This window comes from Ictidomys tridecemlineatus, chromosome 9 (genome assembly GCF_052094955.1).
Source record: "Ictidomys tridecemlineatus isolate mIctTri1 chromosome 9, mIctTri1.hap1, whole genome shotgun sequence".
NCBI classification, from domain to species: domain Eukaryota; kingdom Metazoa; phylum Chordata; class Mammalia; order Rodentia; family Sciuridae; genus Ictidomys; species Ictidomys tridecemlineatus.
The window spans coordinates 75,378,475-75,450,563 of NC_135485.1; the positions used below are offsets into that span (position 1 = coordinate 75,378,475).

General features: G+C 38.2%; 1 long non-coding RNA gene across 1 annotated transcript; it reads left to right on the forward strand.

The window, feature by feature from the left end:
• Positions 1 to 18,997: 18,997 nt before the first annotated feature.
• Positions 18,998 to 52,046, forward strand: LOC144366795 (uncharacterized). The gene is made up of 4 exons (XR_013425931.1): positions 18,998 to 19,336; positions 28,014 to 28,164; positions 48,509 to 48,595; positions 49,748 to 52,046. It is a non-coding gene; the product is annotated as an uncharacterized LOC144366795 (long non-coding RNA).
• The last annotated feature ends 20,043 nt before the right edge of the window (positions 52,047 to 72,089 follow it).

The following is a 72,089-nucleotide window of genomic DNA, read 5'->3' on the forward strand; positions in this document are numbered from 1 at the left end:
TTTTCTGATTGATCAACTTGTGGTTTTGCTTTTGTACTACTTCTTGGTAAATGTTTCAACCATATGAAATACCATTCTTTTTATATTGCACATTTTACATTGCAGGTTTAAGAAGCTAAGAATTTCTACATGAGTTTTTCTTTAACTATGGCAATAAGCTTCCCATATGGCAACAGAAATGACACTCTCTTTCTGCTATTTGAATAATCTGCTTCCAAATAGGAAGAGTGGGGAACAGGACCAACAGGACCAAAAAAATGTCTGTGACACTTACCTTTGGAGCAAGACTTAAGCTAATTAAATTATTGCCATATGATGCTATTTGGACTGTAATTGCTATCATAATGAGATGCAGAAAGAATAGAAGGCCCCAGAGCCAAAGACATAACTTGGAAGAGATCAAGTCCTATCACATGAGCCATTCCTACAAACTGGATTCAAAAGAGGTCTGACTTGCCCCAAGTCGTTCCAAAATTGAACAGTACAACTGTGTCTCAGGCACATTTTCTGCTTTCCAATTTTGATAGATGCATATCTGCCATGTTCCAATTGCTCTCTGGAAAATATTTCTTAGCTGCCTACTTCTGCCTGTTTTCAGTCATAGATCTGTCTTACTACAGCTTATCAATAATTTAAAATAAAAATATGGAAAGCAACAGTAATGAGATCTCTACAGGCAATACCCTGTCAACAGGAAAAATGAAGACATGGTAATGAGGAAAACATGAGTCTGATTATCATGAGAAGTATTAGTTCTTGTTCCTTTGTGGTGGTTTATAAACCACAGTTACTGCCCAAATAGTGTTTCAGATCACAAACATCTTGGAGATAGCTGGAGTTCTTCCTAGTTTGATTATTTTTTATTATTTCAGGTTAAATCTAACTTAAAGAAACATGCTCCCTATTCTTACCAATGCAGTCAAGATATCCCTAGATATTTCTTCAAACTTCAGAATGACTCCTAAATATGTGCTGATACTTCTGAATAACTAACAATGCTCACCTCCCATTCTCACCTCTTAATAATCACTGGCATCCACCTAAAAATCCCCACTGGGAGCACATGGGGCTTTATTGTCCCTTTATGTGAGCAATTTTCCTGTTGTTTCTCTAAGCTAGAAGTTGCAGTGAAAAGAAGGAGAAACATAAAACTGAGAGAAAAGGGTTGAAGGGAAACCAGCAAAGAAACACTTGGAAAAGTGATGGAAGATTTGTTTTGTCCATTTTATTTTCAGTGAACACGTAATGATTGTACACATTTATGGAGCATCATGTAGTGTTTCAAGACACATAATCGTTGTGCAATGCTTAGTGTATCTATCACCTTAAACATTTATTATTTCTTTCTGGTGAGAATGTTCAAAATCATCTCTGTAGTTATATAAAATATATGATATATTATTGTTAATTATAGTTTACCTCAGCATTGCAGAGGTTTTAACTTCTGGAGTTGGCTGGCTATTCTTTTGCTACGGAGGACATACTTTCATTAAGCCAACAATTGGTTTTAAGTGTGTCTTCAGAGAACAGAGACTGAGTCCATAGTAACGCTTGTATTATGATCAACAATTGCTATTTTGTTTCTTCCCCAAAGTTCCTGTTTATGTCTCATAGCCTTTATATTGTCTTTTCAAGAACTGAGCCAGTTTGGCCAGTGGCCATGGTAAAATTGCACCATTAGTAAGTATAAATTCATCCCGTCAGTAGACACCTCTTTTTGTATTCTGTGTAAGCTCAGTTTTCCATTTGAAGTGACATATAGCTAAGGATAAATAGAGAACATTATTTAAGCAAGGTTGATTTTCTCAAAATAAGTTTCAAATACAGAATAATTATCAGCATCATTAAGAAATTTTGTTCTTTTATGAAAAAAAATTATAGTATGCTATATCGTTTTCACATTAATATTTGACATTGTGTTTAAGTATTTGTCTCATGTCCAGAAAATAATATGGCATTTTTTTTTGGGGGGGGTACTGAGGATTGAACTAAGGCATACTAAACCACTGAGCCACATCCCCAGCCCTATTTTGTATTTTATTTAGAGACAAGGTCTCACTGAGTTGCTTAGTATCTTGCTGTTGCTGAGGCTGGTTTTGAACATATGATCCTCCTATCTCAGCCTCCAGAGCTGCTGGGATTACAGGCATGTGCCATCATGCCTGGTGATATTTTCTTTTTAAGAATGGGAAGAAAGGAAAAAAATGTGGCCAAAAGAAGGATCTGTGAGAAAAAAAAAATTATTACACACACACACACACACACACACACACACACACACACACTAGCATTTCATCATTTTAACTAAAATACCTGAGAAGAAAAACTTAGAGAAGGAAAAGTTTTATTTTGGCTCAAAGTTTCCTAGGTCTCAGTCTGTGGTCAGCCAACTCCATGGTTTTTTGCCAGATGTTATGCTGAAGAACATCATGGCCAAAGGGCATGATGGAGGAAAACTACTCAGCTTATGTCACCAGAAAACAGAGAGATCCAGGAAGGGCCAGGGCTAGATATAATCCCCAAGGCCATGCCCTCAGTGGCTACTTCCTCCACCCATGTCCCACCCACCTGTAGTTTTTACCATCTCCCTATTTGAATTATTATTTTGTCAAATGGATTAATATATCAATAAGGTCAAAATCCTTGTGATCCAATCATATTATCTGAAAATTTTTTCTTTGCCTAGCAGATAAGCTTTTGGAGAACATTCTAGATCCAAACCATAACAAAAATCCTCTATCAGTCTTCCAAATTACTCAATCTACTCTGTGCCAAACCAAAGAAATGAAATTAGTGAATACTTACTATTAACAAAACTATGGCTTCTTGAAGGTGACTGTGATAAGCAATTTGCACAATTTATCCAACTTATTCTTTAAAACAAATATGAGAGATAGAGAGCATCTCCAATTTTTAAAGGGAAATGAGAGAAACTAAAAGACTAAAAGCATTTGCCCAAGATCATGTATTCCATGGTTAAAGAGCTGGATTCTTCTAGGTTTGTCCCAACCAAAGCCCAACTGTAACATCCAAGATCTACTGCCTATCTTTCTAGTCAGAGCTCCTCAACAGTAAGTCTACCAGAAAAGAGAGAAGCAGCTTCCTATGTCATTTCTGCAAAAAAAAAAAATTCTTATGTGACTAAAATAAAGAGATTTACTCAATACGATTGGTTTAGCAAGTATAACTGTGAAGAAAGATCAACCTCAGAAACGCTTTTTAAAATTTTTTCAGGAAAAGAATCCTGTTGGATTGAGTGCAAAACATGGAGTATCTTCATTTTTTTAAAGTACACATTTAAATTTTAATGACATAATTGTTTAAGTCTTCTTTTGGATTAATGATTTCTGTATTACTATCCAAAATAAAACATTTTTAATAGTGCCATTTTTGCGTATTCCAAACATTGTATCAGTATTTTAAATATATATTCACTACTAGCTTCTTGTGTTTTATAGTTGCAGGAGAATAATTTTATAGTTGCAAGTAGAATAATTTGGTGTTGTCATTTAACTCTGAAAAAGCATGCAATATTGCAAACATTCGTGATAAACCACTAACAATTTGCTATGGTAGCCAGGCCATTATTTTCCTATATTAGGAAAAAAAAAACCTGGATTCAGCAAGCCAGTATTGTATCCCATTTAATATTATTTGCAACAATGATTAACTAGAGTGCCTGGGGCACTTATGTAAACAGCTGTTTCTTGTATTTTCCAGGTGATAAAACCTGTTAATTTGGCAACTTATAGAGGAGACATTAGATCCACTCCAGTGCTACTGGAATAATGGCATTCCTTTAGGCAGGGTACAGCTCCCAGTGACAAGAGAATAGGGAGGGAGTGGATCAAGGAAGAGGCCTAGAAGAGAGGCTCAGAATCAGCCTGGACAGCATAAAGGCATCCAGAGACTTCAAGGGGCAAAGGAGATGTCCAAAAATGCTATTCATTTATCTTGTGCTTGGTTTGCCTGTTTATTCACCTACTTCCTCCTTTTGAAGACTGAGCATCTTTAAATATTTCTCTTTTATGCTCCGGAAATGTTGCTAGTAAAAAAGGGATAGTCTTTAAATTTTCAAAATTCTATGGTATATTTAATAAAGTACCATCTAAGCAAGCACAGATTTATGCCTTTTTTGCCAAATATAAGAGAGTTATGGTTTTCCGTACTAAACACTTATAAAACACAAAAGCAGCAATAAACAGGATTGAATTAACATTACACATAAAACCCAAAAGTCAACATTCTATATTTTCCATATCCAGAGTATATATCACTTTTTTATAATGTTAATTTTCTGTCTCCTAATAAAATTTAAGACTCATGAGGAAATAAATTTGCAAGTTAAAATGAAATTATAGAATTTAACATCCGCATCAGGCATAATGTCAAAGAGTTTACTACCAGCACTGAGATTTTCTTAAAGAATTTATTCACAGTTTACATTTACCATGAAGAAGTCTCTAAGTTTTTATTTCTTAAGTTTTCCTTTAATCTTTCTGTCTTCTCATTTTATTTTGAGTTGTCATAAAGAGATACTGAAAGGATCCACTTGGCTCCTGGTGGGAGAGGATATTTTATTATTGTTCTCTCCTGCTATAGTCAATGCATTAAAAGGAAGATTCTACACAGGAATAGCTGAGCAATCAATAAAACGCATTCCCAAGCAATAATAATGTGAGGGAGTCTTTGCAATTTGATTAGTGACCTTTTCATTCTTTGTAGAGATAACCTTTATTGATATCATTAACTAGATGAAACACTGGTTTGAAGCAGCTCTTTTAGCCATGAAGCTCTGTATTGATTGAGAAGCAAGATCTGAGATTTTGTTAGTGTCGAGCTGTTTACAGAAATAGGTGATACATCCCTCTCCTTTTTTTTTTTCAACCAGCAGTTAATACATAGGAGAAACCAAGGACATTTTCTTACCTTTGTTCTGTTTCTATAAATAAAATTGTTTGTGTTGAGAAAGTACTTTCTGAATGCTCACAAAGATGAAGGCCTTTTTATCTTAGCAAGTCTGGTATGGCATAAGTAGATACCGGGTTTGGTTATTGAAACTGTCAAGAAGTTTTCTTTATATAATTTCTTGTTAGTGTTTTCCAATTCAGAAAGCTCATATTATGTCCACATGTGTTTTTGTTTAAATAAACCAGTACACTTATCTGTTGCCCTAAGAAAGGCTATCTTATCAGAGGGAAAAAAACAGAAATTTTTGCCTCTTGGCCCAAGTAGCTGATCACCTGTGAAAAGGTTTATCTGTGTCAGGTTCCATAAAATTGAGATAGAACTTCTGTTTAGCTTTTTAAATGAATTACTTGACATGGTAATCAAACCATAAATTTTAATTCTTGAAAGGTGATATTTACATGAAAGTCAACTTTTAAGCGGAACACACTATATTGTCTAGTAAAAAGAGTTTCATGAAAGGGAGCTATAACTTAAAACTGTGCTTTGTAGCTTGGTGAGTCTGACTTGGGAATAGTTGAGTTCATGGTACATAAAATGGTCTGTGTAGTGACTAGAATTATAACATATTTGTTTTGATTGATTTGTGGACTAAGTTTAGAGTGTATAAGTGGTATCTATGGATTCAGGATGAATAATTAAGGTTTATCAAATAGGCACTGGGAAAGATTTGCTAAGGTTCAAGTGTAAATGATTTTGTTGGGGAGGGACAGAAGAATTCTTAAGCATAGAAACTGTTTATATATTCCCTTAGGTCTCCAAGCATAAGAGTAGTTGAAATAAAGAGCTGTGGGGTGGATATTACATTTTATCTAGCAAGCTTTTTTTATTTTTTTAAGAAAGAATACAACTAAGTTTAAGAAAGCACTGCTTCAGAGATAGATAATAAGAATGAGTCTGGGTTTAAATTTTCTAATTCTAGGCTTTAAAGACAGAGATCAACTTTCAGATAAAAGTACATCTAAGGTCTGTGACAGTCATTTTCCTTTTTTTACTTTTTAATATTATACTTATTAATATATACTACTTTTTACAAATTAATGGGTTTTACTGTGACATTGTCCATATAGATCACTTTTATTTCTTTTCTTTTTCCAGTGGGATTTGAGCCCCACACTTGCCTCACACTGAGCTACACACCAAGCTCTTTTTTGAATTTTTATTTTGAAACAGGGTCTCGCTATGTTGCCCAGGCTGGTCTCAAACTTGTGATCCTGTTGCTTCAACCTCCCAAGTAGCTGGGATTAGAGGTATGCACCTCCACTCAGGGCACACTTTCTTTTAAAACAAGAAATCTTACATAGATAGTTCTTATAATGTTGTTCTTTGGTAATGAAAAGCTGAGAGCATAGCAGAAATAGATTTATACTCCATCAGATGAACTTGTGGCGGTTTTGTGTCAGCATGAATTTATTTTATTTCCACCCTTCAGAATTACAGTGTGCAAACATTAAACATATTTATTCGCTGTATTTTACCATGGAGTCAGATTTTTTTGTACTTCACAATCTGTTTTCAGCCTGAAGTTATATCAACAAGGTAATGCAAAATCAAAATACTTAAAGCCCTGGGGAAAACAGTCATCAAAATAATGTCCCCATTTCCTAATTCTGAGTATTATGATTCACCATCCTTTCATATATTAGCAAAAGGAAATGCAGAAGAGGAAGGGGATAAGTAGACACAAAGGAAAAGAATAAGGATGGAGAGGAAAATAAAAATATTTGACGATGACTTTGGAAGTTTCTGTGCTTACATAAAGTACAATTCAACCACCTGGCACTTCTAGATCCTTACTGAATTGTTTCTTTAAGTCGGCAGTGTCTACATTTTTGTCACTCAAAATTGCAGCCCTTTGAGCAGCAGCAGCAAGTGGGAATTTGTGAGAAGTTCAAATTCTCAGATCTCCATCTCCACATGGGGGCCACAAAAATTCAAAGATTTGAATTTTTAGGTAGATCCCCAGGTGCTTACACATATTGACTGCAATGTGACCCCTGAAAGTGCACTTCTTCCTTAGAGACCAATGACAGTGAACAATGAAACATAACATGTGAAAAACAACTACATTCTTCTGGAGTCAAAGCATAAATAAGAGAAAATATAAAATTCCCCATATGCACTTGTGCTTCCCACTAAAAAATGGATCACTAAGATAATTCATTACTCTAACTTGAGAGTAGCAAATGACACTCTGTCCATCCATTTTTCTCTGCCTTTAAAAGTTAAACAAAAACTTTCTCACAATTTTAATGTTTAACAAAGTAATATAAATGGCCTCTTTTTCTTTACTAGCTCAAGTCTTCAGGTAATACTATTTGAATGTTTTGCCTTTTAATGAACTTGAATATTTCTCCAGATTGCATTGTTCCCAAATGACCATTTTTATATGAATACATCTTTCTTAGATGCACAGTTTGTTATGCATGTGTTATATGATCTTCATGTGTGCACATGCACACACACACAGACCCACACACACCACTCCCACATTCATAGGTGAATGGTTTATTCCTTTGCTACACATCCTTAAGACTGCAGCATGGTTTATGGGATTCCTGGGGCAGGGGAGGAAGGTATGTCTGTACACCTAAGAGCACTGTACACTTGAATTGTGTTTGCAGCAACAACAAAACCAACCTGAGCACCTGGTAGAAGAAAGAAGGAAAATGGCACCTATTCTTTGCCATGTAGATTGCCATGGAAAGGCAAGTTATTAAAGAAGAAAGAAAAGGTGCTTTAAAATTTAAGTAGCATATTTTAGTTGGGGTGGTAGTGAATCTTTCCCCGGTGATATTAACAAATGTCAAATATTATGGTAGATGGAAAGAAGGGCTTTGATCAAACTATGAAATTTTTGGTCTGAATTGACTCTCTTATTGTTTTTCTCTGGCAAATGATCCTCTGATATGTGAACTGGGGAATACAGCTCATGTTTGTATATATGAGATTACAATGTTTACATTATTAACTTTTGTTTTGAACTTAGCTCCTAGAAATGGCTGTTGAGGATAAGGAGACATTCTAAGTGTATAGCCAAAGAAATGTACCAACTCCGGCAGAATCATCTTTGTTCTGAAGAAAACATAAACAGAGTGCTTATGAGGTGGGAAGGGTGTCAAAGAGATTGGCCCTTACCATCTCAGAGAAACACTGTTTAGATGTGGCCGCTGTGTTAACCATGAGCAAAGTGAAATGAATTGATATGACAACTTGCAAACATTCTGGAGCAAAAGAGTACCAATAAAAGTAAATAGTTAAAAGCAAAGAAAGAAAGATGAGAACAAAGGAGAATGGCATGGAGAATGCAGATGAAAACATGGAGAAATATAAAGTCCTCCATAAGTATCTAAAATGGGAAGTATATAAGAACTTTTTAAGAAAACCCTGAATCTGGTATACCTGAGCTCCAAGGCAGATTAATTAAACAGCAGAAACAAATAGTTCTAAGTTGAGGAGGCAAACTGAAAACTGAAGGACCTTTAAAAGTCTAACAAACAAATTAGAATCAAGAAAGACAGAAAGACACAAGCTAAAATGAGACCACTAGTGTAAGAGAGGAAAAAATTCTCTCTTGGAGTATCTTACTGAACCTAAGAATTAACTGACATAAAACAGACTAACATCTCTGAATCCTTAGATACTGTGATTTCAACAAAGATACTGGTATTAACAGACCCTTTAAATTGATTAATAAACCAAAGAATGATTAAAATGGTGAGAGACAAACAGGAGAGCCCAATTTGTGAAGAAAGGGTATGTATTGAAGTTACTGTTTATTGCCTTCGGGTCATTTAGTGATAATGAACTAGACATCACAAAAAATCACTGATTAAAAGACATTGAAAGAATCAATTCCTTAACACTTGATAGAAAGCGGGCTATATATGAAGTGAGTCAATTCTTATATGGTTGTTTCCTGGCAACTTTTCCCACATGAATAGGACTGGGGTCATTGATGTGATTCATCCATCCATTCAAATCAGTAAACATATATTCAGTACCTTTTTTTTTTTGCTAAGCATCTAGAATCCCATTGTACTTATTTTTCTTAGCCATCTGATTAGTTGTATGTATAAGTTCCATAGCTTAAGGACAGAGGACAAGAGATTTTATGATGGAAAAAGAAGACATATTTAGTGTTGGCTTGCTTCTTTGTCTTCAAAGTTGAGGCAAATTGATTAATTGTGCCAAAAATTGGGGTAAAGGAGTATAATATTTTCTTTTTCAAAACTAAAATTCTGGTTATATTTATGGGTCTGTATGTGTGTTAAGTATATGGGGTAGGGTTAGATAGATATTAGATAGATAGAAAAGTAGGTAGATAGATTTGTATAGCAAAATGGTGATAGTTGTTAATCCTTAAATATTCTTAAGTATTTTTGAGTGTCAAAGGGGTAGGAACTTTTTTACACTATATTCTTACATACTTTTGCATATTACTTCTCTATTAAATAGCAATAAACATAGTATAACGAAAAAGTTTGGCTTCCTTATATTTGGTTGCTTTGGAGCTTGGGTTTGCCCAGCAGTGATGGGCAATTTGTTTTCCTTCTTTTCTAAAGCACACTTGTGTCTAGGAACTTATAAAAGATTACAGATCAGAGAGATGCCTCCTTTTCTTCCTTTCTAACATTTTGTGTTGTAATGGTGGATTTAGTTTTTCATTGTGAAAAATGAGAGTGTAGGGAAGCAACTTCACACTTCTGGGGAAAAATTCTTTCTTCTGCATAAACTCAGGAAACCCTGATCTCCACTGTGTTTGGGGAGCTGAAATAGCTTCATACTTAAGAATGATGAAGCACATTGTGACTTGGCATTTTTATATTGGTGCTTTTTCCCATAAGAAAATTCTAATAGTCCTGTTTTCCACTATAAAAATTAAATATCTCCCTACTCTCTATGTTTGTATTCTTGGGAGTCTTAAAAAAGTCATTATTATTGTTGCCTTTAGAGTTGTTTTGTCAATAACTCGCTGTTTTAATTTCTTTATGACACAACAGATATCCTCTCAATCTTCAAAGATAAATAAACCTCAAGCAATTTAAAAACATATGGGAGATAATTATCCCAGTGAATAGTTAAAATTTCACATCTGAAAAAAACTTCAGGATAATCTTACTAAATCCTTTTATTTTATATAGGAGGAAACTAAGCCCCAGTGAAGTGAAATGTTTTGTCCAAGGTCACACAGCTAGTTGCAGACTAATCAAGGTTGAAAATGTAATTAGTTTTGACTGCTATCTCTTGTCTATACCTGGTAATGTTAGTTTTCAATGATTGCACATCCTCTTCCCTGTCTATCCTGGGAATGAAACTTTCCATGTAAGAAAAGATGTGTTCATCCCAGAAAAGAATTCAGGAGTTGGGAAAAAGAATGGATCCACAATAATTCAGTTGGCTGTATGTAAATATTGGCTCACTGATGGTTAATACATTGAAGAAATAAAGCCTGTACTTTTTTTTTAAACAATCAAATTAGTTTGGGGGTAGCCATCTACTATCAACATCTTTCTATTTTATAGCCAACTTGTTTGTTTATACAAACACATTATTTTAATATGGGATATGAGACAGTATATATCTGTGTATTAATCAAAGTTCTCCAGAGAAACAAGCAACAGGAGACACCTTGATATATAGGAACATAGGAACAGATTTATTGTAAGGGATGGGTTCACATATTATGGAGGTTGAAAAGTTTCAACATCTGCTGTCTGCAAGCTAAAGGACCAAGAAAAAGAGTGGTGTGGTTCCAGTCTGTTATGATTTAGATACGAGGTGTCATTCAAAAGTTCCTGTGTGAGATAATGCAAGAGAGTTTATCAGTGAAATTATTGGGTTATGAGAGTATAAATCTAACCTGGGCATTAATTCCCTGATGGGGATTACTTGACCAGTAAAGTAGGCAGGTAGGGTGTGGCTGAAGGAGGTAGATCCCTGGGGGTGTACCTTTGGGGCATATATTTTATTTTTGTGAGCGAAGCTTTCTCTCTGATTTCTGGTGGGCTATCTTAAGCTACTTTCCTCTGACACACCCTTCTGCCATAATAGTCTGTCTGCCTCATCTCTGGCCCAGAACAATGGAGCCAGGGTTCCATGGACTGAGATCTCTGCAACAGTGGGCCCCCAAATAAAGTTGTCCTCCTCTAAATTTGTTCCTGTCAGGTCTTTTGGTTGAAGTAGCAAAAAAAAAAAAAATTGACTGAAGCACAGTCCAAACCTAAAACCCTCTTAGAACCAGAGGAGCTAATAGTGTGAGTCCCAATCTGAGTCCCAGAGCCCAAGAACAAGAAGCACTGATGTCTGGGAGCAGGACAAAGCGGATGTTCCAGCTGAAGCAGAGCAAGCAAATTCACCCATCTTTGACCTTTTGATCTATTCATGTCCTCAATGGATTGAATGATGCCCATTACACTGGGAGGGTTGTTCTCTTTATTCAATTCACTGATGCAAAATTAATCTCTTCTGCAAACAGTTTCACAGACATACACAGAAATAATGTTTTGCCAGCTACCTGAGCACCCCTTAGCCCACTCATAGTAATACATAAATTTAGCCATCAAAACTTGTTATCTGTAATTCTCATAATAAAAAAACCACCACCGTAATACATATACATATCTCATAGACACACACACACATACACACACACACACACACACACACACACACACGGGATTGAACTAAGGAGCATTCAACCCTGAGCCACATTCTCAACCCTATTTTGTATTTTATTTAGAGACAGGGTCTCACTGAGTTGCTTAGTGCCTTGCTGTTGCTCAGGCTGGCTTTGAACTTGTGATCCTCCTGCCTTAGCCTCTCAAGTCATTGGGATTACAGGCATGCACCATCACACCTGGCCCATCACCATATTTTAATAAAAAAATATGATAATAAAATTATTAATGTAATATCACAAGTATTTCAGTTGCTATGGACTTCTTTACTGAGTTTTGAGCATCATGTTCAAGTTGTGCAAGAGTTCTTGAATTTGTTGTCTTGCCTCACTTTAGGAGCTCTTTATTTTGTGTCTTATGTCCTTGTCCTGACAACTATCATTATCTGAAGTTCAGCATGAATGCCTACTTCCTAAATTGGGTTAAGAGTTCTGGTTTTTAACTGGAGTCCCATAGTAATTAACAACAACACCTCCTTTTACTCTCAAGGAGTTAAGGTTTGGACAATCATGTGTTATTCTATCCACAGTGAGTACAAAATATGCTAGAGAAGGAAATTTTCTCTATCTTCCTTTAAGGTGGATTTCAGCATTTTCTTCTGTTTGAGCCAGGTCTGTCCCTTTTGCTTTCCAGTGTCTTAAAGTTTTACCTATTGCCTTCCTAGATTCATTGAAACTGAGTTATCCTTCTTACTCCATGTAACTCAAAACACAATATTTGACTTGATAGAACTAGGCTATCTGCCAAGTCCACTTTCCTTCTAGTTTCCACTGGCTGTCCTCATACAGTGTGTGAATAAGTCTCTCAAGCTTAAAAATAATTAGATGACCAAGAGGAATTTGATGAAGGATTTGTGCTTTGCAGGATAGCTAAACATGGAGTTTTATAGAAGCTAAGAAAATACAACTGTTTGTATTATTGAACTCAAATTTGAGTATTCTTATACCTAAGAAACCTAAACAATGCTGCTCCCAGAATCTATTATCACTGCCAAATTATACTCTAAATAGTACTTTCAAGTCTTATCAACCAATGTCCAAGTTTTAAAAAGTGATCAAAATTTACATTGCCCTCAAAAAGCTGGATAACTTATGTAAAGAATATGAGCTTTATCATCAGATGACCGTAAATACAAATTTTATTATTCCTCTGTTAAGCTGTGTGCCTGAGTTTTCTCCTCTGTGAATAGAATTTACTAAAAAATGTCTTTTTTGTAATGAACTTAATAAATACGAGTTTCATCCAATTATAGTAATAGATATATTTTTCAGTAATATATAGAGATTTCAGAAATAAGTTTGTCTTTTCCACATATTCTTACCAATGGAAATTTCAAAAAAATATCTTTTGAGCCATTTCTATCACTCTATTCCCTCCTGCCTAATTTGAGACTATCACAATGTCTCACTTGGATATAGAAACAATGTCATTAGTAGTCTTTCAGACCACCTGTCCCTGAATAGTTTCTGCACTTAGAATTCTAAAAATAAAAAATCCTCTGATTAAAATCCTTCTTGACTACCCATTGCCTTCAGGATAAAAACCAAACTGCTGCACATGGCTTTTGCTCATCTTCCCTTTTGCATATTTTATCCATTAGTTTTTGTCCTTCATTCCACATTCTAGCTCTGTGCAGCTACTTATAGTGAACCAAGTGGGTCCTATCCCCTACCTAGAGTATTACCCATTTCTTCTTTTACATTCAAAATGCATTTTGGTTTTATCTCCTCAAGGAAGAGTTCTTTGGTTATTTCCAATCTTCATTCCATGTAACTTTGATGCTTCCCTAGAACTTTATGCTTAACTCTCCAGTGTCAGTAAGGACTGGTAAGTGTTCTGAGGCAGGTCCCCCCTCCCCTCATACTCAATCATTGGGCACATTTTCTGGGCTAAACAAATATGAGTTTCATTAAATTCAAAGGTAGAACTTATATTATTCTGGGTAAAGAAATATTATCAATAATTTTCATTTACAAAACATATGTTTACAGAAACTTCATGACCTAGCACAATATAACCTAGCATAAGTTGTTTGGTTTTTTTGCTTGTTTGTTCATTTTTTTGTTTTGTTTTGTTTGGTACTAGGAATTTAACCCAGGGGTGTTTAACCACTGAGCCACATCCCCAGTTCTTTTTGTTTATTTTTCGTTTTGAGGTAGAGTCTCCTAAATTGCTTAGGGTCTAAGTTGCTGAGGCTGGCTTTGAACTTACTATCCTCCTGCCTCAGCCTCCTGAGATGCTGAGATTATAGGCATGCACCACCATCCCTGGCCCATCTATGTCTTATGTTCTTGTCCTGACAACTATCATTATCTGAAGCACAAAACTTTAGGCATCAGAGACTATCAATACATATCTGTAGCACTGATTCATTAATAAAACATATGTATTTAATGTACTTAGATTCACATATAGTTAACACTACAAGAAAAGGGCACATTTTTCTTTTAACTTTAAATGAAATTATCTTCCTGGGTGGCATCAGTTCTCAGGTACAAAATTTCCTCTCCCTGGGTTTCCTGATAGGAGGCCAATTGTGATTCTTGGGGAAAGTCATTTTATATTTTTAATATTTTTTTTAAAAATCATCCTTTCTGTCTTGCCATCACACAGTCACCTTTCTGAATGACTAGGTCCTGAGGGTTTTGAACCAGTCACAGTATCCCACAAGGTATCTGGGCCCCAGGACTCAGAGAAGCTGACTCACTAGAACAAGTAATTAGGAAGCAGTAGGACATGAGACAGGAGAGGAAATCTAATTTACAGCTCACTGGAGAGCTCTGAATCAGTGTAGAGTAGAGCTGAGGTAGGAAATTAAATAAGCTCATCTCTCCAAAATTATTTGGTCTCCACAATTTTCATTTACAAAACATATGTTGCAAGTATAAGGATTTACCTTTTGCTCCTGAAGAGTTGGCAGGTGAAGGCAGCATCTTCAGACCACCTGGACAGGATAGAATTAACTCTAGCATATCTGCTGTTTCAATAAGAGAAACTTTTCTAAAGAGTTCAGGAAATGAAGGAGATGTCTAGAAGCTGGTAAGACCTTCTAGCTTATGCAATCATGGATCTAGTTAGATATATCTATGTATGCATAAAGCCTATTCTAATTACTCAAGAACATTACCTGGACTTCTCGTTGATAAAATTTAAGGCTCTTTCCTTACTTCCTGTGAGTATTAGCTGCAGGGCCACTGGGAGATTTGTAGTGTTAAGCTGTTTGCAGAAGAAGGGTAGTCTTTACTTTCATGCTAATGGGTTTATGTTAAATATTTGTTGACTGAAGAGTAGTTGCTTGTGTGGGAAATATAATTGATTCATTAAACAAATACTTGTCAATGCCTATTTATATGAGATACTGTTCTGATCACTGGGAATGTGATTTTAAAACCCAAATCTCATGTTTCTGATTGTATTTATATCTTCTGACAGTTTTCTGAATTTATTCCAGAGGAAAGATAGTAAACATATTTCAGTGAACTACTTCAATAAGTAACAAAGCACAAAAATAAATCCCAGATAGTGGTTATGCTATGAAGAAAAATTAAGGCAAGGAAATTGGATAAAGAATATATATGGAGGCCAAATATTCTCTCTGATAAGTGGATGATGATCCAGAATGGGGGAGGGCTTGGGGAGAATGGAGGAACTTTGATTGGACAAAGGGGAGGGAGAGAAGGGAAGAGGGTATGGGGGCAGGAAAGATGGTGGAATGAGATGAACATCATTACCCTAGGTATGTGTATGACTGCACATATGGTATGACTCTACATCCTGTACAACCAGAGAAATGCTCCATTTGCGTACAAAGAATCAAATGCATTTTGTGTTATATATAACTAAATAGGACAAACAAAAAATGATATATGGGCAGAAGGATGGTTGGCAAGAGTGGTCAGGAATCTTTTTTCTGAGGAGGCAGCTTTGGAGATGAGTCTTGAGTGAGGAGATGGAGTCAGTTCTGTGAAAATATAAGGGAGGAATGTTCTAGACAAATCAAACAGCTGTTTGGGAAATTTGGTAGGAAATATAAACAGATGCTAAATGATGTGTACCTAGAAGGGTACAAATGCTTCAGCATTTGAATTTATAGTGAGGGAAGTTGGAAAAAGTTGTAGGGATGAAGCAGGGAAATCACTGAGCAACACAAAACAAGAGAACAGTGAGAAACAATTGGAATGAAGGCGAGTCACGATGGGAAAGTGCTGGATGGTATGAAGCAGGGGAATTATGGGCAAAATGAGAAATCCTTGGTGGGTGTGGAGTGGGGAATGATTACTCTGACTGCTCTGAGAAGAACAGGCTGAGGAGATGGGTTAATAAAGGAAGCTAGTGCCTGAATTGGTTTAAGAGAGTTGAGGCTTGAGATTTGCTATTCTATGCATGTTGGAATTGTATGTATTACTTGGAACTGTTAAAAACTCCCAAGCATGAAATAGCCTCCTACCAAAGAATATCGTGACCTAGGAGCTGTTCATGTAGTCATTATCTTTGCTACTATCACCAAAGAGTTTGGGGATGCCTCAGTACATACCTTCTTCTAGTGTTCCTGTAAACTTGAAAACTGAGAGGAGATCAAGAGTTAGAGAATTCCCACTGCTTGCCTCTATTAATATAGCCTGCCCTAGAGTTCACCTCTGCTGTAAGTACTTTACCCATCAGTGAAAGTTAGCACCACATGTCCAGGCTTCAAAACACAGTTAACTATTCCCTTCTAAACTCCTCTAGGATTCTGAAATTCAGAACATTGCCAGAGTGGGGCAACCTGGAGAATGTCCAAAGGACCTAAATATAGAGGGACAAAAATTTTCTTTAAATGGATGTGAAACATTGTGCTATTTTAGACTGTATTGAGCTGACATATTGACAGGACTTGCTCCCCTTCCATGCTTCACAGAAGAACCTGGCCGTGGATTACAAAGTAGGTTTGAGGGCCAATTTCCTGTTGCTTGCACTGGTCACCAAAATTGCTGGTTGCCTCCTTGCTTAACCTATTTTGAGAGACTTTGGTTCTTGAATTTAATACCTTAATAATCTATTGTCTGTGGCTCAACCCACTTCTGCTCTAGAGGATCTACTTGTAACTTCTTTTCACACCTTCCTTCCTTCCTGAGGCCGATCAGCACTGAGTCACCTTGACTCATTCCAAATCTCTGGGCCTCTCACAGCCTGCTTATCTTTCAAGGTTTTTACTCATGTTTCCTTCCTGCTCCTTCTAACAGACAAAAACTAAAATGTTCTACAGCAAGAACAAATTTTAAGAAATGAAAATAAAATATGGAATAGTTTTAGTAAATCAAAGTAATATGTATCAGTATGTCAAACTCATTGTATTTGACATATTACCGAAATCTATAAACCTGTGTGTTAATGTCATTGGGATTTACATTTGCAGAGAGCATAATTAGATGTAACTAATTGAGAATAAAAGGAGAATAGGATCTTGCTTTCAGGTCAAAGAACATAAAGGATGGTTTTCTAAAATTTCTTTCTCAAAATTTATGTTGTGAATCTCAGTTGCTCATTTGTTAGTGTTAGAACATTGATATCACATTCACTAATTCCTCATCATTTGGAAAACATGTTTTAGGAAATTAAATTTTATTTTCTAACTATTACACTTCTATAATTATTTGATCCTAAGTACATAACTTTCAGCAGAAGACCAGGATAAGAGTGGCTACATTAAAGCAGATGAGAAATTTCAAAACCAGTAAGATTCCAAGTTTAAGAATTAGTAACAGTTTGAAAATGGGTCTCAATTATTTGAGCATTAATTATGTCTTTGAATTGCAGAGTATAAAGTAGATTTTGCTTTAATATTTAAGAAGCCAGATGAAATAGAAAGATTGATGGTGACCAAAGTGAATGCACTCTGGGCCACTTCATATTTTAACTTATCTGATCTGGGCAGGGGGTTGTTGAGATTTGGGCAACTCTGTGGTTAGTAGGTAAAAAAATATATATATATAAGGGCACATGTTTAAAGTGTGTTAAGGAATGCAAAAATAGTTATGCAAAATTGGCCTCATTTCTCATTTAAATGTTTTGATTTTATTTGAAAATTACCCTCTTTTCTAAAGTTTCTATTACTTGTCAGTTATTCCAATATGCAGAGGAAAATGAAGTAGGGCTTATAAGTGCTCAATAAGTATTTGTTAGATGAATTAATAAATGAATACACTTCAGAATGGGATATTTTCAAAAATTATTATAATAGGGACACCACTCCTTCAGTTAGAGGAAAACAATTTCTTTATATGTAAGTAGGAAAAGCTATGTGAGAAACATCAAATAAAAAATATTATGCTGCTTCTGTTTTATTATCAAAATATTTAATCAATAATAATAATAATAAAGTAGGGACTGGGCCGGGTACTGTGGTGCATGCCTGTAATCCCATCGGTTCAGGAGACTGTGGCAGGAGGATGGCGAGTTCAAAGCCAACCTCAGCAAAAGTGAGGTGCTAAGCAACTGAATGAGACCTTGTATCTAAATAAAATACAAAATAGGGCTGAGGATGTGGCTCAGTGGTTGAGTGCCTCTGAGTTCAATCCCCGGTACCCTTTCCCACCCCCACCAAAAAAAGTAGAGATTGGTAATGTAACTCAGTGGTAGGGTTTATCTCACATGAATAAGACCCTCTGTTCAATACCAAGTACTGCTAAATTAATTAATTAACAAATCAATAATAAATAAACTTGTATGTGGTGGTTTAAAAAGCTTGCCTTGAGAAGTTGAAAATGGATATTTGTGGCAAGAGCAATGTGTTTTTAACTCAAGAACCATGTAACAAATAGTATTACTGATTCTGGGTAGAGATATCTAAAACTTACACCAGCATCCCCTAAAGTCATCCTCTACAAGGACTGATGAATGTTAACATCCCCTGAAAAATGGCAACTCCTGAGTTATAGAAGTATCTTGGAAAAATAGCAAAGGAAAAGATTATTTTCTAAGTATGCAAAGAAATTGAACATTATAGAGAAACTGTCAATATAGAGGATTTTAAACACCTAAGGGAGGTGTTTTCTTTGAGTCAGATGGTTCTCACATCCTAATTGTATTACTGCTCCCACCCAACTCCTTCCAATATATAAGGATACAGAGGGAAAAGATAAAGCATTTCCTTTCAGGTATGTTAGTACAACGGAAAGAATATTGAACTGCGAGTCATGAAACCTGCTATCTATTAACTGTGGCACCAACTACGATGCAAATGACCTCATACAAATAACATTTTCTCTGGGATTCAGTTTTCTCATCTGTAAGATGAGAAAAATTATATTTCAGATCCTGATAAATTTTCTATGCTTTTTATTTCTTCTTTGTGTTTTTCTGGGTTTTTTTCTAAATGCTCAAATACTAGATTATTTAAGGTATATTTCCTTGTCGTCTTCCCCACCCTTCTTTCTTCAATATATGGGATAGCAGGATACTGACTAAGTCTGAAGGGAAGGAGGAGGAAGAAAATTAGCTACAGGAAGAGTTTATATCCCTGTCTACAAGAAAACTTAAATATAGCTACCACTGCTTTAAAAGGAATGGTTTATATCCAAACAGTATTTTCCAGACAAGCTCTGTACTTTTTTGCCAACAGAATTAACTTTAAACTGAAGGCAGTAGACAGTTAAACAAGAGTCGGCACTGGGAACAGCTGTGAGTAGACAAGACCAGTTACTTATAAGGTACTGTTTTTTACTCATTGAAATCTTCAGGGTTCCTTTGTGCTGGGGACAAATATTCTGTGATCATTTGACCTTCTATTTCTCCCTCCTCACCTCTATGCTGAGAGCAAAGACACTTTTGAAAATAATTGAGCTTTTTAGCTGTATTGTTTCATGGCTGTTGACAATGAAGCTACAGGATGACTTTGTTTTATTTTCAGGAATCAGATAATTGTTATTTGATTTTAAAGCTTAGTTTAGCTTTGCTCCTTTGTGTGTGCATCTGTGTGTATGGTTTTGATGTTGTTTTATTGTTTGCATTGGATAAGCAGGGATATGTTTAAACATTACAGGATGTATAGAATGTTCTTAACTGAGGGGGAGGGGGCTAATGCATCTTCAACTTGAAGTATGGAATCAATATTGAGCCAATCAGATAAAAGGACCAGCAAAGGGCAAGTCCAGGCACATGAATTGATTCAGTCTAGGCTCTGTAGCTCTTCACAGCTTGGGAGACCTGACCTGGAAAACATACTTTCCTGAATTGGGGTTTTATTTGTAGTTTGCTTCTATTTCAAATTTAATTTTAATCCTTCTTTCCCTTCATTTGTCTTTTTAAAAAATTCTAGTAAGCATACCTATTTTCTTTTAATAAAGTTTATTTTACTCTAAGCTAATCTACCTTAAGGGAGTAACACTCTTAAGAAGAGTAACATTTGCAATCAGATTCCACATCCCTGGGCTTCCAAAGCAGAAGAGAAATGGTCCAAAGTAGCCATAAAGTCGACAGAAAGGACCCAACAGAAAGGACCCTGTGGACTCCTGTCATTCAAAGTGTCACTCTTTTTTTTCCAGAGGGTTTGGCTAACTAATATATTATATTTGTTGCTGGTTCCTAAACAAGCAATGAAAACTATTAAGGACTTTGTGTAATGTAGAATTTCTAAGAAGTGAAGCTTACAAGTTTACTACTGAAAACTCCAAAAGCATCCGAAAGAATTCAGTTATTCTAGATAATTATCTTTCTGATATCCACTATATGGTTTGATCTCACTCTGGAGGGGACTAAATACAATTTTATGTTTTGGGAAGTGCTCTGAATAATCATCATGGCTATACACTTGAAACTGAATGGTATCTCTCGGATCTGTCCTATGGTGTGTGAAGCTACTGCCTCTTAGGTCAAAAGGTCACATAGAATCACTATGATTTTTGAATTTTTGTATTATTTTTATAGGACATGTTTTGTCTTCCTAGGTCCACCCTCCACATTAAAAAGAAATGAATTCTTTACTTACTGGTTAGCCAGTTTGTGTACCTCTAACAACTCCCTTCACTCTAAGCCACTGCTTAAAACTACTGTTTATTTTGAGATGTGAGCATTAAAAAAAAAAAAACAAGAAAAAAGTTTATAAAGAATTATGGATGGAATAAGAGCCAATGACTTTATCTGAAGTTGGCCCAAATGATTCTTTTAGGAGAAAGGGTATGAGCACAGTGACATCTATTTTGGGTGCTCAGGAGCTGTTGGGCTCCTGCCAAGTTCTCAGTTGTTCTGTGTAGTAGAGGTTGCCATGGAAGTGGTGCTGGAACACGTAACATGTTCCTGCATCCAATACAGAGTGTGCTCTTTGTTCTCCTTTCTAAAAAGTTACTGGAGGTATGTGTCAAGGAATCAGAGACTAACGGGATCCCCAGGGGCAGACTAATATTAATCAAGCACTGATTGTTTTACTTCAGTCCCATTCATGCACATGCTGTTTATATACATGCATTGTTGGGAAATAGCAGAACAATATTTTGAAGGAAAAAGAAAAGAAAAAGGAAAAAGTACTCCTAGTTTGTGCAGTATTTCTATGTGAAGATCATACTTTAGAAGGGAAAAATGAATAATGGGAGGCTAATTTTCTCAATGATTTTTAAAATTTTATTTCTTGAGCTGTGTCCCAACAGAACTTAAAAGTTCTTGAAACCTAAAAAATACTATGCAGCCATTTTATAAGCCGTATACATTCAGTGTGCAACATATGACAGTATGTGTTTTCTTATCTTCTAACACTTTGATGTTGTGCTTCTGAGAGTAAAAATGAGTCACTGATTACTCAATGATCTCAGTAACCATGGTAATCTTTTTTCATTAATCCCACTCTGTGCAAGAAAAAAAAACCCCAACTGATTATTGTAGGTAGATTCATGCATAGTAAACTGAGTCTAGGACAATTCTAAAGTCCAAATTTACTTAGAATTCTTCACTAATTAATGGATCATGCAACTGAGAATTGTGAGGCCTTTTGTGTCTAATATTTAATATTTTTTAAATGTAAGTTTTACACAGTCACTGTAGAATTTTTTTTCTGATTATTAAAGCCTCTTGTGGCATACATGACAAACTCTTCTGCTTGAAACAATGATATAGGGACTGACATTTTCTGCAATAGTGAATTTGAGAGCTGTATGTATTTGAAATTTTTGTCTCAGAAATTGTCTAGAAATTTTGCATATTTCTTCTCTCTGTGTCTTTCAGTTAAATAGCATGACTTCCTTTAAAATAAAATGTTATTCCAATTGAAATATGTCTCTTTTAAATTGAAAACTATGGTATCTTAAGTCATTGCAATAACGTTATTCTTCACTTGACTGAGTCTTTCATTTTCATCAAAATTTAATTTTCATATTCAGGCTTAAATAGGAAACTTAACATATCAAAGGATGTGTGTTTTACAGTGAGAACTGTAATACCATACAACCTAAATTTAAAATTCCTAAAAAGTCCATGCCTTTATGAATACACACTTAGGAAGACTCCAATTTAGAAAGACACTTAAAAAAAAACTGGAAAAAGGAAGAAGCCACTTCAATAAAATTGAAGGATGTTGGCACTCATGGATAACACTTTGCAAGGTTTCTTCACAGCATCACCTCATAAAAAGTCCCCAGAAGGCTCAGAACCCAGCCTTCCTAAACCAGGTTCAGGGAGCAAGATTTGTGTTTTCCAAGAAGGCGTCAAGCTTACTGCAGTCAGTCATGGAAAGGAAAGAGGAACTACTGAGATTTCTGAAGTTGTTAAACAGAGAAAGAGATCACTACTTAGTTTTCATAAAAAAATCTATGCTTATTTTATTTGTGACTATAGTCTCTCAGCAAAGGAAAGATATTCAAAATGACTCACATTTGTTCTTATATATTGTCCTTTCTGTTATGTACTAAACTGGTGCTTCATGACAACTTAAAAGGTGATGTTGTCAAAGATCATCATGTGTTGTTTTTTGCTTTTTTTTTTTTGTAGAAGACCAGTTTTAAACCTTAAATTAAAACAGCATTGACAACTGAAATGAAGCTGAAACTGTTGTTTCATTTTGTGTTTTATTGTAGGAGTAACTTAATTTACTGTTGGCTCATGCTAAATGTGAACACTTCATTAAGCAATGCCTTTTAATAATTTATGAAATTGCTACCAGCAAACAGTAATTTGGAACTCTAAGTTGCTCTGAAGAAAAAGCATTGAGTATCTGTAATCAATAATTCTGGAAGTATTGCTTTCCTGTGCACTTTTCTCATTTTTAAATTTTTTCTGTAGATGGAAACCTTTTCTGTATCATCCAGAATGCTTTGTTGAAGAAACAAAGCAAAACAAAACAAAAACACTATACAGCTGTGTCATATTCTATTCTATGCCTATAATCTAAGTAACAGAACTTGCCTCTGGTGTCACGACCTACATGGTTTTAGTGTGTTCTGTTGTGAATAAAATTAGGATAAGCATTCTTTTACATACAAGTTTTATTTTTTCTATTCTTCTTTTTTTTAATAAAGTAGGGGAACTAAGCACAGAAATATTAACTCATCTAGAACCTAGACTTCTAAGCTTTCAGTTTGATTTCTATATTCAGACAAAAGAGGTAATGACTGGGTGATAGATTCACTCAGGGGCAGGAAATGAAAGCATAGTTTCCTTCTGTCTGAATAAGAGGTCAACCATGTCCCCTATTCTCTGAAAATCCCCAGAGAACGGAAAGGGTTCTCATACTGGAGAAAGAGGTCAAGATTCCACGCCAGAAGTTTTTATTACACAAGGAGTGATACACATGTAATAGCTATGGGAACATTTTTAAAGAGCTGTCATTTTGTTAATGAATATCTGCTAAAGCATTTCCTGGGCCACTGGTGTTTATGGAATTTTTAAACGAAATGTTTATGAAGATGGAACCAGGACTTGCTTCATAAATTATGTCCTTCTACTGGCACCTCTGCTTTTCCTCAGTGTACAACCACCGTTCAGGCCTCTGCTACACTGAACAAACAAACAAACACTCGACTTTCTCAACCTTCTGCTCTCTGCTTTCTCTCTCTGGTGCCAAGAAAAATTTCTGTGTTCTTTCTCTGCTTCCTTGCCTCCCCCTGACTCCATAGGCCTTTGCAGTTTGATGTTTATCTCTACCACAATGAAATCACCTCTCAGAGGGGGCTGGCAGGGGCTGAAGCCATGGTTAAATCCAGCAGTCTGCTCATCCTGTCTTTACCTTCTCTTTTTTGTCATTTTTACTGTTTGCTCTTTTGCTTCTCTCAACATGATTCTGCCTTGGGATGTTGAGGATTTTGTATTCGCCCATAACTTCCTCTTTCAGAGGGTTTCTGACTTCTTCCCCCTCCTTAATTTGAGTCTCATTTATTTTCTTCCTTTGTCTTTCTTCCTCTGAAACTTTCATCTAGACCCATGGCTTCAACTTAAAGCCTAACATGGATATTTGGTCAGCAAAGCCTTTTCTGAACTGGTGCGAATTATAAAAAAGATCTCCTTCCCTCCAAAGCACACCTTCCTGGTGGCAGGAGCTCCAGCTTGGCCACGAATTGAGATGAGTCAGGCCCTCCTCAGTCTGAACACTGCTCAGGCATAGGCCTCACTGGTCAAGGTCAATGCTTGGCACCAGAATCACGAGCCACCACACAGCTTTGTAGATTCAAACAGCAATTCTTTATTCCAGCTCTCACACCACCTCCACACAGGTCCAGGGGCAAACGCGTTCTCCCGTCTCCCGCACAATTCACCTACTCCACGAGGCTCTCTCCAAAATCCCATTTTTATCTCATGAGAACTCAATGGGAACAAGCAGCAGGAACACCCTAATCCCAGCAATAATCTTCAACTTCCAACTTCCCTAAAACCCATTATCTTAAACTGGCAACGCCTTAAACTCAAGGAGCTGGTTACTTCCTCAAACCTGATCAGCTCTAAACCCGGATTCGCCTTGGTCCTCGAGCAAGGTCACCTTATTAAAGCATGCATGCAATGTCCCATCGAATGTCCTCTAAGCAGCATGGGGTACGCTTGGCAAGGAAATTTCGATGCGTCATTCCTACTTGGTAATGGCCCTCAGCATCTCCCCCCTTCTGATTAATTAAACAACAAGCAATGTGGCTTAAGACCGTGCCTGGTAGGTTGTCCAATTCAACATGTGGTTTTTACCCGTCATGGGAGAACTGACCTTTACACGTCAATTTCCTGTCTTAGGTTGAATCCACTGCAATCAGATCAACCCGTCACTGACTACCGGTCCAGCATTCAGCCATGCTTGTGGATAGGCCTAAGCACCAGTGGGGGGGTGAGATTCTTGCCTCACCTCTGTTGGCCCCCAAATTTAACCTAGGTGCCAGTGGGGGGGTGAGGTTCTTGCCTCACCTCTGTTGGCCCCCAAATTTTAGACCATCACTAGTAGAAGGGAGGAAGATACAGAAATGCCACGACACCAAGCTAATTGACAGCTCCTTTGGAAAAATGCGTCACTGGTGACACCATCAGCAAAGATGCCAGCATTACCACAATTAACATGGGGTGCGCTGGCAAGGAAATTGCATCACTGGTGACACCATCAGCAAAAATATGCCAGCAGTACCACAATTCGCTGCACCAGACGATAGTTCACAACGCATGCAACTGATATATAGTCCAGGCAAGTTCTGCAGGCAGTTCAAAGTGGAAGAGTCTATCAATATGTCCATTTTCTCCCAAAGTAAATCAAGTCCTTGATTGAGCATTACTTGTTGAGTTATATTCATTGATGCATCAGTTTATACAGTTTACTGTGGTAGCTATCATAGAAGCTGTAGTTTGGTTTTCTTAGTCTTCACCGGCACTGGGATGGAGATGGGAATTCTGGCAATGATGTTAAAGAGACATTATCCTGAACAGAATTATTAAATATAATGAAAAGGAAAAGTGAAAGTAAACAAACAGATCTGTTAACCACCTTTAAAAACAATCCTTAACAGCTGTTTATCTAATTTAAATTAATAAGCAAACAGATCTGTTAACCACCTTTGAAAACAATCATTAACAGCTGTTTACCTAATTAGATTAAACCACTTAAATCACGTGAATTGTGGGCTGAACACAACAGATTCAGGCACAGCTTTATCCAGAGGTTGCAGTGTCATCATCAGGACACTGCCTCTCTCCATCTCCCGACACTGCCTTCTTTGCCCACCCTGTCTCTGGGGGTGGTGGCATGCTGCCAAGCAGCTGTAGAGACACAATCTTCTAGTTTGGCATTGGAGGAAAAGACAGTGTCCTAACGATGATAGTGAAAGTCATGGGTCAGCCTGGGTCACTGCTTCTTTCTGCCCATCATGGTGGGATGGATTGATCTCAGTGGTCAAGCCTGGAGGGGCTGAATCATTGTGTGAGAGAAAGAAAGAGTCACCAAAAATATTTGAGGGTAAATGATGAGACAGGGAGATAAAAGCCAAGCAGGCAAGCCACAGATGTCCCCACTGAAGGGGTGAGAGCAGCTGCATTTAGAGCACAGCCCCTTGCAGTAGAGGTGGCTGATTTTGCCCCTGTGCCTGTCTTTGGTCTTAAGTGCTGCCTGCAGGCTTACTATTTGCCAGGTGTCCACTCCTGTTATAAGGAGTGGACACAAAATCCTCCCCCAAAATTTTGTTATAAGGGCTCCTGTTTCATGGGGAGCTCTTATAAATGATGGCTGGGCAAATCCCAATTTCCACCCTGTGTGATTTCCTGCAGAGGACTCAACTCTGGGGTTTACCCTGTAGAAAGAACATATTGTTCTGCATATTGTTCCACTGGATCAGGTGAGCAGACCCTGATATTGTACAAACAGACACCAACTGGCTGCATGGAGAGAGCATCCTCAGCTTTCCTGGGTACCTCCGAGTGTCCAGAGTGCAGTACCCAAGCCTGGCTCAGATTGCCCAGGTCTTAATCAGTGGAGGCAGTTGTAACTACGACCATCAACTGTGTGGCTTTGAAACATCGGAAACTGATTTCTCACAGATCTGAAGGCTGGCAGGCCAAGATCAGGGGGCCAGGATGGCAGGGTATGATGAGGGCCCTCCCTCAGGTTGCAGCTGACCCACTTCTCATTATATCCTCACCCTATGACTTTTCCACAGCTTCCAAGCCCTCCTTTACTATCCTGGGGGAGCTGTGGAGACAACAGTGAGCACAAGGAAGGCCCCTACCCTCTTGATGCCCACAGTCTAGTAGGAGAGACAGAGCGAGGACAAGTAAACTGATGAAGAAATAGGATGAATTCAGAAATGGTTGAGGAAGCAGAGGAGACAGAGGGTCAGGGTGTTCCTAGGTGGCAGTCAGAATGGGCTTTTCAGAGGAAGTGTCATGAGCGCTGAGAGCTTATTGATGGACAGGAGCTGCTGGGCCAAGAAGTGGGAAGGGCAGCTCAAAGGTGCTCAGGAAGCAAGCAGCTGGCAGCCTCTGAGGGAGCAGGGGTGGAATGAAGATAAGTAGGGACAGCCCAGGGACAGAGAGGGAGAGGTGGGCCACCCTAAATCTGAGTCTCCCCTCAAGGCCTTCTGCGGAGGTGTCAGGCAGGGCTTCTGAGCTGTCACCATCAGAAAGCTTCTCTATAAAGACCCCAAAGCCCCTTGAAGACCATGCTGTGCTGAGCTTGGAGAGAGGCAGGTTGGGAAGGAGGTGCTGGGTCTGTTTGCCCCAAGCTCTGGTTGCCTGCCCTCAGCCTCTCCCAGTGCAGAGTGACAAAGCACATTTCTTCCTCCTCTTGTTTTTTACTTGATAACTTTTTAGAGAATTTTTAAGCTCAAAATTGAGGGGAAGAACAGAGATTTCCCAAATGCTCCCATCCCTGCCCAGCCTCTGCCTCTGTCACCATCACTACCCACCAGAGAGGCACATTTGTTCCAGTTCAGAAACCCACATCATTGTCACCTAGAGTCTGGAGCTAACCTTAATCTTTCCTCTTGCTGATGCACATTCTGTGGGAATGGACAGTTGTAGAATGACATGAACCCACCTTTGGCCATGACCATGATGTTTACTGGCTGTGATCTTAGGAAGCAGGTGCGGTGGCGATCAGGACAGAGCAACCTGAATCCATGTGGAGCTTCACTGATGCAAAGTGCAGTCTCCTCACAGGCCTGATGGGCCTTGCCTTCATAGGTCAGCAGCCTCATTGGAAGCTTGGGAATGGTAAAAGTGACACCTACATTGCATGGGTGCTATGAATCTTTGGGCTTACACAGGAAGCACTCACTTCCAGGAGGCACCCATAGGGGTTTGTTGAATGAGTGGATAATGGTACTCTCTTCCAGACTTGGTGTGGGACAGCCTGGATTTGAATTCCCCCCCCCCCCGCACTTGTAGCTGAGTATTCTGTGGCAAGTCATTTCATCTGACCATGACTCATTTTCCTCATCTCTACAGGGGGGAATATAACCATCACATTGAGTTACCATGAAGAGATGAAGAAACCATATCCATGAGCATGGGCCAGAAACACAGTGGTAGGTGGTGCTACTAAAACAAATGTATGCACACTTACTATGCAGCAGCTACTGTCTTCAATTCTTGAAAGGTACTGCATTCCTCCCAAAATTTGGACATTCCTCAGAAGGTGCTAGAGCTGCTGTGTAAAAGATGTGTATTGCTTCCAAGCCCTGGCACATGGCCATCTCCTGCTTGGTGCTGGGAATTCTGGGAACTCAGTCAGCTCTGGGGAAAGTAATGTTTTCAGAGGAGCATCCTGCCTGGATGTTTAGAAAACCGAGTAGGATGAGCCCAAAGAGTGTCTGCCTCAGGTCTGGTTCTGTGTAACTATAGGCAGCCTATAGCTCTGGCCTTACCCTGTGAGCATATCCCCTCCCTGTGAGAAAGTTCTCTGCCTCAGGCCTTACCACTCTGAGGCTTCAGGAAAAACAATTTCCACATTTAGGAAGGAGTCTGTGGATTGCATCTGGGAGCATTCCAACCTGCATGTAGCCAGAATAGGGACACCTGGGGAGAAATGAATAGGGTCCTGGCCCTGAATAGCTAGGCAGTAGGTGGTTTGGCTTAGTCATCACTAAAATGTATGTGTAGCACCACCATGGGCCATCATTTGGCCTATTATTTAGCAATCAATTCAAACAAACCTACTAGTCCTCCTGGAGTTCCAGTATTGTCAGGAAGTTAGTCAAGCCCACCAGCCATCTTGGCAGATGAGGGGCACCGGATGTTAGAGATGTCAGCATCCTCACCATCTCTAGGTATAGAAACCTGCAGCCAGTTGTTTGTGAGGAGTAGCTTCAAGGAAAGAAGGGGGTGTTCTTTGGGCCAGTCAGGAGGGCTCCTGTTTCATGGGGAGCTCTTATAAATGATGGCTGGGCAAATCCCAATTTCCACCCTGTGTGATTTCCTGCAGAGGACTCAACTCTGGGGTTTACCCTGTAGAAAGAACATATTGTTCTGCATTGGATTCTGGGCACCAAAAGAACAGAGTAGTGGTTGGGGCCTAAGAGCCAAGCCCTGTGGGGATCCCTTTCCAACACAGCCAATCCAAACCCAGGTTGCCACCACTTTTCTGTACAGAGACCGGAGAGCAAGTGTGGGGAGCCCCTTCCCCACACATGTGCCTCACAGGTTGCCCTTCTGATCTGGTGCATGGACTTGCCTGGCTACTCTTTGGGAACCCATGATGCAGGGACCTTGGGAGGTTCCAGTTAAAAGAGAGGCCCTGTCCATCATGACTCCCTGTTTCACTCCACATTCCACAGCACCCTCTGCTCCATCATCAAAATGCAGCTGTACCTCTATCCAGAATATTTTTGAGGTCCCAAGACTTGGACAACCTGAAGCTTCTCAGGACCTTCCTGTTAATCATTATGCCTGAATCAGAGGGGAACTTCCATGTGCTTCCCCAGCTGAAGAACACAGATCCTGTAAGTCTGAGCTCTCTGATGATGGGGTCTGGTGCGGATGACTGAAGGTGTGTGCAGAGGAATCTCAGCTGGTGACTCTGGGATCTGCTCTATGTTCCCAAGACACACAACTCTGACATCCTTCACCTGGTGGAACCTAGTCTGGGAAGATGGCCAATTGTGGAGGAGGGCCAGGACTATTCTCAGAGGCAGGGTTCTAGTGTGAATTGGGAAAGGCCCAAGGAAAGTCAGTCATGTTGGGTGTTTTCTCCTGCAGCTCTAGCACCATATCAAGTGATATAATTGCCTCCAGCACTGTGGCCCAATTTACTTGCTTACATTTGGGGGAGCATATCATCACATTCCCTGTGAAGGAGGAGAAATAGCCCTCAAAATCAGAGGTTGGTCCGAAACCAGCATTGACCACACAGGAAGATATGGAGCCACCAGTGGCCACTGAACCTTCAAGAAGAGGAGGAAGCTTAGCTGCCAATAAGCAAGTCAGTGGATATTGAACATTATCTTCCACTTGGTATATATGTATGGTACATATGGTGCTCCAAGCTGCCATCCCATTCTCTGAAAGAGAACCACGTTTTTTGGCAGCAATATAAATTCAGGGTGTAAAACAATACAGGCAGGAGGTCAAGAAACTATTAGGCCATAGCCCTCCACATGGCCTAGAATGTATTTTCACTTCCCTAGTTCTAAATTTTTCAAAGTCATCTCCCACATGTAAGCTCCTGAGCATTACCCAGTGCCAGAACCCCCAGCACAGCTATCCTTTCCCTCCCCTCTGAGATTATCTATTTTATTTTATTGTTTAAATTTTTATTGTTGGTTGTTCAAAACATTACATAGTTCTTGATATATCATACTTCACACTTTGATTCAAGTGGGTTATGAACTCCCATTTTTACCCCAAACACAGATTGCAGAATCACATTGGTTACACATTCATTGATTTACATATTGCCATACTAGTGTCTGTTGTATTATGCTGCCTTTCCTATCCTCTACTATCCCCCCTTCCCTCCCCTCCCCTCTTCTTTCTCTACCCCCTCTATTGTAATTCATTTCTCCCCCTTGTGGTTTTTTTTTCTTTCCCCTCACTTCCTCTTGTATGTAATGTTGTATAACCCTGAGGGTCTCCTTCTATTTCCATGCAATTTCCCTTCTCTCTCCCTTTCCCTCCCGCCTCTCATCCCTGTTAAATGTTCATCCTCTTCTCACGCTCTTCATCCTTACTCTTTTCTTAGTTACTCTCCTTATATCAAAGAAGACATTTGGCATTTGTTGTTTAGGGATTGGCTGGCTTCACTCAGCATAATTGCTCTAATGCCATCCATTTCCCTGCAAATTCTATGATTTTGTCATTTTTTAATGCAGAGTAATACTCCATTGTGTATAAATGCCACATTGTTTTTTATCCATTCGTCTATTCAAGGGCATCTGCATTGGTTCCACAGTCTTGCTATTGTGAATTGTGCTGCTATGAACATTGATGTAGCAGTACCCCTGTAGTGTGCTCTTTTTAGATTTTTAGGGAATAGACTGAGAAGGGGAATAGCTGGGTCAAATGGTGGTTCCATTCCAAGCTTTCCAAGGAATCTCCATACTGCTTTCCAAATTGGCCGCACCATCTATTTTATTTCTCTTCAGATCATATAAATCTTTCGCCTTTTCTATTTTATTTTTTGTGATGCTAATTCTTATGGCATTGTAAGTATTTTTAGTGGCATTCTTTTATGTTGACCTAAAAGTGCTTAATCAATTTCCCAGGCTGTGCCACCACCAGTACTGCGTAGCTGCTGATGGAGCCCATGTAGAGCTCATAGGTGCTGTGAGAGAGGATACAAACAGGCCATCCAGGAGGAGGTGAGATAGATGCCCCAGTTATGGAGCAGGAGGGACTGACTAATGAGTGTTGAAGATTTTAGGCCATTTTAACTCATACTATGATCTATTTTAACTGTCACGTGGCACTACAAATCCCACTCATATAAGATAAAAACCTTAATATGTACATTATTATTGCTCCACAGATCATGGCTCACCATCTTCTTATTCTTCAAGACACAATATTGAAGTTAGAACCGTTAATGACTCAGTAATGGTCTTTACTCTTTAAATAAAAGGAAGAGTCTTACGTTTTGCACTTCAAATAAAAAGCTGTGCATCTTACACTACTTTGTCACACTGAGAATGCAAAGGAAAAGTTCAAGAAGGAAATTAAAGTGCTGCTACAAGGCATATGTAAATGACTAGAAGGCAAAAAATGCCTTATTCCTGATCTGGAAAAACTTTTTATATTCTGAAGAAAAAAAGAACACCCCACGTTCTATGAAGATGAATCCAAATCCAGATAAGGCCATCACTTTAGATTGTGATACTGACAAGAGAAGTGAGAGAGCTGCAGAAGAAGTTTGAAGGTGCCAGAGTTTGGTCCATTATGTTTTTGGCAAGAGGCTCCTCTCCATAAAGTAAAAGTGCAAGGCAAAGAAACAAGTGCCGATGTGGAAGCTCTTGCAAGTCATCTAGAAGGTCTTGCTAAGCTATTCAATGAAGATGTGTTGTGCTTGGAGGTATTGGTGTCTGAAGTTCAGTTATGGCAGTGGTGGCAAAGGCAACTGAGGAGTCTGTAGGTGGCAACGTCAAGCCAGGCCTCCAGAGAGTTGCATTCTCATCCTCTGGCAGTGGCAGGAGTCTGGTCCCAGTGCAGTGATGGTGGCTGCGACATCACTGGTGGCCCTGTGGGGACTCCAGTTGCTCAGTGAGGAGCTCTGTTAGCGGTGATGGTGACAGCTTGGGACAGAAGGCCTCAGAGTCAGAGGGTGACTGGAGGCTGTGATGGCCTCTGCAGTGGCTCCTCCAGGCAACTGGTATTTCTCCTTTTAGGGCCTGCCTGCCCAGAAAGCAGGGCGCAGGTGTCAGTGGTACCCAGACACCTGCTGAGGACCTTTTGCTGCCCATTCCAGCAATGCCTGGCATTGGCCTTGAGTTCACCAGGCTGCTCATCTAATCCTTGAGTTCACCCTACCCCTCCCTGAGTTGCACCCTCTGAGGGATGAGTAAGCCTGCTGCCAGCTGGGACAGCCTTTGGAGAAGGCACCCACCCTCCCCAGCTACATCTCCCCTGGGCTTTGCTAGCAGAGTGCAGAGGTGGGAGGTGGGGGTCCTAGAAAATCCTCACCCTCCAAGTGCATCCCTGGGGTGGAACAAAATTGAGGGCACAGTTGGGAGTTGGAGTCTAAGGGCAACGAGTTCTCTGTCTTGTTTTTCTGCCACTCCCAGCCAAAGAAATGCACTTGGTGGGTGAAGATGTCCTTGGACCTCTGCTTTCTGCACCCACAGTCCATGCAGGAAGTGGCTGGGGATGGTGAGGTTTTCTCCCAAGACCGCCTCAACCTAGCAGACAACCTAGTTCCTAAGTAGAGAGGCTATATCAGGCGATGGGGTGAGCAGACACACAGTGGCCTCATGGTTGAGCAAGACATGGCAGCTGTGGGAAGCATAAGGTCCTGGGTAGCTGCCGGGGTACCAACGCCTCCCGCATTCTTCTTCCTGAGCAGGCCAGTCGACCAGGGACAAGACCAGGGCCTAGAGCCTCCACCACAAATGACATCCCAGCTACTGGTTACCTTATCACTCTGACACCCACTATCTCATGCCCTTGCTGCCATGCCAGCCTGGAACTCTTTGCTGCAGCCAACCAGACTCTCCACATGGCCACTGGATGCCAATTTCACTGTCCTGCAGCTGGACCTCAGTTACTTCTGCAGGATGAAGATGCTCCCTGCTAGACACTGCCTGTTGTTGCTGCCCCTGCTTCTGAACTCTTATGGTGCCACCACCATTGTGCAGCACTCAAACTTCCAAACTCCAAACAGACAAAAACAATGCCCACCTAGGCCCCAATGTCATTGTACTTTACACCACACCTGCTGCCCTACCCCTATACTGAGGCTGGACCCTTGATGCATCTGCATGTTGCTCCTGCACCTGCCAGAGTCTGGAGCTCAACCCTGCTGCCACCAGACTTTAACATGGATACTAGACAGTGACACTCAGTACTGGGGCCAACTTCACTGCAACTGCCAAAGTTTGGTCCATTATGTTTTTTCCAAGAAGCCCCTCTGCATAAAATAAAAGTGCAAGGCAAAAAAACAAGTGCTGATGTAGAAGCTCTTGCAAGTTATCTAGAAGGTCTTGGTAAACTATTCAATGAAGATGTGTTGTACTTGGAGGTATTGCTGTCTGAAATTCAGTTATGGCAGTGGTGGCAAAGGCAACTGAGGAGTCTGTAGGTGGCAACGTCAAGCCAGGCCTCCAGAGAGTTGCATTCTCATCTTTTTGCAGTGGCAGGAGTCTGGTCCCAGTGCAGTGATGGTGGCTGCGACATCACTGGTGGCCCTGTGGGGACTCCAGTGACTTCAGTGTGGAGCTCTGTTAGCGGTGATGGTGACAGCTTTGGACAGCAGGCCTCAGAGTCAGAGGGTGACTGGAGGCTGTGATGGCCTCTGCAGTGGCTCCTCCAGGCAACTGGTATTGCTCCTTTTAGGGCCTGCCTGCCCAGAAAGCAGGGCGCAGGTGTCAGTGGTACCCAGACACCTGCTGAGGACCTTATGCTGTCCATTCCAGCAATTCCTGGCATTGGCCTTGTGTCCACCAGGCTGCTCACCTAATCTTTTTGTTCACCCTGCCACTCCCTGAGTTGCAGCCTCTGAGGGATGAGTAGGCCTGCTGCCAGCTGGAGCAACCTTGGAGAAAGCACCCACCCTCCCCAGGTACATCTCCCCTGTTCTGGGGTAGCAGAGTGCAGAGGTGGGAGGTGGGGGGGCCTAGAAAATCCTCACCCTCCAAGTGCATTCCTTGGGATGACAAGGGTAGAGGGCACAGGTGGCAGTGGGAGTCTAAGGGCAACGAGTTCTCTGTCTTGGTCTTCTGCCACTCCCAGCCACAGAAATGCACTTTTGGGGTGAAGATGTCCTAGGACCTCTGCTTTCTGCACCCACAGTCCATGCAGGAAGTGGCTGCGGATGGTGAGGTTCTCTTCCAAGACCGCCCCAACCTAGCAGACAACCTAGTTTCTCAGTAGAGAGGCTATATCAGGCGATGGGGTGAGCAGACACACAGTGGCCTCATGGTTGAGCGAGACAATCCAGCTGTGGGAAGCATAAGGTCCTTGGCAGCTGCCTGTTTATCACTGCCTCCTGCATTCTTCTTTGAGAAGGCCACTCGACCAGGCACAAGACCAGGGCCTAGAGCCACCACCAGAGACAACATCCCAGCTACTGGTTACTTTATTACTCAGACACCTACTATCTCATGCCCTTGCTGCCATGCCAGCCTGGAACTCTTCACTGCAGCCAACAAGACTCCTCACATGGCCACTAGATGCCACTTTCACTGTCTTGTAGCTGGACCCCAGTTCCTTCTGCAGGATGAAGATGCTCACTGCTGGACACTGCCTGCTGTTGCTGCCCCTGCTTCTGAACTCTTATGGTGCAACACCATTGTGCAGCACTCAAACTTCCAAAATCCAGATGGACACCAACAATGCCCACCAAGGCCCCAATGTAATTGTACTTTACACCACACCTGCTGCCCAACCCCTATACTGAGGCTGGACCCTTGATGCATCTTCATGTTGCTTTTGCACCTGCCAGAGTCTGGAGCTCCACCCTGCTGCCACCAGACTTTAACATGGATACTAGACAGTGACACTCAGTACTGGGGCCAACTTCATTGCAACTGCCAGAGTTTGGTCCATTATGTTTTTGCCAAGAAGTCCCTCTCCATAACGTAAAAGTGCCAGGGAAAAAAACAAGTGCTGATGTGGAAACTCTTGCAAGTTACCTAGAAGGTCTTGCTAAGCTATTCGATGAAGATGTGTTGTGCTTGGAGGTATTGGTGTCTGAAGTTCAGTTATGGCAGTGGTGGCAAAGGCAACTGAGGAGTTTGTAGGTAACAACGTCAAGCCAGGCCTCCAGAGAGTTGCATTCTCATCCTCTGGCAGTGGCAGGAGTCTGGTCCCAGTGCAGTGATGGTGGCTGCGGCATCACTGGTTGCCCTGTGGGGACTCCAGTGACTTCAGTGTGGAGCTCTGTTAGCGGTGATGGTGACAGCTTGGGACAGCAGGCCTCAGAGTCAGAGGGTGACTGGAGGCTGTGATGGCCTCTGCAGTGGCTCCTCCAGGCAACTGGTATTTCTCCTTGTAATGCCTGCCGGCCCACAAAGCAGGGCGCAGGAGCCGATGGTACCCAGCTACCTGCTGAGGACCTTATGCTGCCCATTCCAGCAATGCCTGGCATTGGCCTTGAGTCCACCAGACTGCTCACCTAATCATTGAGTTCATTCTGCCCCTCCCTGAGTTGAAGCCTCTGAGGGATGAGTAGGCCTGCCTACAGCTTGGGCACCCTTTGGAGAAGGAACCCACCCTCTCCAGGTACATCTCCCCTGTGCTGGGGTAGCAGAATGCATAGGTGGGAGGTGGGGGGGCCTAGAAATTCCTCACCCTTCTAGTGCATTCCTTGGGTGGACAAGGGTGTAGGGCACAGGTGGCAATGGGAGTCTAAGGGCAACGAGTTCTGTGTCTTGGTCTTCTGCCACCTCTAGCCATAGAAATGCACTTTTGGGGTGAAGATGTCTTAGGACCTCTGATTTCTACACCCACAGTCCACTCAGGAAGTGGCTGGGGATGGTGAGGTTCTCTCCCAAGGTTCCCCCAACCTAGCAGACAACCTAGTTTTTCAGTAGAGAGGCTGTATCAGGCGTTGGGTTGAGCAGTCACACAATGGGCTGATGGACAGAGCGAGACATGGCAGCTGTGGGAAACATAAGTTCTTGGGCAGCTGCCTGGGTACCAGTGCCTCCTGCATTCTTCTTCCTGAGCAGGCCAGTCGACCAGGCACAAGACCAGGGCCTGGAGCCTCTTACACAGAGGATATTTCATCTACTGGTTACCTTATCACTCTGACACCCACTATCCCATGCCCTTGTTGCCATGCCAGCCTGGAACTCTTCGCTGCAACCAACCAGACTCCCCACATGGCCACTGGATGCCAATTTCACTGTCCTGAAGCTGGTCCCCAGTTACTTCTGCAGGATGAAGATGCTCACTGCTGGACACTGCCTGTTGTTGCTGCCCCTGCTTCTGAACTCTTATGGTGCGACCACCATTGTGCAGCACTCAAACTTCTTCACTCCAGATGTACTCCAACAATGCCCACCAAGACCCCAATGTCATTGTACTTTACATCACACCTGCTTTCCAACCCCTATACTGAGGCTGGACCCCTGATGCAGCTCCATTTTGCTCCTGTGCCTGCTAGACTCTGGAGCTCCACCCTGCTACCACCAGACTTTAACATGGATACTAGACAGTGACACTCAGTACTGGGGCCAACTTCATTGCAACTGTCAGAGTTTGGTCCATTATGTTTTTGCCAAGAAGACCCTCTCCATTAAGTAAAAGTGCCAGGCAAAAAAACAAGTGCTGATGTAGAAGCTCATGCAAGTTATCTAGAAGGTCTTGCTAAGCTATTCATAGAAGATGTGTTGTGCTTGGAGGTATTGGTGTCTGAAGTTCAGTTATGGCAGTGGTGGCAAAGGCAACTTAGGAGTCTGTAGGTGGCAACGTCAAGCCAGGCATCCAGAGAGTTGCATTCTCATCCTCTGGCAGTGGCAGGAGTCTGGTCCCAGTGCAGTGATGGTGGCTGCGACATCACTGGTGGCCCTGTGGGGATTCCAGTGGCTTTAGTGTGGAGCTCTGTTAGCGGTGATGGTGACAGTTGGGACAGCAGGCCTCAGAGTCAGAGGGTGACTGGAGGCTGTGATGGCCTCTGCAGTGGCTCCTCCAGGAAACTGGTATTTCTCCTTGTAGGGCCTGCCTGCCCACAAAGCAGGGCGCAGGAGCCGGTTGTACCCAGTCACCTTCTGAGGACCTTATGCTGCCCATTGCAGCAATGCCTGGCATTGCCCTTGAGTCCACCAGGCTGCTTACCGAATCTTTGAGTTCAAGCTGCCGCTCCCTGAGTTGCAGCCTCTGAGGGATGAGTAGGCCTGCTGCCAGCTGGCGCAGCCTTTGGAGAAGGCATCCACCCTCCCCATCTTTATCTCCCCTGCACTGTGGTAGCAGAGTGCAGAGATGGGAGGTGGGGGGGCCTAGAAAATCCTCACCCTCCAACTGCATCCCTGGGGTGGGACAAGGGTGGAGTGCACAGGTGGCACTGGGAGTCTGAGAGCAACGAGTTCTCTGTCTTGGTCTTCTGCCACCCCCAGCCAGAGAAATGCACTTTGCTGGTGAAGATGTCCTAGGACCTCTGCTTTCTGCACCCACAGTCCACACAGGAAGTGGCTGGGGATGGTGAGGTTCTCTTCCAAGACTGCCTCAACCTAGCAGACAACCTAGTTCCTCAGTAGAGAAGCTATATCAGGCGATGGGGTGAGCAGCCACACAGTGGTCTCATGGACAGAGGGAAACATGGCAGCTGTGGGAAGCATAAGGTCCTGGACATCTGCCTGGGTACCACCGCCTCCTCCATTCTTCTTCCTGAGCAGGCCAGTCGACCAGGCACAAGACCAGGTCCTGGAGCCTCCACCACAGAGGACATCCCATCTACTGGTTACCTTATCACTCTGTCACCCCCTATCCCATTCCCTTGCTGTCACAGCAGCCTGGAGTTTCTTCAAAGCAGCCAACCAGACACCCCACATTGCCACTGGATGCCAAGAAAATTTACAACAACTGGAAGAATAAGGAGCCAGATGGGCTGACCCTAGTCAGAGCTGAACTGGAGATGCTGACTTAGAACCTGATGAAAAAGTTGGCCTATCTAAAGTAGAATCCATCATGAGGAGGCCAAAATTTGATTTTTTTTCCTTCCAGACCTCAAAATTAAAACATCATGTTTGCAAATCTGGAGTTAAAACACGACCTGTTTAAGTAGCCATTTGTTTTGGATGTGCCTGTGCATGTACATTGCTGCTACTGCTGTTTATAATGGTTCTTACTAAGGTTTAATTAATCAGAGACACATTCTGATTTTGTCATTTTCATTATAGGTAATAAATTAGAAAGAATCTATTTTTGTTGTTGTTGTATACAGATTAACGTAAAACTTTTATTTTATGTACATAAACACCGGAGTGTGAACAAATTACTTTGCACCTGCTGGTTTTAACCTTAAGTTAAAATTCTCTGTAGAGTCACACACTGAGGAAAATACTAGAGAAAAAGTATTTTCTCAATATCTACTCTCACCATCAACCCAAAGAGCTGCAGTCACTCCATATAAATAATTCTACTTCTGACTTAAATGAGAATTGTTCCAAATAGTCAGAAAAAATGTTTTTATTCCATTTCATAAATTAGAAAATCCATATAAACTATTAAATTAAAAACAAAAATAATCTATATAGAGTTACACATTTTCCTTACTGATGCTTTATGATTATTGGAATGTAAATTCCCAATTGTGTTATACAGTATCAATCACAACTCTCTGCACACTAAAGATATATAAAGATATATGCACCATTAAATTTCTGCATTTTCAATATAGTCTTGTTTTTTATGCTTACATTATAAGAAATTGACTACAATTTTCCTTGAGACATCCATGCTTTTATCTTATTGAACTCTCAAAATGTGGTTAAATTTATACTTTTTAACATGGATACACAAAGTTTTATTTCTTTTTTCTTTTTTTAGTGGTTGTTCACAACATTACAAAGCTCTTGACATATCATATTTCATACATTAGATTCAAGTGGGTTATGAACTCCCAATTTTACCCCAAATGCAGATTGCAGAATCACGTCGGTTACACATCCATAATATTACATAATGCCCTATTAGTAATTGTTGTATTCTGCTACCTTTCCTATCCCCTACTATCCCCCCTCCCCTTCCCTCACATCTTCTCTCTCTACCCCATCTACACAAAGTTTTAGATGTTTTATAATTTAGTTTCATTTTCTGAAGTAGAAATATTTTTTCATGACTAATTCTTTATACAAATCCTTTGGTCTACTCAAATATATTTGCTTATTATTCACTTTGGAATTTTTTTTCTCTGTTGTCTTCTCAATTTAATCCTTGCCTTTATATCCTAAATATGTTAACTGAGAAGCAAACTCCCAATTATTGGGAGTCTCATAGTGAAAAATCTATCTCAATATGTTAGCAAGCCTATTCATAAAATGATTCGATTCAAATTATTAATAAGCATAATTCTCTTCTTAAAAAGAAGTATAAGAAAGATTGGAAACACAAGCAAAATAGTTCTTTATGTTACAAAAGAAAAATCAGAGAATTGGGAAAGAAGAATTCTGAAAATACATGAATTTCAAGAGATGGATCACAGTGTAATGGGTAGGTGGAATTTTTCCATTTATTCAAAGACACATGGATTCAACTTATATATAAAATCTTTGTTATCAACAGAAAAAACATGATATTTAGGTGAATGAGGATAGAGCAAGTTCAGATGGGGTCAAATATTGTAAATAATCAGTGCAGTTGACTTAAAAATGATCCAACAAAATCCATAGCAAAAATTTACACAAGAGCAAGGAAACAACAAATGAGAGAATGTGTAGATGGTGGCAAAGTCAACCAGATACCCTCTCTCAGGCTACTGTTCCCATGGATACACCATGGATGTGGTTTGCTAATGGCAGGTGGCTCCCCCTTCTCCAAAGAATTGACATGGGTCAAAAAGAGATGCCTTGGAAAATAAATCACCCCTCCAGATTTCTATAACCAGCAATCAAACTAACACATATATTTTTAAACCCAACCAATACCCCTTTTGTTTCATCAGAGCCTCAAAGCTGGATCAACTGGGAAAAAATTCAGTTCTAATCCCCCATTGGGGATCAGGATAAAGCTGGCTTTAACATCATTATTTCATAATTTTGCTCTTCCTCACTCCTTTCCCTACTCCCTTCTATGGAAAACAGTGTCTCAGTAAACCACTTCAATAAGAATCCCATCTCAGATTCCAAGTCTGGAGAACCAATACAGGATGGATAAATTCTTCCCCCATCCTCCTAGTTTCCCAAAGATGTGATCCTGAGGTTTTAGTCTTAGCATCCTGCATGGGGGATGTCTCCATTCTGAGGAAGCCTAAGGTAATGGTTCATGGAGTTTCTTGCAAGTAACTGGGGATAAGGATGTCAACACCCTCCAAGACCCATTCTTTTACAATACAAAAAGTATAAAACATGCTCGTAAAAAATTGGATTCACAAGGCTTAGGTTTCTGGGGCTTCCTGGTCTTTTATTTTAGCCGACCCAGGAAGAAAGACTACTCAACAGGAACAATACCCTCCCTTCACTTATTTAATAGACACATGATCCAATGTCACTCACAGCCTTCCCCCAACAGCCAAAGTCAGTCACTGCACCCGACCTCCTTGCCATGTCTGCCATCTGTCACAACTGCCCTTCCATCCAAGAAGGTTGGTGATCTTGAAGCTAAGACTGTTTTTTGTCATTTTCCTACAATAAGAAATAATAATAATTTTTCAAATGAGGCATTGTAATTTTTATTTCTGGATTCTATAGAGGTAATGCCAGAATGAAAGAGAGATGATATTTCTTCTGTATACAGACCTGAGTCTACCTGACATTCTGGGAACTCCTCATTTTGTTTCTTGAATCTTATTTATCTTCTAATACTTTTTGTTGTGTCTAATGATGTTGATTGTGCTTCTTGGCTTTCCTTGATTGCTTCTTCAGAATTCTTCTCCATGTCTTACTGATTCCTCTTTCTTCTGACAATATATTTGGTGGAAAGTCAAAGTCATGGCTTCAGCACACTTAGTTCTCTCCATCATGGACAAAGAAATGGATTTGTAAATAGGTGTCAATTAAATCCCTTTGCTCAGATGTCAACATATGTGTGATTTGTGTGCCTCTCTAGAGGCTCATATGGACACTGTCAATCCAACTCTGAGAAGGCATCCATCACTGTAGGGCTTTTTCAAAATGTGCTGGTCATAAAACAATAGGCTTCCATCTACCAGTTCTGTTCTTTGTTCTGTAAAAGAACTGACCACAATGGTGCTTTTACCCTACAAGGAATCTCTAATATTTATGCAATCCTAACCATAATCCCAGAATTATTTTGAAAATCCAGAGACTGTGATCCCATCTCTAGGTCTTCCCATGAAGAAGGTTAGCTGGGACTGGATAAACGTCACTGCTGGGATGGAGACATAGCACATTTAAAGTCATTATTTCATACAATTCCACTAGTGCTTGAACAATGTATTAACTGTATTTTTAAATCTGATGCTTAAATATCTGAGACTTCCCAGATCCCAGAGTTGCTATCCATTCTGTGGTTAGCTCTTTCCTAGAGAAAACAAACAACTGCCAGCCAGCCCTTCATATGCAAATTAAACAATCTAAGCCTAAACCCCTGAGGCCTTTCTTACAGGGCACTATCTTCCTGACCTAATCACCCCAGGGAAAGGTACTGGACAGGTATCCTCTCCCAGGCCAGCAGAAGTTGTTCTATCTATCCAACCCTCAAGCTGCTTAGCTTGCTGACAGACAGCTCCCTACCTGCTCTTTCCAGTGGAAACAATAAAGGCTCCCATCTGCGATTCCCTTTCCTTTTCAGCCTCCTGACTATGGGTGCTTTCCAGTGTGGCCTCCCCTGGCACAGTGTGCCTACTGCTCATGGGCTTTCTGAGTATAACCAACTATCTCTTCAATGATCCCTGAGCTGCTGCCTTGCCAGGCCAGAATATAATAATAAAACCTCTATTTTCAAACAGCAACCTAGTCTCCGTCACTGCCAGTTACAGTGAGCAGGATGGCTTATTTAATTCATAAAAATCCATATTCCCACATTCTGCTAGCTTTTGTTTTATATATATATATATATATATATATATATATAATATGTTAATATTCTTCATTGAGCAATTCCACTTACAGTATGTATCTTAGTAAGGTTTTTGTACATGTACAAAGAAGAATGAAAAAAAGAATCTCATCTCATACAATATCCAGTGAATGGAAACAATCTAAATTTAACATTCATAATCTAATATTACTAAGGAATACTAGGTATTATATACATATGGTTATATATGTATATGATCATATATATGCCTATATATATGTGTGAGTGTATTATTTTACAGTCTTTTTTTGTTTGTCTCTGTGACCAAATACCCAAAAAAGGACTACTTAGAAGGAGGAAAGTTTATTTGGCTTACAGATGCATAGGTTTAGTCCATGGTCTACCAAGTGCATTGCTCTGGGCCCAAGGAAACGTAGAATACAATGGCAGAGGGCTTGGTGGAGAAGCTGCTCTCTTCATGGCAGAGAGTAAGCAGAGAGAAGGAGAAGAAATAAAAATGGACTGATTCTATCACATTCTAGTCATTTTACCTCAGGACACGCCCGCATTAGCACTTAGTTTTTAGAGGACATCTCATATCCAAACCATAACAAGTACGTGTTACACATACACAATATTTATACACATACATACACTGTATATATACACATATATAACATATATACACACAGAGCAAGCATGCGTGCACCCACACACACACCTAACAGTATTTAAAAAGAAATTTTCAGGATAATATAGGCTCAATTACATCAATGTTAAAGCAAACAAAGTCAATTATTTTTTGTAAGTAGAAAAAGATTCAGATGTATGAAAACCAACTAACAATAACTTTCCTTATTATTTTTTAGTTGTAGTTGGACACAATATCTTCATTTCATTTTTATGTGGTGCCAAGGATGGAACCTCGCATGTGCTAGGAAAGTGCTCTACCACTGAGCCAAAATCCCGGCCCCTAAACATAACATTTTTAAAAGAGCATGAGATTGGGGGTGAAGAAAATTTCCACTTTTACTTTGTACATTTGAAATTTTGAAAGGACTGCATGGTTTTATTAATCATGTAATCATAAATACACAATCAAACACATGCATACATATGGTAGGGTAAGAATGGCCACAGATCCTTTGGCATTCTTCCTTGACAGGGGACATCCGTGTACCTTCCCCTAGCATTGGGGTGGGCTTTGTCTGTTGGGCTCATTGATCAACAGATCATTGCAGCACTGATGCTGAGCTTCCAGGGCCAGCCCTGACAGCCTGGCTGCATTTACTTCTCTTGGAACACTCACTCTTCATGATGTTCCCTCTGGGAACCATGCCAGTATTCTGTGAGTAGCATGCCTGAGTCAGAGGGACTCAACAGACCCTGAAGAGTGCCAGCCAGCAGTCAGTAGCAACTACAGGCTGTGTTTTCAGCCATCTTGGATATTCAGCCCAGCCAGGACTTCCACATGTGACTGCAGCAGGACCCCAGACTGGAGAAGAAACTGCCCAGCTGAGCCCACTCAGCACACAGAATTGTGAAAGATAACTAGAAACTGTTGTTTAAAGTCACTGAGTTTGGAGATGGTGTTTTATGCAATAAAAGCAAAAATGATATATATAATACTTGAAAACAGAAATATACGTAGGACTTACAAATGAAAAATACATAGTATCAAACCTATATATTGGAAGTAACATAAGCATAAATTAAAAAATTTAAAAATATTTTATCTTCACTTCCTAGCACAATCTTCGACAGCTGGTAGGTATTTCATAAACAAGGTAAAACACAAACAAGAGAAAGCTGCAAGAGTCAAGGAAAGTATGAGGAGAGCACCTAATTTAGGTGGCGATGATATATTTTCTCTAAACTCATCAAAATCCCTTCAGCAATTTAGAAATCACAGATTCTATTACTTTTGTTTCACCCATGAATTTTGTTGGAATTATCTATCACATTTAGTTTATACTAATCAAAGGAAGGAAGACATCAGTAATCATATTGTGTCTGTGATGTTTTCAATATGCCCAGAAAAGCATGCATTCATAAATTTACATAAAACATAAAATATTTCCTGTAAAATTATGGTAATAGTATCTAAGACTAAACCTAGATGACTTCAATAGAAGATGTGCATTTAAAGTACAACTCTTCTTTGATAAAGATCATAGGGTAATTTTGATACTGTGGGATTAACAATATCATAGGCTTATTCAAATAGAGAGAAGGTTAACTCATAGGGAGTTGAAAGGTTCATCTAAAATAGCTGGGAATTTTGAATATCGGTCCAGTTTGCCCTTACTGAAAATGACCCATTGTTTATTATGTGAAGTGATGTTGGAACTGAGGATTCTACAAGGAAAATATCTGGGAAGATGAAGGGCAGCACAGAATACAGAAAGGACCTTGACCATAGAGTCCCCTGAATGGCCATATACTCTTATGGCCAGAGATGAACAATAAATAAGTACATTGCATAATATCAGCACTGAAGTAAATTCTGGTCAGGTTACAAAGAAGTTGCACATTCTTATAAGAGCACCCAGAGACTTTCACTTCTAGGTAAGTCAATAGAGCAACCTGTCATCTTTTAATCCTCCTATCAAAAATAGCCATAATCATTGGATAAAATATAAATACAACATCATAGAAAATAAATAAATACAACATCATAGAAAATAAATAAATACAACATCATAGAAAAACAGAATTTCCACAACATTACAAAGCAAGTAGGGCATCAAGATTTGGGAGATCCAAAGTCCCAGAGAAAAGACAGTTATAGAAGCAAACCCGATATTTTCTGTTGTTCTTCGATGTGTTTGCTCATTTTTAATCTGCATGAATCAAAAGAATTCAAAAAGGAACTAAAAGCTGGGCAGACCTTTTGACAGTCTCACAGTCCTGGGAAACAGTCTACCAAAGTGCTGGGATTTGTGGGGCTACTATCCCAGGAAACAGAGAACACTAGAGGAGGGAGAAAAGACAGTGCTGTGAACTGCTTTTCCACTGAAGATTTGTTGATTCTAAAATTTCATAGATTGAGAAGCTGAAAAGATAGGCAGAGTGGAAACTAAGAGGCTAAAATCCCAGACAGAACTACCTGCAATCTTACAGTTTAAGGGAGATTAAAAATTAAGGTCAGTGTTTCCAGGCAGGCAAGTTGCAATTATGACGCCAGGCTTTCAGCTGAGATTCAAAAAGGAAAATTTTCATCTATTGCACTCCAGTGAGAGTGTAAATTGTTTCAACGACCTTGCTAACTTTATTTTGGTACACAGAGATGCTGCTCTAGAAATTCACTCAGGGACCCAAGCTGTCAGGCTCTGCTTCTCCAAAATATAACTTTCGGGTAGACTCACTCTCTCTCACACACACACCTTTTCATATTGGGTAAAAGAACTTGTAAAAGGCTTGCATGAGTGACGTCTTAGAAGGGGTCAACATCTCCTCCATCTGTGTCCATTGGCAGGAACTTAGTCATGGGCCACATACACTTCAAGAATTTACCCCAGCTTTGAACCCAAGAGGCAAGTCTCTACCATGCCCTTTTTTCATTGTTTACACACATCAAAGTAGTACTGCTTGAACAATACCAGACATCAAAAAATGCTTAGTTAATATTTTGCATTTTAATTTTATTTTACTAAGTGCAAGTAAAATTTCTCCATGAACATGAGCCTCTTAAGCAGGCAGTTAAATGTATTAAAAAATCCCAACTGTCTAGGATCAAAATGTTTTCCTCTGCTTTTTTGCTGATTTAACAGAAAATTTTAATAGAATCTCCTTTAGTTCTCACTTTATGTACACCAATGATAAATTGGTTACAAAAGGAAGGGAATTCTACAAGTTGAGAAACTAATGATATAAGAAGCTATTAGAGATTGTAACTGCTGTGTAGGATAGATATTCTCAACTGGTAATAAAAGTCTTAAAATAGAAGTTCTCATGTAATTTTGCTTGTTAACCCTTTCTCATGGCTTACCAAATTGTTCTGTTATTAATATCTAATTTGAATATGCCATAGTAAGTTCACCCAAGCAGTTGCTTTTGAGAGAGATTTTCATTGTTATTGAATTTTTCCTATTATGCATTTGAAATCTACACTCTGGCATTGAAGGATAAACTTCAACCTGAGGATGTGGTCCTAATCATAGTGTCTTCCAATAAGATTTTCCAGGGAGATTAGAATGTGCTTTCTACACAGGCACTAACTCATCAAGGTTTATTTCAGCAATCAAGAAATTGCAAATAAGCACAGGGAGAGGTCATGATTAAGCAAGAAATTTATTGATTCCTGTGTCCTCCTTTTATCATGGAATTTACATTATAAATTTCATCATAATACATGGGAACACTATTTATTGCAATATTTACCTTGCCTTTGACATGATTTAAACAAGATTTGAGAATCACCCATACATTTTATCAGTCCTTAATTTAATCCTCAACATTTTAAAATATCTCACTCTCTAATTTACCTGGTCTGTTCAATTAATGTTGAGATGTCAACCAAAAAGAATAAAGCACTCAGCTCACATTTGTTCATTTGGCCTGCATCTGCTAAGCACACATTTATTGTTCTTTACAAGTGTTACCTTATCTAATTGATTTTTAAAAATATTTTTTAGTTGTCTATGGACCTTTATTTTATTTATTTATATGTGGTGCTGAGAATTGAACCCAGTGCTTCACACATGCTAGGCAAGCACTCTACCAAGGAGCCTCAACCCCAGCCCTTCTAACTGATTCTGATTCTCACATCCATCTCATTTCACATGTAAGGTTGGAGGGTCTGATGTTCCAGTGTGACTCAGTGGCTTTTTTTTTGACTGGAACCTGTCCTCCTCGCTGTTAAGTATTTGAAGTATCATTTCTGAGGGTTACTAGTCCACTTTATAGAAAGGGAAACTAGATTTTAAGGATCACTGTTAATAAATTAACCTTTGATAAATGATGGAAGAGAGTCATAAATATATCCAAATCCAAGGACCATCATCTGTCACTTGCTTTACTGAATACTGGTTTAAAATAATATGTATTTATTCAAAGACTTGTTTTTGCATTACCCTTGAATTGTATCTTCAGACTATTTGAATAACATGTTTCCATGCACTAAAACACATGTTTAATTTCCAAATTGAAATCACAAATTATCAGACACAAGAAGCCTGTTTCCTTGTTATAGCTATGGACACTTCCACTCTTCCTCATCCCCTGCAGTTTGTCACAATATAAACTCAATTAAGATAGTAATAAACTCCTGAAAATATTAAGATAATAGTTTTGACTTGGGTATGTGTGTGTACTTAAGAATACCAAAAGGTATCAGGGTGTTAAGATAACAACTGAGAGTCTCCTTTCTTCATTTCTCTCATGTTACTGATACGCATACACACAAAGACCTTAATGCACAAAAAGTTACCTTTGTCTCCACCACCCAACAATTATGAGATGCGTTTAAATGAAGCAATCATATTTTCTTTTGTTTTGTTATCCTTGGACTAAAAAGCAAGGGAATTTGAATATTTATGGTTATAATAAAAACTTTGGCAATGCACACAACTTACTCATATATACAAAAATACATGGCATCTGGCTCTATCTGAAGGGAATCTATACTTCAGTTCAATCTTAGCTCCCTACAACACATCCATAAATCCCCAAACAGCTAATCATGAAAATATTAATGAAAGAAGCACATGCTTTATTTATCAGTCTTGGCTTTTCTAGTTTCTTATTACATTGCCAGAGAGAGAGAATATTAAAATAAATGATATTTGTGTTCAGCCTGGAAAATAAATCAAAAGAGCCTCAATACCAGTTGTAATAGATCCCAGTTGAATGTCATTTTGTCACCTTAAGCTGAATTGACATTTTCAACAATTCTAGAATTATTTCAGATAGATATAATGGGTCATGTGAAATAATTAAAAATCCTAAATATATGTAAAATTTTTTAAGGCAATACATACTTTATGTTACATACCAGCTAGCAATACCTTTCATATGCTTTAGTTTTTCAAAGTTATTAGAAATTTATGCATTAAACCATAATTCTTTAATTTATTAAATGATGCAGTTCTATAAAAATCACAAATTTAACTTGTGGCTTATTAAAACAGAATTTACTTTTATTCTTTTTGAGACAGGGTCTTGCTGTGTTGCCCAGACTGGCCTTGAACTCTTGGGCTTATGTGATCCTCCTGCCTCATCCTCCTAATCAGCCAGGACTACAGGTACATACTATCACAACTGCCTAGAATTTACTTTTCTTGTATCTTATTTATTAAGGAGAAATATTCGGTTAACATAAATAATAATAATAGCAGTTTGTTGGAAGCCAAATTCATTATAAAAATTATAAGGGAACAGAGCATATTGTATCCCTGCAGGAGGTACTATTCACATTAGATATTTGTGCATATAACAGGATACATCCAAATATGGGGCCTTGGATAGAATCATTTCAAGAATTGACATCATCTGTAACTTCTAGCCTCTTATGCTTTTTTATACCTCACAAAAATTTTACAGAGCATTTTAAAGGTGTTTGTCCTGTCTTTTATGAGCCAAGTGGATTATTTTTGTGAACCTTCTTTTCCCCTCTATTAGTTTTTCATTAGCTGCTACTACAGGGACCCCCTTCAAGACTTTTTTTCTTTAGAGATATTTCAACCACTAGCTCTCCAGAAACTTGTGCCTTCAAACAGATCTAGCCTGTCAAATCTGTGTGGTCATGCAACTGTTTAGACCTTGCTAATTCACACCTATGACAATAGTCAAAATGTAACAGAACGGGGCATTTAGGAAGTGTGTTCAAAACAAAGCATGGCCTAAAACAGGAATGTCAAGATCAATCTGCCATGCATTTATTGTGTCTCACAAATGACCCACCACAGAGTTACACTCTCATCAAGAATGACCAGTTAATTTACCTTCATATAATTCAAAGTCATTCTCTCATTACTGCAAGCCAGCAAAGTCATCACAAGGATTGCATCCTTATTCTTTCTGTACAAGGAAATTGTTGCCCTAATGCTTCAGAGCTCCTTTCAATCTCAGTATTAAAACTATGACTTACCTAGGGGATATGGCAGAATTTCTAGGTCTGAATTTCTTGACTATCTATAAAAATCATATGCAAGAAAGCCATTACAGCATTTACAATTTCATCAACATTTTTAATTTGGTTGACTAAAATTCCACATTTTTGGACCCTTTTAAATGTTGAATCTAAGGCTAAAAAATAAGGCATGATGTCTCTAAAAATTTCTTCCTAGCAATCTAGGATGAACTGATGATTGCAAAATGTCCACTCTCTGTTTAAACCTTTCTCCTGACTGGTAACCTCTATTACTTATGGACATATCTATTCTGTTCTCTTTCAGGCACTCCGAACTCAGCATGCCAAGAAGGAACCCATCATCCTCCTGCTTTTCCACGGTGTTCCCTGACTTAGTCATTAGCATCATCACTATTGCAGCTATTGTTCTTAAAAATCTAGGATTTAATCTGGATCCTTCCTCTCCATCATCTTTCACAGAAGTACAACCTGCACATAATCTATAAATGCCCCCTTGGAGTGATATCCATCATGTGTCTACTTCTGTCCTTCCCCACTGAAATCCTCCTGGTCTACATCACCAATATCTTTTTCTTGGGCATTTGCACAGCCTTATGACTTCCCTGTTTCCAGGTTGACTGCATTCCAACCCACCTCACCCCCAGCCCCGGTTCAGCAAGCCAATCTTTCTACAACACAAACCTGACACTCATGACTTGATTAAAAATTTCTTGAGGGTTTTCCATTTCCATTATATTGAAGCCTCTTAAGTTCCTTAGGTGAATTCTTCCCAGAACTTTTCTCTGCCTTAAACCCAGGTATGTTCAGCATCCCTTCTTAGGCACCGGGCTAACCTGCATTCAATTTCTTCAACAGATTACAATGTCTGACCATTATGTCTTCAGGCTTCCTGCATCTTATGCCTGAAATACATCCCCACAAGACACCAGATAGCCTCATCACTCACTCACCAGCTCAACATGACATGATCCAGAAGACCTTCTTTGGCCTCCTAGATTAAATCGTGTCCCTTGACTATATTCTTGTAAATCCCTGTATTTCCCTTAGATTAATACTCTCTGCTGTATTCCTTCTTGACTCTCTGGTCTGTCTCTCCTGATCTTTTAAACTTGGGTGGGTGTGGATCTACCAGCCTGTTCAGCTGTATAATGCCAGTCCCTATCACACATCCATCATTTTAAAGTAGAAACTTCAAGTAAAGTACTTTGTAACTTGGCATTTATAGACATAATGTTTCAGAGTCTGAAATATTTTAAAAGAAAGTGGTCTAAAATTTAAAGGAGGGGTACTCAGCAGGCTGGACTCTGAGCCACACTAACTGGGTCAGTATTTGGAACTGCTCACTACTAGCTGTACAGCCTTGGACTGGTTACTTTTTTTTTTTTTTGTACTAGATGTTAAATCCAGGGTTGCTTAACCATTGACCCATATTCCCAAACTTTTTAATTTAATTAAGTTATTTATTTTTATTTTGTGACAGGGTCTTGCTAAGTTGCTGAGCCTGGCTTTGGACTTACAATCTTACTGCCTCAGGCTTATCGGCATGTGCTACTATGCCCTACTTGGACAAATTATTTAATGCTTCAGTCAACTCATCTGTAACTTGGAGGTGATATTTATGCCACCATCATAATTTTGTTGTGAAAGTTAAATGATAAAATACGTGTAGTGTTTTTGGCACCCAGAAAACCTGCTATATATCTATGCACAATTGTTATGATTAGTTTTTCAAATGGTAAAACATGGAGTCAGATTGCTTGCTTTGAAGTCTTACTTTGATACACTCTAACCTTGACCAATTGACTGAACTGTCTAAATCCTCCAATTTCTTTTCATAAAATAAGAGGGACAGAATATTCTCAGTAAAAACATGCCAATTAAACTTAATGTTAGGCTATATTAGACCGTAGAATTGGAAGAGAAATGTTCTTGCTGATATTGAAATATTGTTTTTCTAAAGCTGCAGCATTAGTTAGTTGACATATAAACTGCAATTTCTCTGATCTTTGTTGAAAATTAATTAAAAATACATAAATTCACACAGTACATGAAGTATAAATATCCAGGAAAACCAAGTTCAAGAATGTGAAGTCAATAGTAACTTAAATGTTAAGTATATTCTTTTGAACTAACCCAACCTGAAATAAATACTAGTTTTTCTATAGAGTAAATTATTAAAATATTAGAAAAAAAATTTACAGTCTTGTTATTTTTAGATTGTATCTTAGGAGTACTGAAATTTAAGGCTCTGGACACAATTCTATAGATTTTTTCCTTATGTGTATTCTTTTAAACATAGATTGAATTTATATTGACTTTAATAACTGAAAGGATGATTTTTAATTATTTTTATAATTTTTCCCATTGGTTATAAAATTTTAATATCAGATTTCTCTGGCACTCTCATTCCAAATTGTAGTGTTTAGTGTGATAGGACATGTCACCTGGTACTTATTTCCCTAAGTCTTCTTCATGTTGGCCCCAACGAGTGGTTAATAAAAATAAGCTACATATTATTAGAAATATTTTTAATCTGTTCTAATTAGTTATATATTACTGTAGAATGCATTTTGACAAATCTCAAATAAATGGAATATAACTTCTCATTTTTCTGGTTGTACATGATGTAGAATTACATCAGTCATGTAATCATATATGCACATATATGATTTTGTATTCCTACAGTAATGTATGTGTACACCTTTTCCCCCCACTTCCTCATCAACATTTATTGTTGCTTGTATTCTTGGTAAGTGCCATTCTGACTGGAGTGAGATCAATTTTCAGTGTAGTTTTGATTGCCTATCTCTAATTGCTAGAGATGTTGAACATTTTTTCATATATTTGTTGATCAATTGTATTTCTTCTTCTGTGAAGTATCTCTTCAGATCCTTAGCCCACTTATTAATTGAGTTATTTGGGTTTTTTGGTGTGAAGGTTTTTGAGTTTTTTTGTATATCCTAAAGATTAATGCTGTATCTGAAGTGCATGTGGTAAAGATTTTCTCCCATTCTGTAGGCTCTCTCTTCACATTATTGATTGCTTCTTTTTGCCGAGAAGAAGCTTTTTAGTTTGATTCCATCCCATTTATTGATTCTTGATTTTACTTCTGGTGCTCTAGGGTTCTTGTTAAGGAATCAGTTACTAAGTTGACATGGTTGAGATTTGGGCCTATTTTTTCTTCTATCAGGTGCAAGGTCTCTGTTCTAATGCCTAAGACTTTAATCTACTTTGAGTTGATTTTTGTGCAGGGTGAGAGAAAAAGGTTTAATTTCATTTTGCTACATAAAGAATTCCAGTTTTCTCAGCACCATTTGCTAAAGAGGCTATCTTTTCTCCAATGTATGTTTTGGGCTCCTTTGTCTAGTATGAGATAACTGTATTTTAAGTGGGTTTGTCTCTGTGTCTTCTATTCTGTACTAATGGTCTCAGTGTCTGTTTTGGTGCCAATACCATGCCATTTTTGTTATTATGGCTCTGTAGCATAATTTAAGGTCTGGTCTTGTGATGTTACCTGCTTCATTTTTCATGCTAAGGATTGCTTTGGCTATTCTTGGTCTCTTATTTTTTTCAAATGAATTTCTTGATTGCTTTTTCTATTTATATGAAGAATGTCATTGGGATATTAATAGGAATTGCATTAAATCTGCCTAACACTTTTGATAGTGTGGCTATTTTGACAACGTTGATTCTTCCTATCTAAGAACATTGGAGATCTTTCCATCTTCTAAGGTCTTCTTCAATTTCTTTCTTTAGTGTTCTGTAGTTTTCATGGTAGAGGTCTTTCTCCTCTTTTGTGAGATTGATTCCAGGATTTTTTTTGGAGGGGGCTATTGTGAATGGGATAGTTTTCCTAAATGCATTCCTATAAATCAGTGATGAATCCACTAAAAAATAAATTATTACTACCTTATCATGTCATTATTTCTATGCCATTTTCCTTTACATGTGATGAATGGAATCACTATTCTAAGCACGAATCCTAATATAAATATTTGTTAACCAAATTGATCATAGCATGCACCAATAAACACTCTAGAAGCTAACACTATCAGCTATGCTACCTCTGCTCAGAGTTTCAATGCTTACTGGTTAGTGCAAATAAAAGAAATGGATTCTAATACTCTCAAAGTCTAGAAGTCAAAATTTGTGAGCTGGCTCAGAGGTAAAGCACCACAGGACAAGCAGACCCTTCATTTATGAACAACATGAATGAACATGGCTGTTTCTTTAACTGTAGTTGCTTGAAGTAGAAAAAAAAATTCCTGATTTGCAATAGACCCTGTATTCTTTCTCCAGCTGTTTAGCAAGTTTGGAACACCCCTATGAGTTTGGAGAATTTCCACCTTTATTGTTTAAACTTCTACAAGACAGAACCACAGGACTTGACCCCTTTAACTTTGGTGCCAGGCTTGACTTATGGGATCATTAATGCAAGGCCTCACTTGGTTCAGAATTGAAAAATAGAAAATTGAAAATTCTGCACAGAATTCATTGGCTTGAAGGCAGTGGCAGTGGCAGCTGGCTTTTTGAGTGCAGAGGTTGCAAGATTGCATTCCTGGCTCTGCAACAATTCTAGTAGAGGTGGCAAGAATTGGAGCTCCTGGCATGGGATGGTGGAGGGTGGGAGTGGCAACACTTTAGTCAGGAAGCCAGTTCTGTGGGGTGGTTTGGAGCCACATTTCAGGAAGATAAGTTTTGAGCATGCTTGCATTCCATGAGTTCCTCACTTAAAAAAAAAATCAATGCCTTTTCAGCTTTAGTCAAGTCAGGTTTTGTTGCCTATAATTCTTAGGAATATTATAACCTGGAAATCTATTTACAGCTCCAAATGCACCAAGCCTAGTGAGAATTTCATCCAGAGTGAGAGAAAATGAACAGAGCAATTAATATTACAGAGCTACTATTTTTAAGTACTGCTAGCTTCCAGACATGGCTTTTCTTCCCTCCCTCCCTCCCTTTCTTCCTTCCTTCCTGACACAGGTCTCACTAAGTTGCTAAGGATCTCTCCAAGTTGCTGAGGCTATGCTCGAATATAAATTCTCCTGTCTCAGCCTCCCAAGTCACCAGGATCCCAGGTCTGTGCCACTATGCCCAGCTGGTTCTCATTTAATTACACAATAGCTGGTGGGAACAGTATTATCTCATTATGTCATCGAGGAAATCAAGACTGAGATTAGCTAACTTGCCCCGAAATATTAGTGCTGCTGGTTACCAGATCCTGTGATAGAGATAGATCTAGGTGGTCAATATTCTTGCTTATGGATTGTTTAAATTGGGGAAGTTTAAAGTAATGAATCATCTCACCAGGTGTATCAGCCATGCTTGTTCACGTAACAATTTTTTTTCCTCAGATGGGTATAATAAAAAGGAAAGTACTAACTGACCGTTGCTCTTTGCTAGCACTTTCACCCCCGTTTATCTTCAGGCCTTGCGTTCTCCCAAGCATAAGCCCTGCATCTCTATTTTAACCCATTAAACATCAACCTTGGATCTTGCTTGGATGAATAGGTTCCTCTTCCCTTAAATGTCAACGTCAAGTTTGAGTAATCCTGGGTCTTCTCTTGTCAGTTAGTTACTGGGTATGCTTAGAGGATATAAACATTTTCATCTGAGCCCTTTTCAGAAAGAATACACCATCTTGAAACAGAAAAGATGTTCCAAGTCTAAACTGAGAAATACTAAAAAGTTTTATGGAAATTGAGAGGGCAGATTTCCAACATGTTGAGATACCCATTTGTCATCTCTAAGAATATTTAACCACAAAAACAACAGTCCTCCAAAGGATTTTAAAAGGTAAAATTGATTTTAAAAATATGTATAAAATATTTTCAAGTCAGATTATTCACAGAATATTAATAGTTCCAGAAAAATCTCTGCAAAGAAAACTAAATGTGTATTTCTCTCCCAAAAGAAATCCATGATATCATTGAAAGGGAATATAAATGAGGATAATTTTTTAAATCAAAATAAAACATTAAAAAACATAAGGGAATGTATGTGTGGAAAATATGTGATAAACACAATTCACAGGCAGGGTCTCTCCTGGTGGCTGCCTAGTTGAACTCAGGACCCTCACAGAGTACTGGACAGAATGCCATTTGGTCCATTTCTATAAATAATGTGAACTGATGTCTGAGCAGAAAGTTCATCTTTGGTGTTAAATCTCCCTTGCTTGAGACTTCATTCCCCACCCCCACCCCCCATTTATGAAGAAGCACTTAAATAAGAGATGGCAAATAAATGCTTAGCTAAACATTTTTCTTTATTTCAAATTAAATCCCACCTATGTCCTTTATTCTCCTCTAAGAGAAATATTCTGTTAGAATTCTCCAGCCATGCTCACCTTTCTCGAAAAGTTTACATTATGTTGAGGTTATAGATTTTAAAATAAATGGCACTTAAAAATAAAAGTTTTGAAGTTACAGATTTAAAGATAAATGTTTCCGTTCAAAACCACTGGTGTTTTCAAGTAGTTAGGGTTTTGTATGTGTTTTTTATGCCTTTCAGTAGTTATTTTCTTTATTTAAGACCTATGAATTTATTATTAATTGCATTCTCGAGTATTTTCTTTCTCTCTACGTTCTACCCTCCCATTCTCTCTCTTTCCTGTAATTCATTTATGATAAAGCTATTAGTATTTATTTTGTAATGAATTACTTAAGTGAAACCTTACATTATTTTGAATAGCTTTTTCATTGATTTATTCTCTCATTTTCCTGATAAATTGCACATCTTCAAAAAATATTATTTACTTCCACTTTCTAAATACTTATGTATTATTATATTGCTTAATTATATGGACTAGTTCTTCCAAAACAATGCTATTTAATAGGGCACATATCAAGTGTTCTTATCTCTTTTTCTAACAATCTTCAGTTTTATGCTACCTTTCTTCTCTGCTCCTAGGATCCCAAAGACTGTCCATTTTCAGATGTTCCTTTGTGTTTGAACCACTCATTACTTCCTACAAGGGTGCATTGAATTTGTTACTTTGACTTTTGTTGTAGTTTCTTTGTTGCATTAGTATGTTTGGTATCCTTACCCTGTTTAAATGCTGGTAGATTTTAATTTCTCACTATTTTTGACTCTCTATGTGTATTCTGAGCAATTCCTAGGAAGAGGAAAGATAAGAGTCTGCCTCTACTATTGATTCTAACCTCCCAAACAATAGGTACTTTGGTCTTTTGTTCATTTCTGTATTCTGTGACTAGAGAAGTGCCTTCATTATCCAAGTAAACTGGTTCTTCCAACTTAACAGAGAGTGGTTTAGCTGCAACATGCTTTCCTAAAATTTGGAATCAAACAATTCATCTAGCATCAGCTTTAATTTCCCAATTTATAAAATGAAACAAAGTAAGTCAGCTGCTTAATGTGATACTGTAAAAGAACAAACTCTCAATGTGTGTGTGATACAGCTTTGTAAACTGTAAAAATTTGTGTCATTATTCCATTATTCATGTAGCTCTTGGGTAAAATATTTCTCATTAGTTCCTATTACTTCTGCTTTGTTATGTGAATTCATTTGATTTCTTTTTGTCAATTTTTTATTTTTCTTATATTACTACAAGCATTCATCTGCTGAAATAGTATTTCTAGATATTAAAGCTCATAGATTTCTTTTTAAAATATTAGGTTTTTATTTGCCAATAAAAATGTGTCCCTTGGGATACTTATTTCTTACTAATCAAAACCCACTACTCCTTTCATTGCCATACCAAGGACTGTCTTCAAAGATAGGCCCCTGAGATTTTATACAGTATTGATCTCAGTTAATCCAAGCTTTGAAAATATGCAATTTAGGAAAACCATATTCAAAGTTGAACTGAGTAATATTTTATTAATATGTAGGAAATGTATTTCCTTCTCATTCAATTTCTAATTAAATAGAAACTCACATTTGAATAAGGATAACCATGTTTGGTTCTTGCTGCCTAAGTTCCTGCAAAAATAACCCCTGTAACAGCTTTTCAGAGATACAAGTCTGTGCCTGATATTATTCTTTCAGTTAATTATGCCAGGGAAAGACAAAATTGTACCATTTACTCATTTCAATATTTTAATTTTAATTTTAGTATTCAAAGATGATTCCTTTATAACATAAAAGGGAAAAAAGAACTAAATGGGAATTGTTTTAACCCTTTTATAGTTTCAAAATGAAAAATGCCCTTGAAATGATATATGTTCTGAAAGCAAACCAATTTTTAATGCTGCAAAATTTTTAGATAAGTTAAGGTAGGGCCTGTGACAGTGTCCCTTCCCGCCAGTTCATATATTAAGTCCCAGCCTCTGTTGGCAGAAAGTGACCATGTTGGAAGACAGGGTCTTTAAGAAGGCAATAAATTAAAATGAGGTTATTAAAGTGGAGCCTCTCACTAGTGACCTAATAAGAAAAGGAAATCTGACCAAGACACAAAGACTGATGATATGAAGACATAAAGAGAAAATGGTAGGGCTGGGGATATAGCTCAGTTGGTAGAGGGCTTGCCTCACATTCACAAGGCCCTGGGTTCAATCCTTAGCATCACAAAAAAAGATAGAGAAAATAATAATAATAATAATGGCCTTCTGCAAACCAAGGAGGAAAACCTCAGAACGAAACCAACGCTGTTCAATCTTTGACTTCTAGCCCCCACAACTGTGAGAAAACAAATCTCTGTTGTTTAAGCAACCAAGTAACCAAGTATGTGGTGTTCTGTTATGCAGCAACTAATACAGATATTATGTAGAAAATAGTGGAAAATTAACTCCAAGCCCTAACAAAAATAAACCTGCCTTTGCTCTAACACAAGCTAATGGCTTAGCTCTTTTCATGTGTTTCATACTTTTTGCAGAAACTTTAAAAGTAAATGCATTTTATTCTATAATATTATCTGAAAGAATAAATGATTTATTTTAATTACATAATACAGCAATTTTTTATAATAGAGATTCACGATTTAATATATTAGTGAGAGGAGGCAAAATTATACACATTTCTTATTGCTTCAAGATTTAATAAGCTTAAGTTCACAGTTAGTTACTATTTTTAAATGTTGCAATATAAAATATGATATAAAAATTGAAAACAACCAGGAAAGCCATCATCTGTTGTTAAGAAATTAAAAAATATAGTCACAATTCCTTAATATCCTGCCATAGTAGGTTCTAACCAGATCTCATTAATATAACAGGAGTGGCCCATCCTCCAGTGACTGTGAACAGTCTGCTAAAAGCTCCCAGGTGCCTCCTATAAAGAATTGCCCTTGGATAGGTGGAAACCATCTTGATCAAGGGGTTGTACCTTCATGGAAGATGAAGATAACCTGGAACCAAAACCCGACCCACCAGGGGTGCTTCCAGGTAGAACCAGCTCTGGTGCAAATCATGCTCCAGGTCAGATCCTCTAAGGGACCATTCTGAAGCTTGCCTCCAAAAAAGATCCACTCCTTGCTTAGTTTCCCTCTCTGCACTCTCTGTCCCCATATGCCTGTTTTCCTTAGAGCACACCATCAATAACTGATTTATTAAGGGATTCAGACTGCTCTGCTCAGGCTCTCACACTAGGACAACTGACCTGAGATGGTTCCAGAAGTGGTCAGAGGAAACATACTCTATTGATAGAAGACTCAATTTCCAACACTCATCAGTCAAATGGTAATAATTGGTAGTAGGCAGAGAATTGATAGACGCTATTGTATTATAATATTGGGATTTGTGGGTGCCCCTTCATAATCATCACTCCTTTTCATTGAATGAGCTGTGGCAATATTATAAGTAACAGGGGATGTACTATTTGGTACAATGACATAGGGAAGTTAGTAACTGAAAGTACTGTAGAGTTAGATGGCTATTGAAAAATGTCCTATTGTATTGGGAGAGAAAATAAGTGGCTCAGATTTAATGATTAAAAAAAATCAAGCAAAGTACAAGTCAAGGAGCCTTCTCGGCAGCAAATTAAAAAGCCAACCATTTGACTGACACTGACTCATACTTCACTATAGGGCACAATTTAGGCATAGGTTTAACTATAAGAGAAACAGATGTTTAAAGAAGGTTCTATTCTTGTACTGGCCAAAGTACACCCCTGATAGGCAAAATGTAAGAGCTGCAAGGCTTTAGATGGACATATCTACATGACCTTTAAGTAAAAGGGATCATCTGTTTTCAAACAAAGGAAATTGTGCTACTTCTGTAGCCACAGAGACTTTAAGGGAATCTAGAAGTTCAAGTACACAAGAGCATTTATCCCCTGTCAAGTTATCCATTTGAACACCCTAAAAAAACAAATAGATTATAGTGAATAAAAGTAGACTACTGCAAACCTGACAAAGATTAACTCCAACTATCACTGCTATTTCACATGTGATCATTTTGCTGGAGCTGTCCTTACCACAAAGCATATAGCTATTAAATAAGATAACCTGGGAAGATGTCCCTTGGCATTTGTTCTCAATGCACTCATGAACAAAGCAGCCATGTTATAAAAGTGGAGGCAAGGCATGGATTCAACAGCATGGACTCTCAACAAGGCTGATTCACTGCCACTGATGAACCTTCAACTCTCAAATAACAGGATCGTAAGCTCCACACATAACAGAGTACATCACTTGAGGACATTAGCTATCTACTTAATGGCAAGGTAACAATATTGTACTCCACCATTTCATCTGACCAGAACTGACAAGTACCCTGGGTGTGAGTTTGTCTTTTCTGTTCACAAAACCTCAAGCAGCATCACATTCAGAGAACCTGTGGAGAGTCTGGCCTACAAAATGTGGTTCCATATAGCATTGTATCAGGCCAAGAGACACACTTTACAGCCAAAGAAGTGGATCAATGGGCACAAGAACATGCTATCTAAACTTTCTGCCACACCACACATTGTACCATCCAGAACCAGACATCTTATGGAGTTGTCTTTTGAGATATACCTGGTCTACTAGCTCTCAGAAGCCACCCTGGAAGAATGGGGGTCATATTCAGATGGGATTTATGCCTAAACCAATAGACATTATGTGATTTTTTGTTATCAATAGGTAGATGTCAAGGGAAAAAAAAAGATCTGGGGGAAAATATATGCTTTTCATCTCTGCAGGTTTAGTATCTGACTTCCTGGAGGGACTGAGTCTCAGAGAGGATGCTTCTAAGAAAATGGTGTGAAGTTCCTACTAAAGTTAAATCTAGGTGTTACCTGACCACTTTGGGCCTCTTGGACCAGCAGACCAGCAGACATTGAAAGGAGATGGCACACTGGCAGGGCCACTCGACTCTGATCTTCATGAATACGTAAGACTGCTGCTGCAAGCAGGTGCCTGAGTGAATATTTTGGCACTTGGTTTACTGGAGTATAGTATTTCAATGTCTTGTTTTCACTGTAAATAAAAATAGTATAACATCCATGCACTGCTACAGGCCTCATAACCAATGACCCATCAGATGGTCATCCCATAGAACAAGTCATCTAAATAAGGACAAAATTCTATAAAAATTCATTCTTTACTAGGGAACTATAGAATGTGTCACTGAAGACAGTGATATGAGTAGTCAGTTAATTTCTCATCAGTAAATGCCAACAGGCAGGACTGCAGTCCACTTCATGAACCTCCTCTTATATATATTTCTTGGAAATTATGACTAATCAGAATCCTAAACAAGCTGGCCCTGAATGTAATGAGCCAAATGGAGACCCAAATGATACAAGTGAAGGACTATACTTTAGTCCTTTAGATATTTTAGTACCCACTCAGATTCCCTTAGCTAGACCAATTTATCAATTAGCTGCTGTATTGCTTGCAACTTCCTCCATTCTCCAGATAAATTTTCTTGCCAAAAATTCCCCAGAAGGTTACCCATCACCACCACCAGAAGCTCTTAGTCCATGACTAACTAGCATGGGGCTATGAGGCCTCAAGATGGGACCAGCTTAGTGATGTCCTGTGATACACAAGTTTTGCTCCATCTCTGCCATAAGACCACAATGAATCCAAATTGCAGCCCAGACCATGTGGTGTGTTGGTTTTCTCCCCACTACCACCCCACCCCACTACCTGGTTCTCACACCTTCCTTCTTCCAGTATGTTGGGCTTAGACCTGAGGCTTAGACCCTGGGAAACAAGTTCAGGATACTCAAAGGGAAGAAGATGCAAGACACATTTGGGATCATGAACATTCAGAGATGGCAGCAGCCCCAGGTATCCCCCTGAGCCACTTCCATAGGCCTCTTATGTATGTTGGCCAAAGAGAAACATTGCCAAGAGATAACATAAACGGTCACATGCTCATGAAAAAAAATGTTTATTACCTTGAGTACATACCTAAATCAGGGTGTTCATAACATTGGCTACATACTAAAATTATAGCATGCTGAAAATCTCAGCAAGAGAGCCTCACTACAGCCTCTTTGGGCCTGCCCTACACAAGAGTCTTTCCTTAAGTCCCTTTCACAAAAATTCTCATCACAGTTTCTGCTTCTGGGAAACCAACCTAAGGTACTATCCTTGATAGTATTACTTTTCTACCTTTCCCAGGGGTAAGTGCTCTTAGTAAGTACTCTTGTTTAGATGCTTGTGCATTTTACTATATATGCATGTATATCTGAATAATATACAACATTGTTTGAATATTTATGAACCTTATGAAAATTGTATCATTCTATTTGTATCTGTCTGTAAATTGTCTTTTTTCACTCTCAAGGTTTCTGAGATTGATATACACTTATATATTTTGCCCTAATTTAATCATACATTCTTCTATTTCACTGCCTTCATTAATTTGAGTTACTTCAAGATTTTCTTCATTTTTCTACTACCAGAAAAGATACAGCTATAAGAGTTCTTATACATGAGAATATTTCTCTAAATTTGGCTTTTTCCAGGAAAGAAAGTGCTAAGTAAAATTTTTTGTATATGCCTCCTCAGCATACTTACTAAATTTTAAATGAAATTTTAAATTTAGAGCAATTTATGCTAGCACAATAAAAGTTAATGTGTTCACAGTATTCTACATTTGCATCAATACTGGTATTCTCTAATATATAATGTTTCCTAGTATCTCTAAGTTATAATGTTATTATTGTGGTTTCAATTTGTATTTCTCTAGTTACTATCAGGGTAGGGAATATTTTAAATCTTGTTTTATTTAATCTTCCTCTTCAAGGAATGCCTGTACATAAAGGTTGAGGTTATAGCTCAGTGTTAGACACAGAGTTAGCATATATAAGACCCTAGGTTCAATCCTTAGCACCACACACACAAAATATATTTATCCATATATCTATGAACATATGCACATTTGAGTATTCTTCTGCAAAATTGTCTTTTTCTTACTAATTTGTAGGAATTTTTTATAAATTCTGAATATTAATGTTTTTGAGTAGCTTCTTCCAGTCTATAGCTTGTCTTTTCATATTATATAGCTATCCTTGGATGTACAGAATTTTAAAATGTCAGTTTAACTGAATCTATCAATCTATTTTGAAAGTTTTTAATTTTAACATGTTCAGAAAACTTTTCCCAACCTCAAGTCATAAGATATTTTACTAAATTTCCTTCTAAGTTCTACAGTTCTTTAGAACCATCATATTACCAATTGTTCTAATGTCATTTATTAAACTGTTCATTCTTATATTGTGATAACACTTTGGTCCTGTCATTTATCAAGAGTCTATGCCTGGGGAGGCATATTTATAAGTTTTATTTTTCTTTCCATGGTTCCTTGCTATTTCTGTGAGCAAAATGCACTATCTTAATTGTGTCTTTAATTGTTCTTGATATTTGGTAGGACACTTACCGCCATTTATACTTTCTTGCTAAAATTATCCTGAATATATGATGCCTAAGATATTTTCAAAACAGATTTGTTTAGTTCCATTAAAAACTATTATATTTTTGTTGAATGCATACAATATTTAGTGAACCAACATCTTTAAGATACTGATTTCTTGAAATTCTCCTCATACAACATATACAAACATAAATGCATATGTGCTTCTGATTTTGTTCTTTTACATCTGGACATTATATTTTGTGGTTTTTCTTTCATGCTTTTCTATGCTTGATGCTGTTTCAATAGTCTTTTTTCAGCATTTTAAATGATTTTATAGACTTATTAATATGTAATATAATCACAAGTTTCAAAACTTAAGTCTCTCAATTGGTTTCTCATTCTTCTTTTAACCAGAAACATCTAATTTTGTGAGATATTTAATTCACTTTCAGAACTACTTCATCCTTATACATGGAAAACTCATATATATACTTCCTTTTTTATATTAACAAGAACATATTTTACATATAGAAAGTATGTGACTTGTATGTGTTTTCTTCTAGAAATAATAAAATGAGCAACCACATACTACCCACCCAGCCTAAAAAAATAACACAATAATCATTTTGCATCCCTACTATCAGTCCCCAAGCACATATTTTACCTATCTACTTCATCTCTCTAAAAGCAGTTCACATAAGAAAATCCACACCCATAATATTATTGTTTTGTCTGAAATTTTCTTTGTTTTCCCCTCTACAACCATGTGCAAATTTTCTTCAGTACTCTGTATTCCTTCCTGTAACCCTGGAGCATAAGCCTGCACATAGGCTCAGTTCTGCGTTGCACTGACAGTACGGATGTTATCTAGGATGTTGTACCGCTACACTGGGCCTGACCCAGTAATGACTGTGGATTGACTTGAATGTGGTATTAACCCACATCTGACTGCAGGCAATGCCTCCCGGGGGAGCGAGATCCCCTATGCATCTTCCTGTTCTCCTCAGACAGTTCAGTTAGGCTAAATTATTGATAATTTGTACTTTGTCATTGTAAATAGTGTTTTAGTGTACTGTATTTTCTATTTGGTTATTGTTTTGTAAATTATTTTTCTTCCCAAAATGAATGGATAGTACTGATCCATAATAATTGTTTGCTGACTTTGTTGACTTCTTTCTAGGTAGATGGCTATGTCATCTATAAATTTGTAAATTGCAATCTTTTTTCCTTCAATTCTTACTATTCTGTGCCAGTCTTTTATGTTTTATGTTTCATTTATTATACAGTTGACCAGGACTTTCAAAATGTTTTAAAATACTAATGATAGTCGGCATTTTTATCACGTTCCCCATCTTAAGGAAATAAATTTAATATTTCATTTGGATTGGGATATAAAACATTTACAAATTAAGCAATTTCCTTCCTTGTCATAATATATGAAGTTTGATCTTAATTTTTAAAAAGTTGAACATTTCCAAATACTATTTGAAATTGACTAAAATATATGACTTTTCTCATTTGATCTATTAACATCATTAAACACATTAATCAATTTAGTGACACAAAAAAATTCTGAAATCTTCATGAAAAACCTATATTTTATTATTTTAAAATCTGTTTTTAATATATTATTTCATTTAGCCAGTGATGCACTTACTTTCTTGCATCAACTTCAATTAATAAAAGATGGGGGGAAATTGGGTATTTTTAAAGTTTGGTAGAATTCACACGTAAAAACTTCTCAGACTGTGTGGCCTTTTGAGAGAGGAAAACTTCAACAACTATTTCAATTTCTTTATTGCTTATTGATCTGTTCAAGTTCTTTTTTTCTCATTCTCAGAGAGAAAAGTAACTTACCCAATTTTCTATGACCATTTGCTGACAGAGACGAAAGAAAATTTAGCTCAGGTCTAGCATAACTATTGTGTAGTCATATCTTGTTTTAGATGATGTCCCCCACTATACACAAAGTATGGAGAAGCAAGGAGACAAAAATAGCAAAATTCAGGTATTTAGAAGATGATTTCTTTTTCTTTTTTTCTTTTCTTCTCTAGCCTGAAATACAGATTGAGGGCAGCTGTAATGAAAGGAGGAAAATAATGAGGGAGGTTGTTACTATAATCCAGATCTGAGTTGAGAAATATAGAGCACATTATTGTCCACTCAGAATGAAGGAAAGGAAAAGGAGAGAGGACCAAAGAGCAGCATGTGGACTGAGATGTCAAAATAAATGAAAACCCTGCAAGAGGTAAGTTAAGATCCTTTCTCTCTGGCAGATAACAAAGTGGAGCACCTTACCTGTAAAAGCAAAAGGCTGAAAGGAAAAGAAGGTGGGGAATGAATTTGCCTATATCCTGCTGGTGTGAGTGTCTCTTCTTCCCCCTCTCATGCCTCCGCCTCTGTGGAGAGAAAGTCACTAGAAGACACACTGGCTTCTCTCTGCCCTCTCACTCATGCTTCCAGAGGATGGAGGAATGATTTAAGGAGCTTCTTGGCATAAATATCCTCTCTCTTTCTTTCCTCTCTCTTCCTCTTTCTTTCCTCTGTCCTCTGCTCTATCCCACCTCCAAACTCCTGGTTCTAGAAGATCAAACTGCAGCCCCTCTGTGAGGCTTCTCAGTGAGCCCCAGGCCAGAACTCTCAGCTGTGTGATGGCTAAAGCTTTCTGATGCTGTATTAGGATAAGGCTTCAGGATAAGTCACATTTTCTGATACCCTTACCAATAAGAAAGGTTATATTTGTATTCTCAATATACTGTTGTCCTGTTTTTCAATTAGTTCATAGCTCAAGAAAGAAAAATGAACGAGATTTTTTTGACTTCCTCAAATACCAAATATGCATTAAGACTCATAAGACAAAACACATGAAAGGTTAGAGATTTAAAATGAATGGCTGGTTGATTTGCTTAAACAAAGAATATCTTGAAGCATTTACTAAAAGTGAAAGTTAAAATCTTGGAGAATAATTAAGGAAGACTGAATTTGATGGTCCAGACTTGAGAATTTCTTTTTTTTTTTTTAATTAATTATTTATTTTTTTTAGTTCTCGGCGGACACAACATCTTTGTTGGTATGTGGTGCTGAGGATCGAACCTGGGCCGCGCGCATGCCAGGCGAGCGCGCTACCGCTTGAGCCACATCCCCAGCCCATTGAGAATTTCTTTTAGAGGAAAAAACAGAGTGCTAGATTCCAGGGCATGGGGACTGACTTGGAACAGAACAAATAAATCAGAAACCAAAGGGAAAGTAGATTTTAAGAAGGAAGATTCTTGACAATATCAGATATTCACGAGGGTTTGGCATGAAGGATGTGAGAGGCAAACTTTACACTTTAAAAGTTATTATGTATTTATATATTTGTATTTTCATATGCAGGGAGAAATGAATACTTTGGCAGTTGTCCTAGAATAGAGGGTGGGGGAGGAAGCACAAATCACAGGAGTCATGAGATAAGAGTTCCTAGTACCTAAAATGCCTACTACATTTTTATTTCCCAGGGACTTTAAAGGCCACAATATTCTTAAGACACCCTTTTTCCTTAAAATAATTTGCAACCTAAGAATGCAGAGGCAAAGATTTATGGCATGTGTGTGTATGCACATATAAAAGCTTTAGGGGACAAATGAAGAATTTGAGTTTGTCAGAAGTTGTGATAAAATGTGTTTTCTGTGCTTCATTGGGAATTTTCAACTTTCTGTTCTTGACTCCTATGAGGCCAGAACAAAGCAAACAGAAACACAATCAATAAATACTTTTGCCATCTTTTCTTTCTCCTTTTTTTTAAAAATTGTTATTTGGCTAAGTATTTACATATTATTTAATTATACAGAAAAAATTTGCTAATGATGGATTTGACTTGAGAGAAAAATATCAGATTTGCTTTGCTTTTTACATCTTGGTTTATCCTCATCTCGAAGTTTGAAGTTGTAATAAATTAATTGTAACTTTAAAGAGAATCACAAGCCAAGTCTCAACAGGGAAAATTGATCTGTATTTCACCATTCCCTCTATTTAAAGATAGAAATTCCCAGTACTGTTAACCTATATTCAATTTTGTGGTATTGATCCTGAAATGATACATAAATGCACCATCATTGTTTTAGACTTTTCCACTGGGAAAATAAAGACTGGCTGCTCTAAATTTTCCACGTTGTATTATATATTTGCTCTAGGGCAAGAAATAGACTGGAAAAGAACCAAATGTTTTTATCAAAACCTTATAGTCTCCTTGCTACTGCATGGTGGCCAGTAGAATTCTCCATTCAAACTTTCTTTTTACACTTTTGGTGTTTAAAAACTTTTATTACACTTGCTGACAATTAAAAAATTTTTTCAGAGGACTCTTTTTAGCAGAAAGCAAGGTATGACCTGTATTGAAGATTATCACTCTTTTTGACAACCTTATGCACAAAGTAGCAAACTTCTAATTCTATGACTTCAATAAACTAAAGATATTTGGGTGAATGCTTTAATATTTTTAAAAATGTGGTTTACATGCTTTTCTAGTGTTTTAGAATGAATTTCTGAAAATGAGTAAAACATTTCCTTTTCCTTATCTGAGCAATATGTCCCTTCAAAGATTGTACACATAATTGCAGAGAGTCACCTAAACTAATGTAATTGATGCTGTTTGACAGACAATAGGAAGTGCCTGACAATTAACTTGCAGTACCTTCAGTTTTGTTTGGACACACATGCTTTTCCTTGCCTTTAAGAATCATGCCATGACACCAAACATACTCAATATCTTATTATTGCACTTTATACCTTGATTGTGTTCTGATCTAGAAAAACATTCAGATGAATATTGTTAAAATAAGTGCACAAAAAAATACATGTGTCTTTCTTTTTCTGCAGACATTTGAAGGTTTTCCTTGTCCCTTCATCTTTGATCAGATCTCCTCAGTCCATGTAACCACCACCTGCCATCCAAGGTCCTTCTTTGTTTACTTCTGTGTTTAAACTCCATCCCCATCTCTATTCATTACGTAACACCATTCTCTGCCCTACCATGATCACTCACCATATCCAATTTGATAAATACACCTTGATCTTTTGTATATTTGAAAAATTCAAATTGTTAGCCTATTTATATAACTTTTAGATTTCTATAGTTGATAACCTACTATCTATCTCATCTTCCTTCTTCCTCATTTACTCAAAATCTTTCAAAAATATGTTCATGTTGCTGAACATCCCAATATTTGATTGCTTTGGGATGCAAGATAATATAGCATGTCAGGATTGATACCTTGTGTTTGATTATTTCACTGACTTATATAAGATTGCACCTAAAATCCCACTCTTACAAATAATGCTACACTGAAGACGTATAAACATGACTCTGAACATTTTCTTATATAATTGCCCACCTGAAGATTTCTGCTTCATACTCTGCATACTCTCTTACTTCATAAGTACTCCCTAATCTGAGGTATTTATTATTGTGAAAGTGTGTGTGCACTTTTGTCCTACAGTGTATGAGGATTCCTATGTGCCTATATCCTAACCATTACCTAGTATTATCCTACCTTCTAAGTTCTCTCGGGCCAGCTAATATGAAATGACACCTTATTGTCAGAATTTTCATTTTCAGGTTACCAACAAAGTTAGGTACATAACAATCATCTAAATAGGACTATCCAGGTTTCTTTTTCTGGAAAATACACATTTCTTTCCTGTTCTAGTAAAGGGTGCCCCATCTGATTTTGTTGTCATTGTGTTGTCATGACTGATGTCTATCCTGTGGTTTAGGTGTAAGATTTCCTTGGCCCCTTTGTTGTTCCCTGCCCTGATCCATTGATTATTTTAATACAGTGCAGTATCCCTTTATGACTGGTGAGTGATGTCCCAAATTCCTTTTTGTATAAATACAGCTCCTCCCCTCTTTCTGCCTCTTAATATTTCAAAAATGTATGTTAGCCACCATATGCAATATCTGCAAATGTCATGTTAACTCACCAGTACCTTTAGAATCATGAATTTAAAAAAAATAGACAAGCAAGAAAATAGATACTCAGCATTACTGGGAAACAATTATTCATTATACACAAATTCCTTACATTATGTTATATGAGAGGAAGGGCTTGACAAGATAATTAGTCTTTTCTGTAAGCACTCCATAACTCAAATCTTGCTCACTTTTTAAATCACTGTATCCTATCTCTGATGTCACAGGGCTACCTCCTCAAAGCTTTGTGACATTGGCTGCAGCTACCTTCTAATTTTAGGACAGAGGTCAAGATATAGAGAAACATTTTCCTGGGGCATTTCAAGAGAGCAGATGTTAGGGCCATGTGTTACATTGTGTCCATGCTGAGCACTGAACCTGGATTGTTAGAGGCTACTACACATTCCTTTATAAATTCATGTGTGGGAGGTAAGGAGTGACAGAGAAAGTGAAAGAGTATTTGTGGAAATCTTTAAAAATGTGAGACTAGAGGCAGAACTTCTCTGCTCAAGTTCCAAGAGCAGTGCTGGTCACAGACATTTTATTTAGGCATTTAGGATTAAGTAAGCAAATTTTCAATTGTGAATCCTACCCTCTGGATACATATATGAGTAACAGGTAACTGCTAACCAGAAATAGGTAAACATGGGATAAGCACCAGAGCAAGAGAACCATATTCCAGAGATCAGTACTGAGAAAGGGAAAACAGAATTTGTAGGGACAGTAGCCAACATTTTAGAATTTTGTTTTAACTTCATACTAAAATGATAAGTTAATACATAAATAGGTCCCATTTTTAAGAAAAGAAAACTGAAGGAAAAGGAAGGAAATAACTTGTTTGATGCCCCACCATAAACAACAGCTGGGATTTACACCCAATCAAGTTCTAAAGCCAATGATAGTAACAATTAGAATGTATTTCCTCTACATCCCTTTTCATAGAGTAGTTGTTCAAGTCATAAATCTTGTTTTCAAGGCTAAAATTCATTGTAACAAGCTAATGTAAAGCTGATGTTATTATGAGAGGGCAGTGTAACCTCAGAAATTTTAAGATATAAATAAATGTAATCATAATTTATAGAGCCAAAATGTCACCACAACTGCTTTCCCAGAACCATTCTCATACTGTAGCTATATTCCAGTGCTCACCATTGACTGCTAATTTCCCCAAATCCCTATTTCTTCTAAAAAGAAATATTGCCCGATTTTGGTTTTGTTCAATTAAAACATTAATCTTATTTATCTACTCAACTTATAGTTGATTTGCTTAGATAAGATTAAATTCACTCTGGTTAGTGATGAGGATGAGTGGGAGGGTTCTTTACATGGCATGAATTATTACCAGTTTATCTTGGAGGGACAAAGAGAAAGCAAGAAATAAAAATATTACATTCAGTGCCATAATCACCAGCATTTTTCTAAAATTACCCACATGCATAATACCACCCATGAATGATTAAAAGCACCCACTCTCTCTTCAAAGAGACATTCAGCCATTCATTCTGTGCTAACAATACAGATCTATGGCATAAGCTCTTTCCAGTGTCAAAATCTACTTCTTGTATAAATGCCATTCTGCATCTTTTGAGATTTTTAGGTAATACTAATATAGCAAAGGATGATTGAGGAAAACAAACACAATATTTGATAATTATGGCTAATCATAACTCTTATATAATTTCAAGGAAAAACAAGTACTATGAACATCATTTGTGAGCCCTAATCTCTTCCACTAGTCAGAGGCCATTTACTTATCCCTTTCTATGTTCTTTAGGCATCAAACCAGTAGTTCTGTCAAGATTTTTGCCAGATACATATGAATCTAAATGTAGAATCCTTATAGTTTCAGTTAACTTTTACCAATGGTAAAGTAGTCAACATATAGAGTGTTCTGTGGAATACACTTAGTCTATTTGGCTTCATTATATACTAGAAATATTATTGAAAATAAGTCATTTTTATTCAATAATGTAGTATGCTTGCTATTTAAGAAATCAAATTAATGTCTTTTTCTCACATGTGAGAAAGAGCTGAAGTTTTCAAGATTTTATCTCTAATTTATTGGTGCCATTATCATTTTTCTTGATAGAACTGTCATTCAATTTGATGGTGAACCTCCAGACCACAGAAACCAGTACAGAATTCAGGAAAAGTTAGAGATAGTTTATTAATGAAATTATTTTTTCAAAGTAATACTTTTGCTCCATGCTCTGTCTCTCCCTTGTAGAACAAGATTACCTTACACCCTTACATTGTACCTTCTGTCATTATTTTTATCCTTTGTATTTTTCAGCCATTTGTCAATCCATAATATAGAATTAATCATTTCTTCTCATCTGTTTGCCATTCAATTATTGTTTCTTCTGCAATGTCTACTTGTCTTAATTGCACTTCTTAATTTTGTCTATTTGTTTTAATTGTGCTTTTATATAGAAAATTGCTATTGGGCCACTTTTATAGTTTGTATATTTCTACCAAAATTTTCATAATTGCTTAATTGTATATATTAAGAAAATAAGAAAAGAGTGACATCACCCAGTTTGTAGAATAGGAGATGCCAGGTTTTACTCCACACCCCCAAACAGGAAGATCAACCAGCAACTATTCACAGACAATAAGAACCTGGTGAAACTCCCAAAATGAAGGAAATAAAACTCCATTTTTCATGGAACTGAATAAAAATATCCATTGAAAGAATAAAAGAAATGTCATTCACCTCCCATCCACCAAGTTGGCACAGTATCACAGACAGAAATCTCCAAAACCCAGGGATGAGACACAAAGGGAAAAGAGAAAAAAATAATTAAATAGACATCCAGCTCCCTGAGCATTCTGAGATGCTTCCTAGAAACCATACTCTATTCCCACCTCACAGCAAAGAGAGGATTTAAAGGGACACTAACCATCTAGACCACCTAAAGCTGAATAAAAACAAAGCAAGGAGGGGGAG